The following is a 72,089-nucleotide window of genomic DNA, read 5'->3' as shown; positions in this document are numbered from 1 at the left end:
TGAATACATCCTCCCATCCACATTCTCGTATCAATGGCATATTCTTATCTCTATACTCCTCTGCCGCCTTTGTCCGTGGCAATAATAGAAATGTATTTTCAATTCTGAGAATTACGAGTATTTTCCTGCTCTCCAAACTCCATACGTTTCCATCCGCAGAACCTTTAGGGTGATGGACGATGACGGCAGCAAGGCACTCAGCGCCGAGGAGTTTAAGAAGGGAATTTCTGATGTTGGTCTCGATGTTAGCGAGTCGGAAATCTCCGATATGTTCTCGCGGTAGGTGAAGGTCTTCAAAATGAAAATAAATTCGGAATTATTGTGTGTAATATTATGTCCAACAGTTTCGATGCAGATGGAAGTGGCACCATCAACATGACCGAATTTCTGGACAAGCTCCGTGTAAGTATTAGTTAAAACCTGGAAGATAATAAACAGTATTACCTTGTTTCTAATTTGATTAGCCACCCATTAACGAGGGCCGCTTGAGCATTATCGAAAAGGCCTTCGACAAGATGGATGCCAACGACGACGGGCAGATAACCGAGAACGATCTGATGAATCTGTACTCGGTGAAGGATCATCCCAAGTACTTGAGCGGCGAGATGACCAAGTCAGAGATTCTTCGGGAGTTCCTAAAGAACTTCGAGGCCGGAGCCCCGAACCCCGATGGCATTGTTACCAAGGAGGAGTTCATCAACTACTACTCCACCATTAGCGCCTCGATCGACAACGACGCCTACTTCGATCTGGTGATGCGCCGCGCCTACAATCTATAAATTTCCTATCAAGTTTCCTATGCCGTCACCTTCCACTTTCGTCCATATGCCGTCTTGGATGCTTCAGGAGCTTAGACTGAGCTCTGCGCACAAATTTCCACTAAATCCAGTTTAAATACAATGTTGAAATTTAATGTACTCTTAAAGCTACCAGCTACTACACACTATTGATCAGTCAGCAACAAAGTTCCGTTCAATGTGCTTTAATCGAGACAGCTTGTCGGGGGGGTGGGGATTTGGCCAACAGTTGGCTGCGCAAATCAGCCGGGCCGTAAACATTTCCGTGTCAGTTGAGCCGCTCGCCCCCGACATTGTTCCTCGCGTAGTTTTGGCCAAATAATGCGCTATAATAATTTATTAAATTAAAGCCGCGTGCTAATTAGCATAAAACTAATTAGATTACTTGTACATGTGAGGCCACAAAGCACGGCGTAACACTCACTGAGCAGGCTTGGTGTTGGTTTGGTTTTGGGAGAGGGACGGTGGATACGCGGCGTATGCGCAATCGTTGGCTGTGTTTTGTCGCTTTTAATAAAAGTCATGTTTGCCAAAAAGTCAGGCCATCTAACCAGCGTGCACACACACACACACACACACACATACATATAGGAGGGCACAAATAAGCCTGATTAGCTTGTGTTTTACTAGGCTGTGTGGGTTGACAAGTGATTGGGCCGACACCGACGCCGACACCGCTAAACAAAATCATGAACGCCTCTGATTTTATCCAGAGATACATTGCTGCCAGATTCCGATTCCTGGCTTTTGAAGGCTCCCGACTCCGACTCCGAACCCCTCTTAAGCATCTTGAAGGTGGAATGGGGCTCGCCAAACGCTTAATTAGAGGCTTATTAGAGAAGAGGCGATGTACTGGCAATTTGCAAACTCTAATTACATTCATTTCGCATCAGCGATAAGAATCCAGCATCTGATGATGGGCAAACAAGCCGGGACATAATACCCAGTAATATCGGCAACAGCTAACAGCTAGGCAAACGTCTTGGCATGGCCTGATTATGCAGCCAAGTTTTTGTATGCCATGTAGACAATGTTAAAAGTTTGCCCAAGTAATTAAATCACTTCGATCTTTGCTAATTACAAGCCAGGAACATACTCGTACCACATGCGCGTCTTCCTTCTCCCTCTCAGCCTTCTTCCTTCTGTCTCTTACTCTGCTTCTGGGTGTGTGTGCCTGTGTGGATGTGCAGCTTGTTAGACAAAGCCTGGCATCACCGACAACCTCATCAGGCCAAAGGGCCAACAGCAGTAGCGGCAACAACAATGTTGACAAGTTACCTGCCAAATTAATGCAAACATGAAACGTGCGGCTGCGGGAATATTAATTAACTAACTACCTGGGACACTCGCACAAATATCCGCACACAGGCTCGTACATAGCTCTCTCTATACACTGAAAGAACACTGTACAGCGGAGAAGGCTGTGGGTCCAATGTATTTGGTAAGTATTTCTAATTTGACTGAGCTATTGCTCTCAGTGCAGCCAGGTGCCAGTACCTGCAACGAGGCTGGGAGCAATTCACCTCCCGTGTGTCCCGAGTGTTGGCAGTTGGCACTTGGCATTGTCAGATTCGAAGACATGAACATTCCCGGCCACATATTTTGCTCTTTCGCAAACTATCTTGATCCCGATCCCTGGCCCCATAAGCCCCTTTGTGGACAACGAAAATATTTCGGAAGCTAGTTCTGTGGATGTGGATGCGGATGCCGATGCGGATGTGGCATCTCCTGTCCGCTCCAGCCGCTGCCAAGTGGCGTATGATTAATGAACGTTTCATTAGCGCGGCTCACATTACGTAAAGGTTGACTGGCGCTTGAACCCGACCCCGAACCCGGCCCGAAGTACGGCTCTTCCCTATTTACATTTCAGCAGGTTGCCGAACGTGATCACAATATTATCTCTTCATCAGCGAGGTCCTGTCCTGCGCCCTCTTCCTCGCCATGGCAGGACATTGCAAACATTATGCCGAACAGGGCGCAAAAACTGGAAAAATGCAAAGAGCAAGGTATTCTTTTCCCGGCTCCCTGGCTCCCTAGCTGTCTGTCTGCCAAATCCTGCTTCAGGCCCAGGTCCAGATCCAGATCCGGCTCCTCTTACCGTCTTTCTTGCTGCTGTCCATGGACTGCCATGTTTGACTGCTTTTTGCACGGTTCTCCTGGCTCTTACATGTCGAAGCTTGGAGGCAGCATAAAGTTACTCACGTAGGTCTCTCTCTTCTATGCTCCTCTGCGGCCTGCGTCGTGGCCATGGCAGCTGCGCAACTTAACGAGTTACAATGATTTTCGTGCTAATTAAAATGGTTTTTGCATTTAGTTTACCGCATTAGCATTTCGTTTAGCAGTTGAGCAAACACCTGCCTCCGTGTCTGCCCCTCCCCTGTGCCATGTTTGCGTTCTCCCTGGCCGTATCCGTACCGTATTCTCTCAGATTCTCGTATTCGTTTCCGTGTCCCAGTGTGTGCGGCATAAATTACGCATACGCAGCGTTACCAGCGTCACTGAAACGAAAACGTTGGCCAAAAAGTCTGTTTGTCGAGCAACACAGATGCGCCTAATGAACTCTGGCTGCGGGCTGCCACCCGCCATTCCACTACCGCATGACTATCCATATCTTTTCCAGCATAGCTTTGGTCTCTTTTGTCAACTGCAACGGTAAGGTCCCCTCCCCTGCTAGTGCCATCTATCCGGGCTGCGGCCTAATTAGATGTTTGAGATGTTTTGGCATCTGGCCCTGACTGGGATTGAACTCGTTAGTGGTTTCCAATTACATTTGACTCTACATTCCTATTCCTTGGATGAGAAACTCATCTTCTTGCTTCTTGCCACTTCTTTTTTCCCTGTCGGAATGACAACTTCATTGAAGATTAGTTTCCAGTCTTGCTTCGAATCATAAACCATAAACCAGATACGAGTATACGAGAATATGTACATATGTATAGTATCAAAAGGCAACTTCACTAAACTGCTGCACTTACGGCCAAATCTATTCCAAGTTATACTTTCTAAAATGGCTTACACCGTCGCCGTCGCCTCGAGGCCTAGAGCGGCACATGCTGGCATACGTGGGGGAAAGTTTTTACCACTTCCTGGGTAAGGTGACGAGGAGAAAGAGCTAAGCAGGATAAAGTTATTTTTGGCCCACAATAAGCAAATACCAAAAATGCACCTAAGTATTTTCATAGTTTTTATTACCGGGCATTTTATTGTTGCCTTTATTATACCGGGCCAAGAGAGAGGGAGAAATATAGGTAAGGGAGGTAAGGGGGGAGAGCCACGATGGCAATGGCAACTCGCATGCTGGACACGTGTAAAAGTTCAGTTTTAAACACTTGCAAACAACAAAATGTTTTCGATTTTTGAAACGTTTTCGCTTTTATTTTATTTTATGAATCACAGTCCAGAGAACGAACTGTTCCTTCTACGTATGTATGTGTGTGTGTCTGCATGTGTGTGCTTCTGAGTAGCACAGAGCAATCCCCAGAGCGAGGGAAACTTTTAGTTTCGTATCGCCCACGTTTACTGTCAATAAAACTTTGCTCGAGCTGGAAAAATGAAAACAGAACGAAAATCCCCACTAAAAACATTCTGAGAGTGTGTGTGTGGAGGCAACACAAAGATGAGAGGGAACAAACATGGAAACAGCATAGATTATGTTAGTCGGACAAAGGCAGAGAGAGAGAGAGCATGTCTTATAAAACATGCAAATGCAATGAAATTACACGTTACGTATACGCCCTGTATGTACGCTGCCGTGTCTGTCTCTGTGCCTGTGCAGCATGAAAAATGTAAAGCAAGACGGCAGTGGAGGAGCAGGAGTTCCACCAGCATCCGAACACCAAAGGATTATGCAAAATTATGCTGGAAAAAAGAGGGGCAACAGCAAAGCGAAAGGCAAATCCACGCACATTAAATTAAAGTGCTTTCAATAAAGTCGAATCGTGACTTTGCCGCTAATGATGAGAACAAAGCGAACAATGTCCCTTGTCCCTGGCTGCAAGTCTCTCAGTGTTTGACAAATTGACTTGCAAATCACTCCTGTTCCTCTTTCCGATTATTATTATTTCTTTTATTTGGTGCGGCGCGGACTTTGCGGACTTTAGGGCCCTGCAAGTATTTCATAATTTTCGATGGGCGTGTCAGTGGAACGGCCGCTGAACGGATGCCGCACTAAAAGCGCACTCAGCTCAAAGACAACCAACGGAAATAGTTGGAAAAGCTAGAAGCAGCAGCCGAAGATGAAACTGCAACAAATTCAAGGAGTACGTGCCACGGGCCAAACAAAACACGCGACCCAGACGAATCATAAGCAGCCGACTGCCACTGCCACTGCCACTGCCCCTGCCGGTAGCCCCAGCATCCCCGGCAGCACCGGAGTTCAGGGCTCGGGCCCCGGAGCTCTGCTTGCCGACAATGACCCGAGACCGCGATGGGGGCCAAAATGAAAGGCCGCTGCCAGACGACCGCCATTTATAGTGAATGGATTTGGATTTTTCGGATTTGCGCACAAGATAATGTGCAGCAATGGCGCTCCACTATGGGTCTCCTCTTCCTTTGGCCCGTTGAACGTTGCATGTGAGAGGGCTAAGCAGCGGCGGCAGCAGCAGCAGCAGCAGCTCGAATGCAACGGAAATAGTTTTGTGTGAGATTTATTGCCACTCTGGAGAGTCATAAAACGGAAATTGTACACAAAATCCTTTCGGATGCTCGTTTAAGTTGCCAGTAGAATCACCTCCCCTCGGCCCTCTTCCTTCAGTCCACTTCTGTGTGTGAGGATTTTTATGTGTTGTGTCATTTTTGTTTGCTCTGCCCTGCCCCTGGACAGGACCATCCCAATGTTTATGTAAGTCATCGCTTCGTTTATTCGATGCCCCCAAGCTCCTGGCCCCTGGCCCCCGTCCGCCTGCAGGGCATATCCTATTTGGAAATTATACTTTTGCACATTTTGTGGAAATGCTTCTAGTCGGTCGCCTGATTTTCTGCCGGCCAGAAATCCTTTGCTTTGCAATTTCAGTTTATTTATTTTATTTACCACCCTTTGAGTGGGTCAAATGCACTGCATTGTCCACTCCACAGACACTCTCTCTCTCTCTTTCTCTCTCTCTCTCTCTATCTGCCTGGTGTACTCGTAAATTTCCATGGCACTCGCATTTGTCGCCGAGTCAGAGGAGGAGGTGAGATTAAAATGCCCACTTTGCTGAATTGGTTTAGGGCAAAAAGCTTTTGTTGAGCGCAATATGGAAAAGTGCATTAAACTTGTAATAAGTGTAGAGGCACAGAGCTTTCCGCTCAGCTCTCTTAATTAAGAAACCGAATCAGGAGGAGATTTTGCGGCCAGCCATCGATACAGAGTCCAATGCAGCGATTTGTATGGCCAAATGTAAATTCGATTCACTTTTGAGCATCTCGGCATCGTCCAGCAATAGCAATAGCAATCCCATTGAAGTTCATTAGAATTTTGCCAGCAACGCAAAAGTGAAAACCCCACAGAGAGGGAGAAATTCTTCGTTTCATTCATTTCAATTCGAAATCAGTTCTGCCACCCAACCACTCAACCTCCCGTCTTTGTCTCATCTCGGGGCCATCTTCAAACAGTTTCGAGTAATTTGGCTGAAAACCAAAAACTCTGAAATCCCCTATACTCCTTCTCTCCGCCTCCATCTCCCCCTCCCTCCTCCTTGCTGTCTGGCAGTCGTTGCCTTTTTGATGACAACCCAAAGATATCGCTGGAAAAGTGGCTGGCCAAGTTACGCAGGGAAAACGCTTTTCTATGGCCACCGAAGCCATTACCATATATCTAACGGTGAGCTATATAGATCCCCGCTCCTGTTCCCTCCCCTCTCGTGCAGCGGATCCTCTTTTGTCATCTTGCGTAAACAGCAGAACTTCCAAAGAACCGGGAAATGGGGAGAGGGGGGTCAACGTCAACCCAATGATGCCACTGTCTAGGTTCCCCATTTTAGTGCTGGGAGCCTGCCTGGTAGTTTGGTAGTGATAGTGGGCCTGGACCCAGGCATGGGCCTGGTCATTTCCATTTCCGTGGTTGACAACATTTTTGGCAAACGATTTTCTGCTTATTTGCCACAAAATAAAACGAATCAAAAGAGAGCTAGAGATGGAAGAAGAACAAAGAAATATTGGAAAATATTTACAAGGATTGTCTAGTCATTGGATCTAGATTATAATTAACGAACCAGCTTGGATCCTTATACCAGTTAGATGGTATTCAATATTGGTCCCATGAAAGCTAGATCTACTATAAGGAATTTGGTAGATTAGTTCTACCGATAAGCTCTCGAAAATAGTATATCGAAAAAGTTAATTTGATGCTCAGTTCACTCAGTTGCACTTACCTTTCGGTCGAACTTATCTGACATCGGCCATCTCTAACTAAATTCATTTATTTCCCTTTAATAGAGTTGGCCAGACCCGGCTTCTTAGCCCGGACCCGCTCAGACTGCTGCTGGCACTGTCTGTGCTCGTACTCGTACTGGCTCCGGCTCCGGCTCCGTCTGCGGCTCTGGCACTGCAGACAGCACGGCAGGATAATCATTTTTTCATAAAGTCATTATTGTTGTGGTTGCAGTCGAAGACCGTGCTCTCTCCGCTGCGCTCCCTCCGCTCGCCACTCCATTGCGCTGTGTCCCCTGGCAACTATTGTTCTCAAGTGTTTGTCGTCTGTGTCGACGTTGACTGTGGCAAGACGAAATTATGTAGCTGATGGCCAAGGCAATGGCGCTGCAGCGGCAGCATGAAAACAATTTCCATTTAGAAAATTCGCCTTCCAAGTGAACACATTTTTCCTTTGGTTATTTTAAAATGTGCCATGACATTTTGGTTTTGCCCAGCTCGGATCTGCGGTGACGACCACGAGAAATGGCACTGGCGATAGCGTCAAAGCAAATGAGCAGAAATTGGTAAGGGAAAATGGCTGGCTGGCTGGCTGTATGTTTTGGTCTATTTTCCTTTAGACCCTGTCATCGCATTGTGTGGGCCTTGAGTGCGCCGGCAATTAACCACGGCCCTGATGGGCGCGGGCCTCGCCGGCTTAGCCAGGGACGGAGTTGGATCCGGAGACGGAGCAGGAGCAGAGGCTCGTCTTTAAGGCTTAGCCTTCGAAATTAATTGATCGACCATATAACAATTTAGGCAATTAGGCAGCGCTTTAATTTTTAGTCTGTCGGCATTTCATCTAAATATTCATTTTGACTCATTTGCCACAGTCAAATTCTAATAGGGTCAATTGCAATAATATCATTAGGAAAATTAAACACGAGCAGCGACTGGGAGTGGGGGCGTGGTGTGGGGTGTGGGTAATGGGACCGAGGAGAAGAGAGGCCGCAAACTTTTAGCCGTCGAGCAACGACACCCAGCCAAGTCAACCGTATTATGCCTAATTGGGCGCTTCCAGTACCAGTCCGACTACCAGTAACAGGAGGAGGATGCTGGGAGTACCAGTACCACGGACATCGTCATCAGCACCTAGCAGTCGCCCACTGCCGTGCCTCTTCCTTGTGCCCTGCTCCAACGCCAACACCAACGCCGACGTTGTCGCTGTCGCCATCGCCATCCTCATCGTCACCGCCTTGGCTTTTGCACGTTTTGTCTACGCGAGTAATTAACTTTAATTGCGGCCATTAAAATAAATTGGCAGATACCTTTAAATATTGTTATTGTTGCATACTTAGACGCGGGCGGGTCTGCCAACGAAGGTGGGGCCTCATGTAACGTTTCATGTCAGCGCCAGGGGGAGGTGGAGCTAGATATTGCGGCTAGGGCAGGCCAGGCACAGCTCTCGCCCCATCTGCGGGGATGGAAAAAATGAAATTAAAAACGAGCTTTGCAAGTGGCCAAGTGGCCTATCCAGTGAACTCTTGAAAGAAAGAGAGGTGCACCACAATCAAATAGAAAAATAGTATCGCTAGAATATATATATATATATATATATATATATATAACTTTCTAAAAGAAAATAATAAAGCCTTTAAATATCTACGTAGTACTGACATTCATGTATATGTTTTTTATTAATATACTCATATATCTTCTAATATAAAAAGATCTCGGCTCACGGTGTTTGTGGCAGAATTCCTCCGAAAAGGCTCGACTGATGAGTATGCTCATTTTAGTATCACATCACAAATATCAGTATGATTTAATCTACTTGTGCATGTGTTGCAATGAACAATGCCAGCAAGACGCAAGGGGGCCCAGTTGCACCGTTGAACAAGAAATGCAACATGCGAAATAGTACAACAAAACTAACAGACGAACAAATGCAACAAAATAACGAATTTGTGCGTGTGAGCATGTCGCAATTGAGTGAATCTCCATCCCAAGAGGCACGAGATGAACGAAATCCACAAGGAAAATTGAAACAGAGACAAACGCGCCGGTACATAATTGTTAGTCTCAGAGAAAATAGTAGACAACGCGCACAAGTTCATCGAGTATTTACATCGGCTTCGTCTCTTCGTCTCGCGTTCGATTACAAGCCAAATATTAAATATTCCGCTCATCCGAAAGTGCTGATTAATGCTATGTACAAAGAATGTCAACATTGTCATGCGCTCAAATTTGAGCAAGTTAGATGTTTGAACCATCAGCTCATTAGCACGTATCAGATTTCAATGTGTTCCTAAAGTCCATTTGACTCAGTTCATGCCTTCAAATAACATTATTCGGGGAAACAGAAATAGTTCACAATACTGCAGAAAATGGTTTTCCGGGTCAGCTATTATGTACATAGAGTAAATATTTGCTGAGATATAGAGATATTTAATATAATTTTATTAGAAGCAAGTATTAAAGCAGACTGCACAAATATTAATGAAAATCGATACATCTGGCCGGAATTGTATTTTATATGCGCTAAATATAACCGAATAAAATTTGGGACTCTATTATCGTATACTCGTAAACTTCTTATCTGGTACATCTGGCAAGGTAAGGGCCTATTTAATTGTCGTGAGAAAAAATGCCAAATTTATGGCATCCCTAGAGAAAAGTCTTCAAGGTGTATCCTTGAAAATCGACTGGGGCAATTTAAATAGTTGCAAATCAAAGGCATTCTCGTGTGCAAGTTTATGCAAATGGATTTGAAGCCAGGCGCAAGTCCTGCAGCATCCTTGGCAGTGCTCGGCAGAGAGCGCTCCACTCCGAACACCCGCACTGGCACCCACAATGGCAATCAGCAATTGAATATGCATGAGCCTGTTGTTCTCTAACATGTCAAATATTTTGCTGCATACTTCTGTGCGCTGTGCGATGACGATGACGAGGCCGATGACGATGCCTATGATGGTTTGGCATTCCGCTTCACTTGGCAAAAATGCAAAATATATTTCGTGTTCTTTTTGGTGCCCATTTCGTACGTAGCCGCTCTGCTCCCCTGACAGTGTCAGATGGGAGGGGAGGGATAGGGTTGACGGCGAGGACAAATTGCAAACGTAAAACTTCTTTAATTTTGTTGAAACGCTGTAAGCGAAGACTCGGCTCAGATCGTGGAAACTAAAACTAAAAATGTTTGGCCTACGGCAATAAATGTCAAACAAAGTTTTGTGCGCAGTTTTTTCAATTAGAAAAAGTCTCAAAAAATTTCACAAGGGAGGGAGGAGGAGGAGGAACATCCGCTGAGCGACAACTGAGCCGAGCACACACCCAGCCACAGACACAGACAGAGACAGAGGCACAAGGGGAGACATGCAATGTGACATTAGAGTGACAAAGGGCATGCAAATAACAGAATGCCTGAAACAAAGCCGAAGCTCCCCAGCGCCCCCACAAATGGCAGCGGAGGTGGCCTGGGAATGATATATCAGACGACGAGCACTTCGATATGGAAACTTCTGCGCGAAATGGAATCTCGCCATTATTTGTTTTGGCCCAGACAAATGTGATGCGAATGGGAATGGGGATGGGAGGGACTGGGCAAGGTAGCAAATGTGCTGCAGAAAGCAAATACGAATTCGAATTGGAAATACGCAGCACACGCACAATCCGTTGCTCGCTGGCAAACTTCCGTTTCCGCTTTTAGTTTCTCTGTCCTTACCGAACCGCACCGAACCACTCGAACCCAAGTAGAGAGCCGCAGGCGCTAACTTGATATTTACTTTGTTGCTGTTTACCTATGCCCACAGTCCCTGGCAACTCCCTTTCCCCATCATCGCATGGCTCGGCAAAGTTTCTTGGCTCACTTCCGCCCGCTGTCCGCAGTCCACTGTCCAATGTCCACTGTCCGCTGTCCACCCTGCGCGCGTCTATCAAACTCCCAGGGCCCGACAATGCTTGACCAGCAAACTACTCGCCGTCGCTCGGAAAATGTTTTCGTTGATGAAAAAACTTTGCCTGCCTTCAACACTTCTCAACTTTTGTGTAGTTTTCCCGCCCGAGTTATCCTTCCCTGCCAAACCCTCCTTGTCTACCCCTCTCTTGTCCAGCCCTCTCCATGATTCATTTTATCATTCGGTGTTAATTGTTTTCGTTTTCATCACAATACATACATATATCGAAAGGCCATTAATGGGTCCCGGCCCTGCTCACTTAACCAGTCGGCCAGCCAGCCAGAGTCCTCCCAATACGTATACGTATACGCCGATTTGATCGACTCTCTCTCCCTGCATACCCATCGCCATCGCCATCGCCATCCCGCTTCATCGTCGCCACCGTCGTCCCTCGTTTGGCGCCAGCTATAAACTGGAGATGAACTTCCGCTTCCACTGATACACTGGAGAAAATCCAGCAATTAAAAAAAGAAGGCATTGACTTCTAGGCATTGAAGTATTTGCTACCCCCATTATATTTTAGGGAGATTTCTCTCAGTGCATTCCATTCCAACTTTGCCATTGTGTGTGGAGCGCAAATGCGCTTAATCACTTCTAGGATACTCGTACTTGGAGGGGCAGAAAGCTTGGGTCAGTCACCAAGTAACCGAGTAAGCAAAAGCACAAGCAATTCCCCCGTTCCTCAGATTCATAGATGAGTCCCATCCATATCCAGGCAAACACACACACACACACACACATAACACACTCGTACCCGTTTTGGCTTGTGTAGCAGAAGATTGTGAAACTATGCGCATAGAAATTGAGAGAGACACTAATTGCTTTTCTTTCCAACCAACTCTTTTTCTTTTCTAATTACTATATGCATGTGAGAGTTGGTGTGGGTGTGGGTATGGGTCTGTGGGTGTCGGTGTCGGTGTGGGCTTGTGGGAGACGAGACAGACTGCTGGCGACTGTCGGCACACATTCCCCTAAGTAGGAAAATGATAGTTTGAATGCTCTCCAGAAGAGAGGGGACAAAGACAACGACAACGACAACGACTCCGACTAGGACGCATTTAAAGCACATAATTCGGTTTTGATTATGTTTTGGTCTTAGCCGCTATTGCCGCTGCCGCTGCCGCTGCTGATGCTGCCGCTGCCGCTGCCACTTCAGAAGTTAGCAACTTCATTATGGCTAAAACCCAAATGTGTTGATATTGCGGTTGAAGTGGTCGACTGCTGGCTGGTTGGTCGTTGGTCCCGTTGCCAGTTACCCGTTGCCGGGGCTTTGCCTAAATGAGTGGGGATGGAGCACGCTTCTGCTTGTGTGCAAATATGAGCATTTGTGATTATTTGCAGCTTAAGCCATGTTTACCGGCAGATAACAGGGGCCCGGGCTGAAAGAGTTTACTTCCTCGTGTGTGGAGGGGATACACTCACATCGAGATCGAGCCCACAAAGAATCTGTCCATACGATTATGGGAGTATGGGAGTAACCAAGAGGGGAGAAATCCATCTGCATCAGGACAGATGGCCTTTGTATGGCCATCGATGAGTTTCTCCTCACAAAGGGTTATGGCCGGTCTTTGTTGCGTAAGCCCAACGTTCAGGTCTCGGACTAATTAGTTTTCCCAAGCAGCCTGTTGGAAGTTGAAAGACCAATTTGGTTTTTGGGGAACATAGTTAGCACCTTGAGTCGATATCTGGCTCTATCTGATATAACAATTCAACGAACTAATGCAATAAACGTGCATTGGCCATGAGACGAAAATATTGCTCTTGTAATTAAGTAATTCGTATAGGATACAACTAATATTTTCCAAATTGGTTGGTAATTCAATTGATTTTTTTAAATTTTTTGTACCTCATGTATTTTATGTTTTATAAAAGGATGTTGATTTAATAATTTTCTATGGACAATTTGAATGATAAGTGGCTAATTTTATTAAAAAAATCAATGCCACTAAAGATCTTATGTATACAAATTGGACTAAAATATTACAATACCTGTCAACAATACAGTCATGCATACTTCGATTATCCACATTTAGCAGGGGAAAAAATTAGACCAAATTTAAAATTTCTCTCTCAAGAACACCGCAGTTATTTCACTATAAAGTATCTCGTCAATCGTCCCTTAATTTCGACTTCCTGCCAGGCTAGCTTTTATTATTTAAGTCCTTCGCTAGCCCATGCTCCAGCCTTCCGACAGTCACATAATTTAAGCTGTTTATGCGTAGTCTCTGCCATAAATTATGTACTAAAAGCCTGAGCAGCAAATCAGCACATCATTTTGCTTACACTTAGCTCCCCAGTGGACATGTCGCCATCCGAATCGAGAGGCCCCAGCGGAAGTACGTAGAAGTCGCAGAGGAAATCAGTAAAAACAAAAAGCACCTAAACCCAAACCGAGAAAAAAGGTCTGGGTCATAATTTGGCAAAAAATTCAACAGAAGCCAGAGTTTGGTCTGGGCTGCTGCTAAATGAAAAGCTGTCATAGGCGTGGGAACATGCGACGCTCTGGGAACCCCACTGTCTTTCGTGGATACAGCGAGGTGGAGGGGGACAGTGGAGCCTCCAAAAAGGGTAGCAAAACACGGTAATAATCAGGGGCAAGCGAGACTTTAAATATTTTATGCTGCTCAAATTGGCGGCCGGGAGAAAACAACCGACAAAAAACAGGGAAGGCAGACAAGGAATGTTTTCAAATTGGTATCGACTTCATGATACCTAGGGTTTACCTTTCTTTTACTTTTTAAACTATTTTTAAATGCCTATTTTTAAAATAGCTCAAAAACAGCTTAAAAATGGCTAACACTCAGATGATTCCTATGATAGTAATATCATATATATTATATTATTTAAATAATATTCAACAAATAATGGTGGGAGCATAATTTATGGCTTTCCTTTCTCAAAGTGCAGTCTTGGTATTCAATAATTCTTACTAATATTTAATGAGGAATTACTTAAATTCTTTTTATAACTGTCAATAAATCACTCTACCTCAAGCCCAACACGCTCTTGACTCTAGGACTACCGTGGATGGAAAAAGGGCAAAAATGAAGCAAACGAGGCACGTGCTAAGCCAGGAGAGTACGAGATGGTTGTGGTGACAGGGTTGGGGGGTGGTTGATGCCCGACTCCTCGTGGCATGGGCCTGACTGCTGGGATGGCTGGCAACTTGAGCCACTTTGATTTTTGCTCAAGCGTAATTACAAGTTAAATGAGGCCAGGACCGCGGCCAACGTCGCGTCGGGCCGGGACTGGGACTGGGACTGGAGCTGAGGCTGAAGCCGGAGCTGGGATTGGGCCTCGGACTGGAGCTGAGAATGGATGCGGCAGCGACAACGGCAACGGCGGTTATGGTGGCCGCCAAAAACAGTGTCATCATGCGGAAGGATGCTCGGCTGGCAATGAAACGGAAGGAAGGAAGGAAAGACGAGCCAGCGCTGGAACAGATAGACGAACGAACCGACGGACGCAAAGCATGCGCCGGGATGATGTAGAGGCGGCGATTGCAAGCACAGCCGCGGACATGGACACCGCCCCAACCAGGGACCAGGGACAGGACATGGCTCTGCCGCATGCACTGTGTAAAGCACTGGTAATGAATGGCGGCCCTGTCCTTGTCTCTGTATCCCTGGCCCTTCCTGGGCGCGAATGAAAAATTGCGGCAGGCGACGCAAACGTCGACTCAAGCTTGTTTGGCATCCTGGCCGCGTAGTGACGTTGTTTGTCCTGCTGAAAAGGGCCGGAACGGGACCAGGGCCAGGACCAAGAATTTGAAGACCGAGTATGCAGAGAAGAGTCAGAACTTAAAACAAAACAAGAAATAACGAAGCGCAAAACAAAAATTGCGAAAACAAACCGCATTAGTGAGCGCGGGGAGCAGATAGAATGGCCTGGTCGTAGTCGTGGTTGGTGCCTGGATGGAATAGTATGGGAATAGGGATAGGGATGGGGACGGCCCTGGATAGCAGCGATGGAATGTCCGCGTGATGGAACGTCAGGACAGGCAACAATGACGACAAGGAAAGTGATGGGCTGGAGTCGGTTCCAGTGCTGAAAACATTGTCGTCGGGCGCGAGGATGGACATTGCCGGGTCCGTTCCGGATGGCACAGGAAACGCCATCTGCTGTTTTCTCAAGGCCCAGACCACGCCCCAGCCTCACTCGCAGTCCCAGTTGTAGTCGCAATCGTAGTCCCCATTCCAGCAACAGCATCACAGCATTATCATCATCAGCGGAGAAGTTCATTTTGCAGTAATTAACAAATTGTAAAACGCATGCGGGGTAAAAGAATGACGGAAGAGAAATATAGAGAGAGAGCGAGAGAGAGCCACGGAACGGAAAGGACAAGCCAGCTGCCTGTGCATTCTCCGGCCAAGTTTGTTTGAGCGTAAGAAATTATAGATGCCTGATGCCTGACGGCCTTCCCTTCCCCATTGCACTCACTCCCCTTCCCCTTCCACGTCTACGTCTGCCCACTTCCTTGATGATAGTCAATTGCAAAAGTTCGCTTGACTATTAATATTTTATCCCATTTCACTCCAGCGTCCACAGTCGGTCCATTGTCATCGGCACTTGTTGGGTTTGTCAAGCCAAAAGTTTTGCAAAACTTCAAAAAATACCATGACCAGCAGCAGCAGGAAGAAGACAGCCCAGGAAGAATGGAGAGTGGAACTGGAAATGGATGCAAAAGTAGATCTGATGTCTGCAAATGGAAGTTATTACAAGCAGCAAGCCAAGTTTTGATTAGTTTCGCAGCCGTTTCGAGTCAAATCTCCGATTTGCGCAATTATCACAGAAATTGCGTGGAAAATTATTTTTTCGCCGCACCGCCTGGTCTATCATTTTGAGGAGGTGAATCCGTAATTTATAGAGCATTTCGCTGGCTATTCAGGAGACTACTTTAACCCCAATTATTAATCAAGTCAACATTAAAGTGTTCTCTAATTTTATAGTAATCGATGCTGACATAAACTTCATACGTCTTCCGAAGGTCTAAGCAAAGTAATTTTATATCGTATATTTTGAAGCTTTTAGAGTACTAATATTACAACTTTTGTTTGCCCTTCCTTAATGTTTTATATAAAATGGTGCTGTTAATTAAAATTTCACTTTACAGAGACAATCGCACACAATCGAAACATTATATAACGTATCTGTTTGTGGAAAACTTAAGTGAAAAGTTTCACAAACATCCAACTAATTGGAATTTACTTTTTCAGCGATCACATTGGTCCCTCACCGAGCAGATTCGGTGTCAACTTTTCGCGACTCAAGTCAAAGTGCCAACTACTTTTTGGCCTTCGAGCGTCTCATAATTAAGCGACAAGTTGCACGTTCGCGAATGACACTAAGTTCCCCAAAAAACGAGGAAAGGCAAGCAGGAAGGCCAAAGAAAAGGTACGTAGTATGCAAAAAAGGGGCAAACGAGCAAATCGGAAATGACAGGAGCCGTCAGCTTCACACTTTCACACCCCATTCACACTCCAAGTGGGAAAGTGTGTGTGCGTGGGTGGGTGGGCTCGCGCCACATGTGCAACATACAACACGAGACATCGGCTGTGACAACGCCGCAAAAGCCATGTCAACGAAAGCGACAGAGAAGATGCCAAAGTGTTGGAGTTGGTAGTTGGAGTCTGACGGGGGCCCATTCTCAGTGGTGGAACTGGAAGATGGGAATCCGAAGCTGGGCTTGGGTATGGGTTTGGGTCTGGTCCAGAGGCTGAGTGAGAAGTTTGGGATCTTAGTGAGCGCTGGGCCTCTCATGGTCCGGCCCAGACCTGCTTCTGACAGACAGTACTTAGCTCATTGACTTAAATTTTGAGAGGCTTTGTCTGTGGGGGAAAAACAGACAGTAGCAGGGAAATCTGATGAAACTCTCGGAACTTAACATAATGCATTGTGGCCATTGTCGGCTGAAACATTTGTAGATGGCATGGAGTGACACAGAGCCTCGCTCTAAACGCTATAATTGTGGTCAGGGCCGAGGACGATGTACTTGAGATGAGATCAACCACAGACTCGCCGCGGTTGGGGGATCCTTATAAAGCAATTGCCTGGCCTGGCCTCGCATTTAGCTAATTTATTTCTTATTTATTGTTCGCCAACTTTCCGCAACTTGTCGCCCAAGTTGCAGTTGCCGCTTGCAACGTGCAGCTGAAAGTTTTCAGCAGATACGAGCAGCATGTTGGTGCACAGTGCACACTGGGGCGTGGGGTATTTGCACTGGCTCCAGCTGTTCGAGAGCTCCAGGCGAATGGGTCCCACTGTGGCGGAGACCGGGCTGCCATCAATTTGCATGGCTCGTCACTTCAGCAACGAAATCTTCGCGCATTTTGCATTTTAGTTGCTTTGCTTCGCTTCGTTGCATAAATAACTGGGAGCATTTGGCCAAAGCCCCTCTACAGCACCCCCATCAGAAGTGCCGTTTTTATTGTTTCAATGCGCCATTTGCATGTATGAGAGGGCCCATCCCCATCCCCATCCTCATCCCTCTGACAGCCCCTTGTCCCAGTCGTTGCACAATTCTAAGCGCAAACAGATTTTTGTTTGCAGAAACTTTACGAGAGGACACGGGGGGCATCGCATGGCGGAGGGGTGGAGAGAGGGGAGGAGTGCAGCAGCACTTGGAGAATTTTTCTGCTTGACTCGGCAAAAGTGTCGTAAATTTTTGATTTCATTAAAATGCGTGCGAAAGCAAAAGCAAAAGCAACTGCAGCCCCTTCCTCTTCCCCTTCTCCTTCCCCTCACCGGACGACGGGGCCAATTGGAGCATAAAATGTGCATTGTACAACCATCATCTGGCTTCGAGATACTGACGGAGCTCTATAATTAAGACAATAATTCCAATTGAAGCGGGCTCTTTAAGGTCCAATGCATAAATCATCGTCTCAGCTCTCGCCCAACCCATAAATTGGTCAATTATGGACCCAGTCCCAGTCCCCGTCCCAGACCGTTTTCATTCGACTGGAACCCGTACCATGAAAGCACTATCTGTAGATAACAGATTTGCCAAGAATTCGCGCTTGGCACTGGCTCAAAAGTCCTGCCAAAGGGCCGCAACTTGTTAATCGACTGCAGTGTGCGGGAAAATCCCGAAAAGCTTCGCATAGAAATGCCGCAGAAAATCAAATGGGAGAATTCTTTTTGTGCTTGCTGCCTTTTTGCTGCTCCTGCTTTTTCTCGGCTTTCCTTGGCAACTGATTTGCACTTGCTTATCTGGTCTGGCAGAGGCAGAGGCAGAGGCAAGGGCCGTGGGGAAATATGCCACGTGACACGCCCACGACCGCTCGGCAAGGCAGCTCCGAGCGCCCTTTTTGTTGCTGTTTGGCCAGCCAAGTGCAATGGCATCGATAAAGATTGACGGCGCTGTAAATTCTCTGATTCTGTCACTTCGGAAATTGGCAAAATTTCCACCAAAGGAAAAACATTCGCTGGCAGAGCACCGAGAAGGGAATGCGTGTCAGAATAAATAATACTTAAATATGATGTAAATAGGAAAGTATATTCTAAATTATGGGTGGAATATATTTCTAAAATACGGTTTTAAGATGTGGGTTTCTGTACATGTATATGGCAGAGAAACATCCATTTATGCAGATAAAAGAAAATATTTTCAATACAGAAAAGGATTCATTCTTGAGAGAGATTAAAATTCCTTTTGGGATTTATTATACAGGATAAAGTGCAAATAGCAGTAGCCTACGGTTTTCATCAATTTATGAGTTCCAATGCTGGCCCAGAACATGGATTGTGTGACCGCTGCTGTTGCTGATGAAACTGTTCAGCCAGTCGCCAGATAGACAGCCGTCCTGCAGGCACAGCCTGCCTCGGCCAGAAAAGGTGCCCACCTGGGCGCGCCCATCGTTGCAGATCTCAACTGTGTAGCTGATTGTCAGCGAGGCACGGCAGCACTCGGCCCGCACCCTGCTGGCCAGCACCAGGAGGTATCCTAGGGCTAACAGACAGACGATTGACTGTTTCATGGCTATCTCTAGACCGATAAATGCTGTCCAACTATGTAGGAATTTAAAGCTGACTGATAACGCAGGTGGTCGGTTAAACCAGTGAACTTAATCAGTAATTAACGATGATCGATAACCTAACCACAAAACGATTAGGCAAAACCCTCTTGGGAACTCATGGGAAGTTCCAGGCATTAAAGAACAAAAGCAGATTGCTTTTATTAGGCCAGTCTTAAATAATCAAACAAATGCCACAGTTTATAGTCTGTCTCCCGGCTACATAATTATCGATAGTCTTAGATAACATTAGATTTTTGTTTTGCGAAATAAGGTCAGGCTTATACAATCCATTGCTTGAGAACCCGAAGTATTTTTCAACAATGCACTTCAATTCCTTCCAAAGTCATAGCAATAGTTCACGTTATCGAACAAAAATCGGCTATGAATATATTGTGATATTTTAGAAACTTGTTTACGTTTTAGTGAGTGTTTAGAGTAAACGATAAGCCCAACCTAAGATTGTTTCTGTTTCTTCTGTTCGACTTATTTTTTCGTGCCGATATTTCTCTGAGCGAACTCGAATGACCGGGGATTAAACGGTGATTGTGTTCCAATGTCCTCTAATCCAAAGTTCCCACCATAGTACCATTATGATGGTTATCAAACATACATTCTCTTCCTTCGAAGTGCATTTATGATCTACAATTTTAAATGGTCAAGTGGAAAACAAATGCTCACCGAATCACCTCCAACGTTGAGCTTTGTGCTCTTGCCATTGCCATGAATGAGATGAAGTGTGCAAACATCTCTTTGGGGAATCATCTTTATATTTACATGTTGCAATTATTGTTTTGTTCCAATAAAAAATCATTTGCTTGCAAATTGAAATTTTCCATGCACTTTGCGGCACTCTGGTCAATGTGGGCGGTGTGGGGGTGTGAGTGGGAGTGGTCTTCGGACATGACACAACAAAGATCATGAAATATTTAAAAATCTTTCACCAATACAAATAGATGTACTGAGCAAACAAGCCAGAAAGCAACAGAGAAAGACAGCAACAAAATGGCAACGACAATGCGACATCGGGGTGGATGGAAGAGGGGACTGGCAGATGGAGAACTGGGAGCGGAGAATCCCCAGAAGGAAACGAGAGCTAACGTATGTTCCAGCTTGTCGTTTGTTTTGTGGCCGGGGCCGGGGCCGGGGCCTGGGCCGGGTCGAGGCGTCGAGTGTTTGCACCAAAGTGCAAATAGAACAGCAACAATAACAATTGAAAAGAATTTAAATTTGCATTTTGCACAAAATTGTAAGAGGTTCTCCTCTCCCAGCTCCTAGCTCCCGAACTGTCGCGTCATTAAAGCGAAGCGGTCAGGTTTGGGCCGGCGAAACCCTCTGGTCTAGAGTTCTACATTTGTATCACTTTTTTTTATCGCCATTTAAATGTAAATGTTGACCGTACGGGGGCTGGCGCCGAGCGGGACCTGGCCTGAGGGGGAGGGTCGCAGTTTATGGCAGTGCGACGGCTTCCGACCGCAATTGAATTTTTTAAAAGCGCTGAGCATTGATAACCAAAACAATAAAAGTGGAACCGCCCCACACTCGGCCGAACCGACCCCGACTCTGGCAGGAAGGGAGAGTAACAAATGTTTTAAAAGCGCTTAAATATGCAACAAGCCGGAGAATGTGAGCCGGGGACCACAATCACACAGCTACAGATACACAAACACTCGGTCTCGAAAAAAAGCAGACCGAAAGATACGTCGCAAAGGCACAAAGCGCAAATCGGCCTATAACAAAATATGTGACTGCCTGCAGTACGAGTGTGTCGGGGTTCGTGTCCTCGTACACAGTAAGAGTGGGTGTGGATGCGGGTCTCGATGCCTTTCCCCGATTCCCGATTTATCCTCTTTGTTTATCAATGCGGCAATGCCATTCCCCTCTGTCGTTCAGCCCACGCCCACGCGCCCAAAAACACAGAGGTTTTCATTCCGTATGCGCCGTTGTGAGGAGTCGTTAAATTTTATATGCATTTTGCAAAAATTTGTTCAAATTAACAATAAAACGTGACCGGGCAAATATTTTTCACAAAAGTCAATTGAATATTTGATACTCACACTCATAGTCGTACAAAATCTTTACTCACATATGTATGTGGATGTACGAAAACAGATATTGGAAATTTTAAGCTTTCATTTTATTTATTTAATTGATATTATTCCATTTTACGCGGTACTCGCAAAGACGGAGAGCATATTGCATTTCTAAATCCGACCAGAACACATCGCTTTCAGTGTCTCGGTTTGTTTCGAAAATATTTGGCATAATACTCTTATTTAAATCATTTGTATTGTTACATTGTGCAGAGCTCTGCAGAAATCGTGTCTATTTTGACCGAGGCTGTGAGAATTTTTTTTGAAAAGAACATTTCCCAGAGCTTTTAAATATAACAATTCAGGAAAAGCTGAACTTTTTAATTTAAAAACAACATTACCATTTTGTAATGGTATAATAAAATGAACATTAAATATACTCGAGGGCTCAGCTTTTTCACTTGTTTTTGCGTTTTGCGCTTTCAAACAAAACGATCGGATTTGATTTTTAGGTGCTCCCGTTGTCGGAAATTTTTGCCTTTATTGTGTTTCACTTTTTCATGCTTTGTCCTTGTAGGCGCACAATTGAGACTGTTACGCGCACAAAAGCCTCTGTTCCGACGTTTCGATAACCAGATCGGGCTGTAGCATCTGTTCGCACCAAAACGTTAATTATTTCATATTCCAATTTGAGTTTGGGTAAAAAACCTTGACGATTTTCCCCCTACCGTTCCATCAGAACTCTCCATAGCGAGTGATCTTCTGAACCTGTTAAGATTTAAGAATTGTGATCGGATCAGTATTATAGCCAAAACGAAGAAAACAATTTGAGGCACATGTGCTTCGACCTTTACTTTTCGATTATTAATGAAATGGCCTTTAACTTTAAACAAAAAAAGTATCATTTGTGAAATATGCATGGAATCCCTTTCTAGGAGTTCGAAAAGTGGATTTATAAATAATTTAATTTTCCGCATGTAAAGCACCAAAAATACACGGTTTTAGTCGCATAACAAATCTGAGGCCATAAATAAGCTGCCAAAAATAATTATTATTAATTATCTTGTGTAATAATTATGCATTAAAGCCGACGAAACAATGTAAAAGGCTACAAATTCGCATTAAGCCCCACACGATTCGCTCTGTGCCTATTTTTTCTTTGTTTTTACAAATTTTCATTGCCGTTTTTCCACATCGATTCTATTGGAACTGAAATTATCAAATTACCGACTGCTCTGAGCCCTGGTCCAGGCCTGGCTTTGTTGAGCTTTGCATTTAATGCGCCATAAATAATAAAACAGCCCCCGTCGAATGCTGGACCTGGTACTGGGAATGGGACTTGGATCGGGAACACGGCGTTGTGTAATTGTCAGCGAGCATTACGTTTTAAATATGCTAATTTGCATTCATTTAGCTGTGCTGTTTATTCCTCTTTTAATTATTACAAGATTTATTAACGTTAGAAATACATATAGACGAATCCAGGGTGTTAATACAATAATGCTCTCAAAAATTGACCAAAGTTAGAATTGATTTATTTATTGGGATGCCGATGAACTTTGTTTAAGGAATTAGGTCACCCTCAAACAAGTTACTTTGAGAGAATACCCTGTATTTTTTGTATTCATATTAATAGCCGCATAAAAATAAAAATGCATGGTAATTGCTATAATTTAAGCTTTGCAGTTTATGACTATTGCTCAACACAATGCCAAGAGTGAATAATTGGCCTGTCACACTGAGAACAAGTGGTGGCAGCCCAGTGTCGGAAGTGCTGGCATAAAGCATGGTGTCATAATTCGGACATGCAATAAAAATCATTTACCAAAAGACCATCATCAACTTACTCAATGCCTGAAGTGCCATCTACAGTATCAACTAAAGAAACTTACAGCCAACGAATCTGTATCTGCATCTGCATCTGTATCCATGAGTATCTGTGGCCCACTCCGTGAGTTGGTTTGCATTTGAAAGCTGTCTGTGTATTTTATGCTCTTTAACAATGGACAGACGATACGTACGTGGCCTGTAAATGAAATGAAATGACAGGACAGCGAGCAGGCCAGAGCAGACTGCAGGACTACAGGACTATTGGAGGGGAGTCTGGCAGTCTTCAGTGGCCATGTTAATTGCTTATCTACGTGATTTCTTACCAAATTAATTTGAGCAAATTGCAAATGGCAAACGGCAGGGACAATGCCGGGCGAATAAATCAGTTAAGTTGCTGTATTAACATTGAATACATTTCCCTAATTAAATCAAGCGCAACCCAGTAAAATATTCGATCAAAACCTCTTGCTTTAATTGAAAAACTGTTCACCCGATGGCCATTGGCTTTTCGAGTGCCTCCGGCTAGCATTTGACGTAATTTTATGGCACTCACTGTGTGTTCCTTTTATGATTTTGTTTAACTCATCTGGAACGACACATGCGCGCATAAAATGCAAAGACAACAAAACTAACGTTAAAATCAACATCGTACTAGGCCCCGGCCCCGGCCCGGCCCGGCCCGGCTCGTCATCAATCTGCGGCCTGAAGCACCGTCGGAACCACCGAGTGGGGCATAAAAAAGCAGTGTGTGTTTAGATGGGGTTAGCGGGTGGAGCGTTGCTGAGGACTGAGGGGGTAACTGTGTAATTCGTTTGAAATAAATTTCACATATGAACGGACTAACGAAAATAGGCAGCGATCTCCACTCTGGCCCTCCACCATTTGAATGCCACATGATGTTGACAGAACATCGAATAAAAACATTTAGTCTGCTCTCAGGACATGACCTGCACCTAGGACCCGACCAGGAAAGTGGAAAGGGGACGTTGGAGTGCGGACAATCAACACAAACAGAGCCGTTCTCCGAACGCGCAAAGCCAACAGGATAAATCAACAAAAACATAGTAGCGAAATTATTTTGTTATCATATGCGACATCAAAACAAGTCGACGCCCATATCGCATGTCCCATCCACATGGCTCATAGTTCGTAGTTCGAGATGGGATATAAGTTTTCTGATTACTGGTTTCGTTGCCACCCAGCTGATTTATGCGTTTGTTAAAGCTACAGTCGATGTGAATTAATGAATCCAAGCCCTCTCAATAATTGGTATTTACTCCAGCAATCTGCAATCCCACGCTCGGCATGGGAAGGCCACGGGGCAACAGTTTTCCACTCATACTCAGGTAAGTAGATCAAGTGCTTTCTCCATTTCACTTTCCCTCGGCACAATCACAATGGCAATAATGGAGCAGTCTTGCCCTCCTGCTCTCCGCTTGCACTCTTTGCCCTTCTCCCTGCATGGCCCATCAAATGCTTAGCCCATTCACGCACACGCACACACACATGTACACGGTCACCCCCAGCACAATGCAACTTCTATAGCATACTTTGTAGCGCATCTCTTGACACTGATAACACATGTCGTCCCAGTCTCAGTCCGAGTCCGAGTCGGGTCCGAGTCCGATTCTGGAACGCCCTGTCCGTGGAGCATTATATGGAGACTTGGCTGGGGCTTGACATTCTGCAGTCAGCTACCGAAGGCAGCTTAGACTAGCTTGAACCCACATCTCCCGCACAGTGAGGCAGCTCACAGGGTATACTTAAGAGAATGCATTTAAATTCTACTTGAGGCTGAAATTAAGCTTGAGCCAGTGTACATAGCACTGCGCTGCCCCGCCATTGTGGCCGGCCAGAAGCGCCTTCCTGTCACATTTTGCTCTGCTTACTTGCCTCCTCCATCTGTCTATCTGTCCATCTGTCTGCCTCTGTCCAAGTGCCTCTCTGCGACAGTTCCCTTGTCCCTTGTCCCCTGGCCCCTGGTCTGCTGGTTGTCTTTCTTTTGCAGCTTCCTTTGTCCTGATGTTGCATTCAACTCGTATTTACTTTACTCACAGCTTTTGCATGGCATTGTGCAGCGCGACTGCGGCTGTAACCTAATTTTGTGCACTTAATTGTTTCATTATGGCGCCGCACAAACAAAGGGCTCGACTCTGCTGGGTCAGAGGGAGAGCGAGAGGCAGCCATTTCCATGCGAAGGAAATGTCGAAAGAAAAGTGCCCGAACACCGGCCCAGCCACAGAGAAGAGAAGGGAGGAGAATGAGAATGAGAAGATTTGAAAATAACGTAACGTGTAATGTGGCTTTGACTTGATTGGCCGGCCTTTGTTGCCGTTGCAGGGCGGCCGCATACAACCTACTTTGGACGGCCATTGTTTGCTTTTAATTAGCCGCAATAAACGCACTCGCACACAGGCACACGTGCGGTGGGCCCACTTAAAATAAACAATTGCAAATGGTATTGCACTAAGCAATTGAATTCGAGCCGAGGCCTTGAAACAATTTGTACACAAAATGTGCACCCCTGTGCAGGACACCCAGCCAATCCCAGTCCTAGTCTCATTCCACCTCCTGCCCCCCGATCTGTTTGTGCTAATTAACTTGCACAACATGTCCCTAACTTTGAATCCATTTCCATTTAAATGCGCCTTTCCCTCTCCATAGTTCCCTTCCACGCATGCGTTTGTGGGTGTGTGTGGCTCAAAATCAAATTAGTCAGGCAGTCAGGGGCAGTCGGGTGAAATATAAATCTGCTGATTTACACAGAAATAGGGCCAAAGCCAGAGACCGCTGCCAGCCATAAAAACAAATTAAGCCAAAATGTTAAATAAACAACTTTCGCTGAACCCGCTGACAGTCGTAAGCCAGCCCGGCAGCCCCAGTCCCGTGTCCCCCCGGTCCATGGTCCCTGGGCACCAAAGACAAAAGTTATCTTATTAATTCTTTGCCACATTTCACACACTCCCCGCTCGGTCGCTCGCTCCCCCTTATAACCCTGCCCACCAGTCATCACGCCCCACTAAACACCCCCCAGTCGCCGTTAATACGCACAATCAAATGTGATAAATATAACGAAATATTGTAGCATAATTTTGGGAAACTAAGCCGACAGAAATAACACTTGAACAAATATTAGATCAGCCCCGGCTCGCATTCTTCTCATCACTCCGCGTTCTCCCTCCCCCAATCTCTCCTACTCTGGACACGCATCTTGCCTCGTTTTTCCATTTGCCTGCCTATTAGGCCCTGTTTGTTGTAGCCATTTCTGAATGAGTACGAGTACAAGAACGGAGTGCCGAGGGATGCCGAGGAAGAAACAGAGAATGAACCATCTATGTATGAGTAATCGCTTTCATGCTTGATGACCGAAATGATTAATGGATTTGGGGGAATTGAGCCAAGTCCAAGATTAAACGCAACAGTTTCCAAGCATTGATCATTTGTAACCCACGCTCCATACGCACTTGTACATCTATCCATTTGGAGGGGCTCTTTTTTTGCTAAGAAATAAACCCTTCAGCATTTAAGTGGTGGCAGGAGTGGCCCTTACGGCCCTTGAAAATCATTTTGAATTTTTCAATGGTCAGGGAAATACATTCGGATACATGACTGACCCTAAGACACTCTGAAGTTTGCATCTCTGTACCATTGAAGAACACCTAAACTAATTAAATACTGAAGAAGCACATATTCATATTCCTTCAGGATACTTCTAATAGACCTGTGAATCAACTCTGAAAGCGAACAGCTTCATTCATTTATCCAACACGTAAATAAATCAATTTGCTAAATTCATAATTATCAGACGGCAGCAGCAGCAGCAGGGAAAATGAAATTGCCTCTCTCCAGTTTTGAGTCGAGCAGAGCTCGCATTTGAATAATTTCCATTTGCAGATGGTAGACAAATATAAATGCCTTATCCCATGGACGAATCAACAAGCCATAAACAAGCCAAACGAGCAACGCCAAAGACTTGGCACAATGCAAAAAGGATTCTGCCTTCTGCTGCTGCTTCGGCTTCTGCTTCTGCGAATCCTGGTCGTGATGCCTCGCTCCTGTTTATTCTGCTGGTGTCTGCCCCTGTCCCTGTCCCAGTCCTGGTTGCGTCTCGACAAGTTTTTTTTTTCTTTTCGCTGCTATGGTTTCAGCTGCTTCTGGCTCTGCTCCTACTGCTGCTGGTGCTCTTGTTTGGGCCAGTGGTTTTGTCATTGTTTTTGGCTTGGCATTTGCTTTCGCTACTGCTATCTGGCCGCAAGGATTAATGGGGTCAATTTGGCTGTGACACGCACCCGCAGTCGTACTCGTACTCGCAGTCGCAATGGGAATGGGAATGTGAACTGCAACTGGCCCATGAAACATGGCCACGGGATGCGGCTCATTTCACGCAGGCTGAGTGCACCGGCCGTAGAGAGAGGCATAGCGAGGCAGCAGCAGAAAAGGACGCGGGAGCGGAACTCAACCCCAAAGACAAATATTCCATTTCAATTTACACTTTTAAATTGCAAACTTTAGGGACAACTTAAAGTCCCCACGCATACACACCCACACCCAGACACACAAGCAAGGATGAGCATACGCGAGTAAAAACTAACATTCCTTCGCCTCACACGCACATCCCCAATAACACGCAACAAGAGAAATGCGAGAAGAAAGTTGAAAAACGAACCCAACTGGGGACGACAAATTCAACATGTCAGGCATTAGAGCGAGCCAGAGGGAGAAAGGGAAAAAAAGAGAGGGAAAAGAAGGAGAGAAGGAGAAAGAGAGCTGTCACGAAGATGAAACTATTATCCACGGAAATTAGCGAGTTCCAATGACAAAAACACATGAAATGCAAAAACTTTTCGCCCTGCTTCAAGCTCAATTTCTAAATTGTTGTCGACATTGTTGCTGTTGCTGTCGTCCTTGCTGCCGCTGTTGCTTTTGTAGTTGAAGGTCCCCTTGTTGTTTTCCCATAAGAGGTTTTGTCTCCTCATGAAACTCACTAATGCGCATTTAAGCACAACCAAACCAAACCGAACCGAACCGAGCCCTCCCAACCAGGCATGTGTAAAACTTTCAGTAGTTCTATCGAATACCAGTGCGAGTATTTGTTGCATTCTGCTCAATATTTAATCCGTTTACTGCTCTTGCTAGCATACTTGCTGTCGTTGGTTTAAAAAAATTAAAATTCAATTTATTAACAACAAATTTCATAGGTGTACAGTTTTTTGACTTAACTACGACAGTGGCTGGCTCTGGAATTACCATATTCAGATTATCCTAGGACCTTTACTCTTCTGTCTCAGAACAGCAGATATATATTACAATATTTAATTACTTATGTTGCTCAAAATTTCATAATTTATCCCATTGTCGTTCCCTTTAGACGAGAATACGTTTCAATGCCTTAAATACAACAAAGAAATTGCCATAGAAAATAAATAACCTATGCAAAACATTTCTATACGAGTGGATCCTTTCTCTAAATGGCCAAATCGAACAGAAAAAGTGTCACTAAAGCCTTGGCAGTCCATACCTCTCGCTTGGCCATAAATAATTTCTGTTGCACTCACCAAATTTGTTTCCCATTTGCCAAGACAATCTCTTTAAGACACGTTTATAGTAATGTGGATGTATATATGTGTGGATGTAACATTGTATCTATGTTTTTTTGTATCTTTATTCGAGTGTACATCTCGAATGACATGAGAATAGCCCAGAACGCTGTTTCCGCTTGACTTTCAGGCCAAAAAACGACCGAAAGGGAAGGACCAGAAAAAGGAAAAAATTGAGGCACATAAAATATGCGTAAAATATATGCGCAAAAATAGTTGGGTCATCTAATGCCAGAGCCAAGTCCAGACCAAGATAATTGCGCGCGCCCGTCTTTGTCCTTTGTGCTTTGCATTATCTATTTGGGAATCCCCAGACCCCTCAGCCCCATCTGCCGCATCAGCCTCATCGCAGGGACGAAAGATACACTCAAAAATTTTACGACCCCAAATGGCATTAAATATCCAAACGTACTTGACGCGACTTTCTTGGCTACGTGAAGTTCTCAGCTCGGCTCAAGGTTCTGCCTGGCTGGGGTTCGGATATCTCTGGGTTAGTTTTTCCTAGTTGCAAGTGAGGCAGTGTGGCTGTGTGGCTGGGAGGGGGAGTGGTGGGATTGCTTTTATTGCCGGCCATCAAAAAATGTTAAAAGCCCGATTTCCATGCCCATTGTCTGCGACTGTAATTGCTTTGGCTTTGCTCCACTGAATGTGAGTGTGAGTGCTGAGTGCTGAATGAGGGCGAAGGAGTGCTCATAGGAGTCACAGATTCGCATTTCTGTTCTACATAAAGCAAAATTGATGGGTACTCTTATACTGCTCCTTAATAGACTTATTTGCATTACGACTTTGATTGTAGCCCGAAATAGCACGAAATAAAGTCTATAAAATTTAAAACAAATTTTTAAAAAGTGAAAACATTCAATGTCTTAAAATAACTCTTAAAAGGAAGACACAGTCTTTTAACATTACTATTCCATAACATTTTCTATAAAATGTTGTCAACAGTATGTCAGTAGCAGACAGATAACATTTTATGGAGTTTTCAAATCCAATGGTCGAATTAACAGTGCATTAAGAAAACCTAAAACCCAACTCACTTGGTTATTCATTAATTTAAAAGACACATGTAAAAATAAATGTTAATCGTTTACTGATCATTGAGCAATCATAAAGTAATTTTGTTCCTTTGCATACTCAAACCAAAGTACCATAATATGAACATTGCGATACGATTTCTAACAATTAAGGCTACAGCTTACAATTAAAAGGATGCCAGTAATCCATATCATGTCTCTCTCAATAACATATACTGTAAAAGTGCTGTTCTGTTAAGACAACATTATGGTCTATTACAGTCAGCTAACATTTTGTAGACTTTTCGTTTTAACATAAGTACGACCCACGGTTAAACTAACAGTGAACTAACAGACCGACAGAATCTGCCGAAATTTATGAGCGAAAAAGTAATAAATGATTAATTTACAATTTCCTGTCAAAATTTGCACAATAGTGTTCAAAAATATGCCTTAATCTTAACCCTATAAATAATCTTTGGCCCAATACTGATTACATTCTTGAATGCAAATAACTTGCAGCTTGACAATTTCAAATGTTGCCGCTTTCCCTGTAACCTCTCCTCGAAACTGACCCAGAAACGAGAGTCTCGGCTGAGAGAGCCGCAACCGAAGCCCACCGGGCGACAAAGCTACGAAAGAGAAACATATCCTGCCACACGAACGAACTGTCGACATCTTTGGATGCTGACACGAAGCGCTTAACTTCTTCCTTGATTCCGTCACCATCGGAGGACTGCTGCGACAATATGTTACGTTTACTATGGTCGCTTGACTGACTTGCCTCAGCTGCGGCACAGGCAACGGCGGCGGCATCGGGACAAGCATCGGCATCGGCACCAGCATCGGCCACGCTATCCATCGAAGACAAGGCAGCTGCTTTAACGGCTCCAGCTGCTTGAAGGGAACACGGCTCCGTGTTTCCCTTCGTCACCCATGACATCAGCGAAGTACCTCTGCTGCGGCGCTGCCACTGCCACTGATGCAGTCGGTGGCGCTACCACTTCGGCTTGGCCACACGCTGAGCGTTGAGCCGCAGCGTCGGCGTCGGTGGCGGCCACGGCAAGTGGCCCCAGCATCAGTCTCGAAAATCCTTCTGTGCGTGCAGAGGTTGCTAACGCGCGCCCGTGCCAACGACCACGCGGCGTATACGCAACGCCACGTAGAAAAAGACGAAATTCGCGCGATAAGCGAATCTGCCCGAAAGTGTGAGTGAGTGCCCCCTTTCGTGTGGCGAGTGTCGAGTGTTTGCCCCTTGGCCGGTAGCCGGTGGCTGGTTGCTGGCCTGGTTGCTTCCCGTTTGCCGGGCGGGTCCGGGCCGCACCGCGCCGGGCCAGACTGGACCCAATGAACCATGCCAGAGGCATTGAACTGTGGCGCTGCCTGACTGGACCCCCGCTCCACGGCTGTTGTGTTGTTTTTGGTTTTGGTGCTGGATGGGATCGATGGCCATCGAAAAGTCTTAACAAGTGTGAAAGGGAGGGCCTGCGGCAGCCCTTTCCGCCTGATTATGGCTGCCTTTAATGCTTCTGACAGTTTGCTGCCCCCCGCCCCTTCTTTTTTTTGTGGCTCGGCTCTTCTGACCAGGGTTCAGATTTGAGCCGCCATGTTCACTTGTCTTCTCGAGTGCTGGCGAATTAATTAACATGACAATGACGAAGGTGAATTGCGTGTTTGTAAAATGCTCCAATCAGCACTCGAAAGCATTTCGAATGGGCCGTCCTTTTTTCTCTGGTGATCCCTAACAAGTCTTTCGCATTTTTCGAGGCATTCACAAGTTTTTAATTAGACCCTTTGACAAATTACCGTTCGAAACACGCCACAATGGCCCGTAATTAAATGTTTATTGTTTGCGACTTTCGGGCTTGACTAGCGGCTGTTCCTGCCCCAAGACATGTTCCACGCCAGCCGACACTCTCGGCGTGCCTGATTGAAGCCACTCGATGGCACGGTTCTAAAGGAGTGAGAAGGCAGATCTAATTGTTGGCTGTCGGACGACAGGGTGTGGCGAGGCCACCACTCAAGGACTCAAGGTGCTGGGATGAGTGCTGAATGATGATATGATATCATGTCGATGACTTCCACGAAAGTTGGAGTTGGGTGCAAATTATATCACGGTTGGGTAGAATCTCTTTGAGTGAATGGGGTATTTAACAAAGGGAGGAAAAGCTATGTGCAAAGCTGGATTAATTATCTATAATTTCCCATAATTAACTTCTCATTGGTTTGATTTCACTGCACATCTTGGCTGCCATGAAAACCATCAGTCGAGCCATTTCTTTCTCTTTGAATTAATTTTGACTTAAAGACATGGGATATCTCAAGAACCTTGGCCCCTCAGTACATTCACGAAGCGATAATTTTAAATGGTTGCCAAGATTTTCCAAAAATTTAATTTCTTCTCCATACATTTGATAGCCATTTTTATGGACATTATATATACATACTCTTCTTAGCTTCACTCTATTTGATTTTAATGTATTGAATGAAGGAAACTGTGTATTGCATGTGTATTTACATTTATTCTACCACAATTTATTCTTCTACTTCAACAAATATACCAAAATCTATCGGGCAACTGTTTGTCTTTAATCGTTTTTTCTATGTCTATAATTTCACTAGTTATAATAATCTATCATTGATCCTTCTCCAAATATATTCAAAATCAAAGTCAATTTAAAGTCCAGGCCTCTTTTATTCTTGTATTACTCTAAGATTCACTTTGGCTTCACTAAAAACTAGATCCCACTTTAAACAAAAGAATGCTATTTTTTTCAAAATTTAAGTGTTACGCTTGCCGCATAAGAGAGTACAATTTTGCTATATATATTATTTATAGAATATATAAATCAATATCACATTAAATTTTCATTCTATGCTTCGTGCCGCTCCTCATAGCCTCGGGTTTGCTTTAAAGTTGTGCCATGGCAACGTGTACACAAGTCATGCTCCCCACCCTTCGACTCCCACTTTCGACTTTCCACTGCCCCATCCCCATCTACATACCCAGTCCCACTCCTGCTTTCATATTTGTCTAGCATTAGGGGTGAGGACTTTCAACTGCTGCTTCTGCCTCTGCTGCTTCTGATTCTGCTGCTGCTGATTCTCCTGGTTCAAGTGTGGCCACTTAAACCCTTTTGACAATGTCAGCCATCAGGCTCAGATGATGGCGATGACGACGACGATGATGATGATGACGCTGACAAAGTGGATGATGATGATGTGGCTCAATTCAAAACAGCCGTCGCACAAGCAGCAGAAAAAACAAGCGAATCCTATGCATATGTATATGAATGGTTTTGAGTGTCTTTATGTGCGGCAAGAACTTTTGAAATTGAAAAAAATTACCGGTCCAAATATATCATCAAACAGAAAAAGTGGCAGAGCAACGATGTGTGGACGATTTCCACTTACTTAACCTTAAGGTTGTTGCTGCCACAAACCTGTATAGATATCTAAGTATTTAGCTAATTTGCTTTTGGAGAAATAAGCTCATGAAGCTAATACATTTTTTAGGCAAACAATGTCCACGCAGAGGACAGGAATTGAAAATGAATCATTTCAAGTGAAATATTCCCTCGCAATCACTCAGATTCAAGTGGTAAATGCTTAGAGGGAGGCAGTACCCAATGCCACCATCAGGCAGCAGAAAGCAAAAAGCAGCCAGCAGTCGAGTATTTTGCAATAATAATTTATAAATGAATGAAGAAAGGGCGCACAGCAGCCAAAGGCAAATAAAAATAAATAAATAAAAATGGCAATGCGGCATAAAATGTTCCGAGGAGCTGGCCCCATCCCAGTACCCGTTCCCGTTCCCATCCGCATCCCCATACCCATCCCCATTCCCATTTCCATCCCGAGTGGGGAAACGGCGGAAATGTAACTGCGACGCGTTTATTTTATTGCGTATACGCGGCGCAGCAAAGTAGGCAACAATTTGTATATGAGCCTGTGTGAGTGTTGGGTGCTTTGTATTTGCTCATGTGTGCGTGCGTACATATGCCCTGCTTGCACGAGTGTGTGATGTATGTTATATGGCAGCCACAGCAGCGGCTTAACTTATTTTCCACAAAATTAAACCATCAAAAATTTGCCAACAACAATGTGGGAATAATTTATTTGACTCATGTTGGTTCTCTGCCTCATCTCCACCTCCAGCATTTGGCTCCCGACGCCATAGAAAGCCGCACCAAAAATAAAATAAACACTCACACATACAGAGTAAACCCACTCAAACGAGCATTCATAGAGAAGGCAACAGCAGCCGCAGCACCAGCAACAAGAAGAGAAACAACAAAGACTCTGGCGTTAGTTGCGGCTATGGCTATGTTGGTGACGCTGCCGCTGCCACAAAGGACAACCCGCACACAGACACAGATACACGCACTATAGTGCGCCTGTGACCCACTCATTCACTTGACGCCACACGCATACATCGACAGAAACAACAACAAAGCTTCCATCTTGTTCTTTTTTGGCCCAGGGGCTGCACACTTTTTGTTGCCGAAATTAAATAAACAGAGCAGCCGGCTAAACTGCCACGCCTCCTGTGCAGGCTCTGCGCTAGCCTCCTCCCACCCTGCGATGCCGTGATGATGAATTGAGGATAATGCCGGCAGGGATTTTGGGAAAATAATGCACAAAACTCATCGCTGCTCTCGTTCTCAAGCTGGCAATCCATATTTTGTTTTATATTTCCCGGCACTTTTGCGAGTACAGGCTTTGGAGTAAGAAGTTAGAAGGAAACCTTTCGATCAGCATTAATAGCCATCTTTGAAGATCATCACAAAGATCTCAAAGACTAAAGTCTTTCAAGTTTGAATACCCTTTTATTCAACAATCGTTGGAAGCGGACGATTGCTCAATGCCTCTCCAGATCAAATATGATTTAATGATTACATATTATTATGTAAATATATCCATACGGATATCATATCTGCAGATTCAACCACTGAATACCAGGTACCTCGTTGTCGAGGCACTCGAGTATTTTTTCAGCCTCCTCCACGAACTTGGCTTTGAAAAGAGTTAAGCGTTTATTTATTTACATAAATTTTCGTGCTCGTTGTTCATTTTGCCCTTTTTCCCTTTTCCGATCTCTCCACTGCTCGTGTTGGCCCGCGGGCTCTGTTTATTAAGTCTCGAGTGGCAAGTCCCACTCCTACTCCTACTCCTACTCCTAGTGCGAGTGCCAGTCCGAGTCCTAGTCACACTCCCACTGTTAGGCCATGTCCAAGACTAACTTGGTGTTGTTGTTGTTGCTGCCGTTGCCTTTGGCTTAAACACAGCCAATTTCATGCAAAGTTGGATGCGCCCCACGTCGCTGTCCTCCACGTCCGTGATGGATGACTTTTGACGCCAGGCAACGTTTGGCGGCCAATTTGATTTGCGCCACACAGGCCAGACCAACTGAGGCTAAGGCTGAGGCTGAGTGTGAGGCCCAGGACCAGGCATAGGCACAGGCTGAGGGCTTGCCAACGCCTGCAGCATACATCTGTCGATTTGTCAGACAGTTGGCGTCACAGTAGAATTTCTGTGCAGGCTTGGGAAGCTGGGGACCGGCCCCAAAGTAGCCGGCAGTGTATTACAGATTGAGTTTTGAATTGTTAGCATTTTTGTGTGCCGGAGCAGCAGCGATGGATAACAAAGTAAGGGCGGCGGTGGCACAAGATGAATGTGTTGCGTAACTGGCAGACAATAGACCGATAATACAGCATTGAAGCTTAAAAGCCGTTTAAAGTCAGATGTAAAATGCATAAGAGATACTTCTTAATATGTAAATCAGCTTGTATGTGTATCCTATGTGGACTTACGTCTCCTATTGTATAAGATGTGGTCCTAAGTAATGGTTAAGCCCATTGTAGATCTTCCTAATACAGAACTTCAGATGTATCAGAGAAGGTACGAAAAATGGTACTTCTGGGGATAAGGGGATAGACCTGAGATGGCGCAATGAATTGGAGTACTTATATGCATAAGTAGGATGTAAAATATTACCGTTAGGTAATTTTTTGACAAGAAATAGGAACTTTCTTTTTATCATTTGGTACAAAAAAATTTTCGTGATGAACAGGCCAAGATCTTGTATGAATCTCTTCACTGACCTGACCTCGCCCACTTGTTATGAAAGCTGGCTTGTTTAATACATTAATCTGGTTAGCATCATCATCATACCGAAGTGTTTTCATATCCACAGTGTTTTCGTTACCCTTTACCACCTGTCATAGCAAATTAAATCAGAGCCCGAAGCTGGATTTAGCTTCAGCAGTCCTTTACTCTGCCTTGGTCCCGATCAACTGTTCCGCTTCCATGTGGCTCGCTCTGTGGCAGCTCGCTTAGCACAAAGACAATCCGCCTGACGGATACGCCACATGGGTCGCGCGTGACACGGCAGCAGAAAGCTGCGTGCTCCTGGGAGGCCCAAACCCACACCCAAGCCATCCTGCCACCTGCTGTCTGCCCTGTCCCGACTTTAAGCCAATGCTAAGGCGGGCCTGTGCCAATGTCTGAAAGTCGACGATACAGACATAAATTCCGAGAACATAACAGTATCTGGGGCAGAGCAAAGCAGAGGCAGCAGCAGCCATAACAACAGCAACAGCTCCGAGCGGAGCGGAGAACGATAAATCTTTAACGTGGATTTTGCATGTAAGCTAGCAAAAGTCTCCGCCACGGGATGATGCATGAGCCGAGCCGGGAATTTAATATGCACGCTCTCGCTCTCGCTCCCGCTCCCCAGTGCCATAAGCAACTCCTTGTTTAAATACTGCAGAACCGGAGCTGGCAGCAGTGAAAGTGCAGCGTTAATTTGCCCAATAAAATGCAGCCTGGAACACCCATCGTCCCAGCCATGAGGAACTAGCGTCGCGGCCATAAATATCAGCAGCAGCCCCCGAGCAGGGAAAAGAGCCATTCGTGACAAGACAAAGAAAGAAGGAAAGTCGTCGGGGAAAGCCAGGGGACCGCAGCAGGGAGCGTGCCGCATTTAGAGGCAGTCAAACTGCCAGCCGTCGGGCACATCGCTTCCTGCCTTCTGCTCCTGCCTTCCGCTGATGGTGTTGCTCCAGCTCTGAGCCGAGCATTTCCGTTTCTTATCGCGGCAATGTAAACGCGTTTCCGTTTAATGCTCAGCATCAGCATCAGGCACACCCACAGTTCCAGTCGCAGTCTGGGAGCGACATTAAACTAGAAGCTCTGGTCTGGATTACAAGTAAATTGGAAAGGATTTGAAGATGAGCCAGCAGTCGGCGGTGGTGCTGATGCTGCGTCTGCTCGGCGCCCTGCTTCTGGCCACTTTTAATGGTAAGTAGGCTGAATCGTAGCTTGATATTTATGAACACGATTAGCAGTAAGTCCCCCCTGCCCCGCCCATAAATGTCATAAGCGCCGGGCTATCGCCAGAGCTGCGATTTATATTCGCAAGCGATTTATTTGCACAACTATTTACGAGCCCTCGCATCGGCATCGGTGGCAGCAACGGCAGCAGTGCAGCAGCTAGATCAGCGCCACTGGCAACAATTCAATAAATGCTGCAATTTGCACCGACAACATCCATAAATTTATCTTAAACGAACAAACATTTTTCTTGCAGCCTTGCCGGCTGCCTGGCAAATAAAATTCGATATGCAAAAGGCTTATCGTTGCCACAAAAGGCAGCAGCAACAACTATAATAAGTAATAACTAAAGCCCCGCACACACTACAACACCATTGCAATGCATTTCAATTCGTTGTACACACACTCGAAACATATAAGGGCATAGTGCATAAAGGTCCCATAAAAATAGTAGCGAGGGGAAAAACTATAGCCATCTCAGCAAGTAAATTACGGAATTTGGTGAAGCATATTTGTCAAAATAATGTACATTTGTTTGCATTGAGGAGTCTCATATTTCATGTGCAAAGTGAAATATCTCATATAAAAGGGAATGGCTCGGGCCAAAGAATGATGGATGGCGAAAATGTAAAGTTTCAATCAAAAAGCTGCCATGAAAAATTGGAAATAAATTGCTGCATAATCTAAAAAGTCAACGTATGTACATATATAAGTGCGTAGGTCAGAAAACAAAGGAATTTTCTTCATCTTTGTTTTTGATAAATGCTATCTAACTTAATATATATGATACATGTGTTTTGCAAACATTAATTAGAAGCTTAACAATTTGAAGAAATATAAGCAAAAATGGGTGCATAAAGAAAACTTTTGGCAATGCCAATTTAAATTTAATTATTCAGCAAAATATTCGTAATTCCATACCGAAAGTCAGTCACGACTCTCACCTCTACCAAGAGCACATTATATATATATAAATAAAATCTTGCTCATACTTCAAATCTGCAAAACACCATACAAATCGTTTTAGCTTTAATAAATTCTACTCGGAATCTGCTATGCGGATATCCACAAAAATTTATGGATTCAAAAGACCTTTCAAAGGATTTTTGTTTCGTGTCGATAGAGTGGATATACCTGATATATAGAGCGACCCAAAGCTTGAAGTTTTCCACCATTTTAAATGTTTCTTCAACTTTTCATTATTTGTTTAACATTTGTGTTGTAGGGTATAGTCCTGTTTTTATACGCTAGCTCCTTCGTGGCACTAATTCTCAATCCTTCAACCCCTTCATTGAGTATATTAAATGAACTGTGCCTCACAATCAGGCACATGTGATACAGATCTGAAACAATTAGGTCAACTTAAAAAAAAAACGTAACATTTGGAACAAAGGGTCGAGTGTAGGCATCTTCATCCTCATAGAAAATACCTCATACCTTGCAGTTTCATTTTAAATTGGAACTTTAAAACCTTCTCTGCATGAAGCAATAAAACAACAATATTTGAATTTTTCCAAACTGCTCGATAAGCAGAGATTTTCGGGTACTTTCATGTTTGCACGGGTATGCATGGTGAAGTAGAAATCCCCAAGAGGGGACCCCCGGCGGGATATATGAAAATATTTGCATGTGGAATACAATATTTTGGTTTCGCTCTGGTCGCGCGCACTGCACGAGCCCAATAAAAATATGTCAAATGCAAATTATGCATATACTCGTAAATAAGAATAAATATATGAATCAACAAATAAATATGTCACATAAAGAGAGATATGCCCCCACATCCACCCGCGGCACCGCCAACGACACTGCCACCGCCAGCATCTTTGTGTAAAAGTCAATTTGCTGTCGCCGCCCAAAAGTCGCGAGTGTCATAAACATGGCGGAATGTGCGTGAAGCCGCAGCGCCGCCCCGCGGCATGAGGCAGGCAAATAAATAAAAATCGAGCGTGAGAGCGGAAAATGCAAAATAATTGCATATTTATGTGAGCCCGACCACTGCTGCAGAGCATCAGAGGATCCGTGGAGCAGGGCACCAAAGGAGCTGCTGCGGGACGAGTGCAGCCATAAATCCCAGTCGAGTTGCTTCTTTTAATATGGCCCGAAATGCGCAAATGTCTGACTGCTCGTAACATTCGCCGGGCAGACGTCATCGTCATCGCTGGCCTGTCGGGCAGGAATTTATTTCAATTAAATTACTGCGCATTCAGGCATTTACTCAAAGAAAAGCCATTTCAAGGACAACGCTACTTCGAAGACTCTTCGGAGCAAGCAGGCAGCAGAACACTGAAATTCACTTGAATCCGATGACTGAAATGTTAAACTTTGGGGCCCTTGGACCCGCCCCAACAATACCACACACCAACTTCCGAGGAATCTAAAAATATAGACACTTTCATTAAAGTTCTGGGAAGAACCAATCTCCCCTGTACGACCAAACAAAATGGGGTTACATGTACACTTAAGAATTGTTCATACAAATCACCATATTATTTTGTTGCTTTCTTTTTAAATCATTTTCTATTATACGACACCGACTGAGTAATGGATCAAGTTTTAATATTTATCAATCATTTCTACCAATTCAGCTTGAAGCTTACACTTTCGCCTCTCTATTTCCAAGTGTTTTTTCCAGTTCGAGATGCCCAATCACGAGGTTTCTCATTTAATTGTTTCAGTTAAATCGGAATAACATAAATATTTGTGGGCTCAGTAAAAGCACACTCAAGTGGATCGCCTTTACACACATTTCAAATTTAATACTTTGAAAGGACCTTAAAGATTAATATGAACTGACCGACGATTGATTGCGCAACAAACAGCTCCCATGCCTCGCCTTTCTTGCAACACCCACAGCATCCAGAGCACCGCACCCACAGTACACAAAGCCAACGAAATTAACTAAAAATCAGTCAAGAGAATGAAGGGGAGCGTTTTATCTGGTCGCTGGTCTTTGTCCTTTATCTTTGTCCGCTGCGGCGGAAGAGGAAGCGCGTTTGATAATGATAATAATAATAATGCCAACACTTGTCCATTGTTTTAGTCGCTGGCAAAAGCAGCAGCGGCAACAACAAGATGACACTTTAATAGCGCCACTGCGGAACTAAACAAAAACCAAAATCAGCGAAGAGTGGAAGTGGAAGTGGAAGGAGATTGGAGAAAGGCGACAGGCGAAAGCCGAAAGGAGGGTTCGTCGACTGCCGCCAGCTGTCATAATGAAACTGTCAAGGACAATGGGGGCGAACGGAAATACAAAGTATACGTGTGCCCCACCCACCATACCACTACACCACTACACCAGAACACCTCCCCCATCCACTCGCCATCCGCCACTTTCCGGTGTCGGGGTCGGGTCCCAGTTTTGCGATAAAAGCGACAAACGAAATGCTGTCTGACGGGCAGAGGCCATTTATAAGAGCATCAGTTACAATAACACTGCTGCTGGACCAGGACCAGCAGCAGTAGCAGCAGCAGTAGCAGTAGGAGAGGGCGCAGGGCGTGGCTGGAACGGTCCGTCCCCGGCTTTAACAAAAGCCGGGGCCATTTTCATAAATTAAAAATGAGGAAGTGTATGAAAATAAACAAAAAGCAAACAGCCGCATGGAACCAAAGCTCCAGCCGCAGCGGAAATACAAAAAGCGTTGATAAATAAATTTCTAACAATGCACACACACAGACACACAAACACACATAGCGAGCAGGGGACCAGAGTCAAATTCTACCACAGACGAGGCGGAAGCACAGTCCAAGATAAGCAAGAGCCGAGTCAACGTCAACGCCTTCGCCTTATGCCTAGGTCAAGATTTGTGACTACTCAAAACACTTAAAGCACTTTTCTTGGCCCTTAAAGCTACTCCAATACTGCCAGCCATCATCGTGCCTGGTGTCTGGTCGGCACCATGCGATATTCAACGCGTGCCACAAATTCGGAGGACGCGCGTATTCCGTAAATGTGCTTTATGGGTCGCAGCAGCCACAGCGACGCACTCACATGCCCTGTGCTCATCCATCCTGCCACAATTTGTGTCTGGCAGGGTCGCACATGCCACTGCAGCAGCAGCAGCAGCAGCAGCTAGAGCCAGCCAGACCAGCTCACCAGCGAGCTCTTGCCAAGCACTGGCCAGCACCAATGGCCAAAGCCGCTGCGGCTCTGATGGAATTTATGAAAATACACTGTCTGGAAGACCAGCCAAAACAAATACACTCACTCACATACCAACTGGAAGAGTCGACAAGCCAATGCTCTTTCCGTTTTATCTTAATTTAGAAAAATTACTGAAATAGTAAACAGTTCTTCGAAATAATTTTAGTTTGCCACAAATCCAACGAACCAAGGAGCTTAAAAATACATAGTTGGCCTATAATCAGAACGAAACATCACCTTAATTAAAAATATGTTGATAAAAAACTCCAAACTATTTATAATATTGTATAATTTATTCATGAAATAATCTCTCAACGTTCGAAAGCTTTTAAAGGCAAGGCCAGGCTACCCCAAGTAATAAACTCATTCGCTCCAACCGAAAATGGGTCTGCGTACTGGGTAACCAAATACCAACAGCCATAGAGCACTGCCCCAACCTCAGTTTCAGTTTTAGCCCCGGCTTCAGGCGCATCCATTCGACGACAGTTTCCGTTCTGCTACGCTCTGACGGGGACCGTTGACCAAATCCCGGCATTTTATTTTATATTATGTACAAGATTTCGTTTCGTTTTTATTTTACTTATTTTTTGTGGCTTTTTCGGCTTGCCCGGCACGTGCAGTTTTAGTCGTTGCTTAGCCGTGGTAGGTGGCCGTGGCCGGCTGTAGATTTTCACTCTAGATGGGACCGGCTCGGCTTTATTTTTGGCTTTTGGCTTTTGGCTTTCGGTATCTGTTTAAATTAAAGATTATGCACAAGTAAAAGAGGGGACGAGGAACCAGACGGGACGGGAGCTGGGCGAATCTGGCATTCAAAATTTAAATATGTGAACAAAGGACGACCTTGGCACCACGTGGCGTATGATGGATTTGGGACTGTGACGTCAATGCGAGCGGAATCAGACGCTCTCCTTTTGTTCGGCATCGTGTAAACAGGCAAAATGCTGCACATTGTCGCTCGAATACAAAGAGCACAATAATTGTAATCATAATAAGCCATTTAGCACTTCAGCCTTCCCTCTCTGCCTTTGCCTGCATATTTATAATTCATATTCATATTGTTAATTCTTTGAGCACTCACCCACTTAGCCCCTCGGAAAGCCCTCTTCCGAGCTTCAGGCCCTGAGCTCCGAGCCGAGGGCAGCTGCCATAAAAGCATCATAAACATTTTACAGCAGTTGCAGATGCAGCAGGAAACAGCGCCAGCAACGGAAACAGTCCCAGGACCAGCACCAGGACCAGGACCAGGACCAACCAGTCCTCCCCCCATCATAATTGCAGTCAGCCATTCCACATTTTGGCCTAGTCCCCGAGCGGATGGCTGAGGGAATTAGGACGGCTTTGGCCCTATTGTCGAAAAGTGTGTGTAGAAGGTTCTTCAAGCATTTAAGCCGGGGACACTTTCCGAGCCGAGTGTTTGTTCTTTTTTTTAGTGGGCCCTTTGATCCCGTTGCAAATATTTAAATAGGCTTAAAACTCCCCTCTCCCAAATTCCTGGAAATAGCACACCATGCATAGATTTTATTGAAGATTATTTCTGGGAACTCGTCTGAGTCGATGCCAATGATGATTGAGATAATAACAACTTGCTCTGGTATGTGATTGGCCTTGTACGGTATAGGGTATCTGGGCAATTCTGCGAACAGCCCTCGCTCCCATTGTTCCACCGCTTGTTAGCCTCAGGTGTAAATTACAAATCTGAGCAGAGCATAATGAATGAGCCAGTCGAGCCGTACTGGCAAAAGAGGCGACTAAATGAAATGAAATCGCAGTGAAAACGCTTTCATTAAACATGCCAGAATGGGAGGTGCAAAAGTTTTCCGTTTCCCATTTTCTGGAGGGGGAGACGGAGGCAGCGCGACAAACTGCGGCCAAGTTGATTAGAAAGCGGAGGAGAGAGTCTCGCCTGGGACTGTCAGGCAGGCAGGCAGGCGGCAGCCTAATGAAAAACTTGGAAATTTACGGTCAACGAGTTGTCAAAGCGGCGTACAAAGCGCCACCACTCCAGGACCAGGACCAGGAACAGAAGCAGGACCAGCACTGGGACCAGCAAGGCTATGCCCATAGTTTCAGACGCCAAGTCAAACAATTAAGCCGGGCCATGTTCCAATGGGCAGGCAGAGAGTCAGGAGGCACGGGGAACGGGGCATGGGGCAGGAGGCGGTTTAAATAAATAATTGCCATCGAAATTAAGCAATGGGCAGCCTGGTACAAGGGGACCTGCTGATGGGAACTGAAAACTGGGCGTTGTAATCTCGTCGGACCAGGACGAGCAAGGAACGAGGAAAAAGCGACGACGTCGAGGACATGGCGACAAGGTAATGCGCGGACACGGACACGGAAGCGACTCTGGGGCATAGCGATAGCAGGAGTAATGACAGGAAGTCCTGATAAAGGAGACAAAGAAAACGCATGCATTAACACAGATAGCGGCCAAGCGAAAAAGCTGACACTGAAGGGCAAAAAAGAGGAAGCGGAGCTGGAGGTGGAGGTGGAGGGACAGTTGGCAAAAGGTTCATTAGCGCTGATCGAGAGGCTCCCCCGAATGGCGGAAACTGGCAGGCCAAATGAGCCCTCTGATATGACTCTATCCGAGGGAATGGGTATCCGTTTCTGGACAATGGCCAAGAGGAGGCCGCACATGCACATGGGGCCCCACACGCTCCTGAAACGAGTATTCACTAACTCATTAATAATTATAGCCTCATCGGAAATGGCACGTTGCTCTGCCAAAAAGCAAATATTAAATTGCAATCAAATGTTGCCTCAATTTTAATGCGAGCCGCAAAAACCTTTTAGGCCCATGTCCAATCCTCTGAAACCCCCCGGAGCAAATGGCAGAAGTTAATGCCAGTGCGGCACATATGAAAAGAGGGACAGATTACAACACAATTTAGTGCTAGAGAAGGGAATGTGAGACCATACGATATAACAAAATGAATACAGCAAAAACAAAAGAGTTATAGTAACCAAAAAAACATCATCTAATCCTGAAGTGCACAAGAAATCAAGTCTTACATCCTTTACGATGATCCTACCTTTCCATCGCCCATTTCCATTTTAAAGTTTGCCAGATGCCAGAGGTCGAAGGCTAATTGCCAGTTCGTCAGCACAGATTTCGTGACAATCGCATCTGTCACGTGCTCATCTCTAGCTTACACACACACAGCAAGGCAGCAAGGGATGTGGCTGTGTGCGTACATATGTGTTCACGGACATTTTGGCGACCCAATCTTGATGCTATCATCAATTGTCAAATAACCAACTGTGTGAGATTTGCGCACCAGCTGTGGCCAGAAGCGTTGAAGCATTCATGGCACTGCAAATCAACGGACACAGACACATGCTCATATGGCCATGCCACCATCTCACTCAGGCTCACGCACACGCACACGCTCACGCTCACGAGATAGGGACACACCCATATGGGACTCCGTCCTCTCCCCCAGAACAGCTCACTTTGTGGGTTATTTGTTTTGGTCATACGCTCATTTCGCCCGTGCTAGGGAAATCGAATGCAGGAGTGACCCAAAAGCTTAGGGAAACCAAAAAAAAGGCGGAGGGGAGAGCAAAAAAGGACCAGAAAGTAGGGAAAAGGCAAAAAGGTTCGACTAAACGAATCCTTGAACAAATCGAGAAGTGCACAAAAATCAAGAGCAGCAGAGTAAACAAACGAAAGGGGAACCGCAAATGTACAACGGACATCAAGCTACCAAAACCGAATCATGGCCAAAGGTTGTATCTGCTGCTCCTCTGACTCTGACTCTGAATCTGCCCCATCCCCATCTCCATCCTTATCCTTATCCTTATCCTTCCACAGCTCCTGTTTGTGCTGCTGCCAAAAACCCAAACGACGAGCAACCAGAAACCAGCAACGAGCAACGAGCAACGAGCTGAGCAATCGTAAATCTTCTTATGTGCAGCAGCATTTTAACGATAATTTGCTTTATTGGAGCAGTTTAGATTTGGCCAGCGGAGCGGGCCGGACCACCAGTCAACCGACAACTGGAGCGTACCCGTGTGTCCATACTCCGGCCTTCACGCTCCCTCCCCCACTCCCCTAATGCCCCTGCCTAATCCTTCCAGGAGGGAGCTGGTTGAATAGTTTTTGGCATCCCCTTTGAATGTTTGAACCGTTTCCGTTTAAATGGTTTTTATAGCAAATTTATGTAGAGGAAAACACTTTTAAGGTTGACCGAAAGGACATACGCAGAAATCCATAAAAATAGCTCCGTCGCAACACACATGCGACACAAGGCCCAAGCTCGAGCCAGACCCAGACCCAGACTCAGACCCGTGCCGGTCATTCGTGTTCCCCGTTCGGCGACTGCCGTTTAAGGTGTGAACAAAGATTTGCCACTTTTGCTGGTCATTTGGCCCTGGTTTCGGTCTCGGTCTGTGTCTGTGTCTGGGTCTGGGTCTCAGCTTGGTCCCTAACCGGTGCCGGTGCCTCAATATGTGCCATGAATAATGGCCGGGCAAATTGCTCAGCAGCTTTCCAGCTAACTGGATTGCAGCAAATTGCCCAGTTGACCAGACTGCCACACTGCAGTCAGACAACCTGCTAATGTTTCGTCGTTTCTGCTCCTCCAATCGTGCTATACGAGGGTGGGTAGTGTTGTAAAAATGTTACCACATCATTTGCAGTAATTACCTCGTCATTTAGCAATTGACTTTGAAAAGGTACACACACATATATATATATATATACATGTACTGGCAGCGATGACTTGTCACCTTAGTCGGAGCTCAAGCTGCTGATGGCTTTCAGCTTAAGCAATTGTATGTTAATTATATCAAGTGCTCTCTGGCGGGCTGCAAAGAATAAAGGGTCGAGTGTCAGGCTTAACCTGTCACAGTAAAAACACGAAGTTCTTATTTGATTTGATTGATTTCTGAGGATTTCAGAATGTCTTAAAGCCAAGATGCGTATCATTCATTCTTAATTCTACTCCAACTACAGCCTACGTCTGTGTCTTTCTAAGTGTAATAACTCAATTCAAATGCGTTCGACCGCATTTAATTAAAATATTTTATTAATTTATATCACCAAACAGGCCACAGCCATATAGCCATATAACAGTGTATGCATACGAAGGCGAAATGTGAAAAATGACAGAGCGTCAAAAGCCACATAAATTCACAGCAAAAACAAGAATACAAAAACAGTGGGGATATACTTTAATTACATTTCTTTATAAAAGCCGAGTTGGCAGCGCACTTGGCCAAACCATTATTTAAATAAATAAATAAATTACAATTTTACATTAAGCCAAAAAGGAAATTCCATGTAAATTTAAATCGCATACGACCCATCACACATTCTCTCTGGCAAAAATGACAAAAGGAATATGAAAACTACCGTTAAGGAGTCTTTTTTGGTCTTTCATATCTTCTCTGACTTCTACTAAAAATTAATTCATTGCATTCGTTCACTGAGAAAAAGTGTTATTCCAACAACAAATGAATTACGTGAGCCAGAGAATAACTTCTCTTCTCGGCCATTCTTCAAGAGGATCAATATCTCTATTGACCTATCCTTGAATATTGTGCGGATACATGATTATTAGTGACTTTTTCCCTCAGTGTTTCTTAAACTTACACTCTGAATGCCGCGTCCTCGGAGGCGTCCAGTGTTGACATTCCATTCATAATAAAGAAATCTCCGTGTTTGCCAAGGAGCTATATACGAACAAGGGTGAGACTCAAGCGTAGTCCGAGTAAATATTCCCTTTGTTACACTCCCTACGTGGCCTTCCACTCCGCTATTGCTGTTGCTGTTCGTCCTTTTGATGCACTGTACTGCTATTGCAAGAAACTTCTTTACCGACCCTGGGATTGGATTATGTTAAGCATTCGGCCAGTCGTACTTATTTTTCACCCACCCATATGGAGCGAGGGTTATTTCAGTGGTACTCTGGTATTTTTTATAAATACTCGTATCATACTACCCATAGCCCAGCCGTTACTAAATTTCCACAGTTCCCCTTCGACTTGTAGAACTGCTGAAGCTTCCCTTGCGCTGGCTCGAATTGCCTTGAGGCAGTTCTGGCCGAGTCTGGTCTGGCCTTTCGCCGGCATAAATGTCAACCACTGTTTGTTATTGTTGTTGCTGTTAGTGTTGTAGCAGCCACTGTGGTGGTGCCACTGCTCTCGTTGTTGCTGCTGCAGCTGCTACTGCTGCAAGTGTGACTGCGGCTCTTGCTGTCAACAATGGCTGACGCCAACAATGTGACTGCCGTGCCATGGGCACTTCCTAGCGCCAAGACTTTACCACTGAGGGCCACTCAAACTTCCACAGTCACACACACAGTCTCACTCGCAAACACTGCCTTCCACCACATGTTGCGTATACGCCACGTGTGTCTCACTGCGGCAGTTGTAATTGTAATTATTTTCGCTATTCGCCCAGATTTGTTAAGCCATTAGGCAACAGGTCGGCAGCAGCAATATTACACGTAGTTCTCCCTCAGTGGGGCACATCATATTATGGGATTGGGTGTGATGAAGGCGCTCGTATTCTGCTTGACTTCTCTTCACAGCCAACGCACAGTGGGGTCTTTGGCCATTTCGGCTTTGTCAATAAATAACTTTTGAACGAAAAAATACATTTCCAAGAAACGTGTTAAAATTAAAAGATAAATCTTGCAATTTTGAATCTGCACGAGTAAATGGTTCCGCTATATCTAAAAACTCTACAATACATTGTCAAAGTTGACCGTGTTGCCAGTGCATATTTTCCTATGTAAATTATGAATTTTTATTTATTTATTGATCGATTATTTTACTTAATTTGAGAAATTCGGACTTATCCTGTGTTTTTCTTTTCCTTTTTCTTAAGATTTTCAAAAGTCTTGCGTATATTCAAGTTATCTAAAGCGCTTACTCAGAAAGTGACTTTTTCCACCTCTTTTCGGCTGCGGCCCCACTGTACGCCGTCGCCGTCCCCTTGGGATGGCATAATTAAATTCATTTATGCGCGACCCCTCGAAGTGCCAACTTTGGCCATAAAAACCCAAAATAACCATAATAATGATAATAATATCAATAACAACGAGAATTACTTGGCAATAGTTGAGCGCGCTTCATAAAAACCAGCTGTTAATATTTTTCCATTTTCATATCAACGTTTGTGTATATATGTACATTAGATAGAGAAAGACAGACATCGACTGAGAAAGAGAGAGAGAGCAAGACTCAGAGGAGGACAAAAATATAAATTTTTCCGTCTGAAGTGCCATAAACTGCACATCAGGCAAATGTTAATGGGCGTATAAAAAATTTAACCCTCCGCTTAACGAGGCATCTATTGCAAATTGATTCATAAACAATTAGTTGATCAGACCACTTAAAGTTGGGCCAATGCCATCAAAATTCGGCTAAGAAAATAAAATAAGTGGTTCTCTATCTAGTAACAATTTCGATGGTGAGGGCAGAGGCAGAGGATATATGTATTATTTCCTCAATTTAATATGACAGTTCCAAAAATTGTTATCAGGATTAAAAACCCAGGCAATCCTCTCCTTTTCGCTGGAGATTAACTGTATTAATCAGCTCAAATTTTTATATTTTAGTTCAAGAAATTATAGATGAGTCAATGCAAATTGAACATTTTTTAAATTTTTAAATGCAAATTTCAATAGTACGAATCCTTTCTATAGAGATAAACGGAAATACATTTTCTTATTGACCAATTTACTGGATTTTCGCATGATGCAACTCTTGGAATTATTCAAAAGAGACGGGAGGCCTGCTTGAGTAAAGATTTTATTCAATAATTATTCCCCTGCAATAATCATTTTAAATATTTCATCCTTTGCTCTACTTTCAGTTGCACAGCCTTCACGGACCTATATAACTGAAGCACTTGGGTTTTTTTTACTCCCTCACTTGTCCTGTGCTAAGTCATTGTTACACCGCTCCGCTTAAAGTTGATCCTTTCCATTTATCAATGGCAGCTCCTTGGAGCGCTCTCTGCGAAATATGATTTATGTGTCCCGGGGCGCTTGACTACCCGAACCGGATGAGGGTAGGGGGAGGACCGCTTGAACTGTCGAAAGTTGTAAGTGTTGCCAAAGCAGCTTTCTGTTGCTACTAAACGAAATCGAAATCGAAATCGAATGCCAACCTAATGGCCGTTGGGCAGACAGCGCGCATAATTTTACACGCAGACGGCCGGATGGATAGACGGCTCGTTTGTCTGGCAGTAGTTGCTCCGTTTTGCTCCTCTTTTCTGTTTCCTCTCGTCTCTCTCTCACTCTCTATTAGCACGAAGAAAATTTGAAATTATAATTCCGTCCGGCTAGGCGGCAAACTTCTGCTGCCCTCCGCCATCCGCCGTCCGCCGTTGGGTGTCCGCCGTCTGGCATGGCTCAGTTGGCGTTGGCGCCGACCCATAAATATAAATTTGATTTTTTATTCAGGCTTTGATATGTGAACACCAACACTTTGGCCAACTTTTCGCATCTCATCCAGCCTCGGATCATGTTACAGCTGTCAAAACTAACAGAACCCACACTACGAGTACGTTCATGCCAAATATCGCACAGACCAAAGCTTTAAATGCCGCTCTGCCGTTTCATTTGCATCATTTCGATTTGCATTATTGGTCATAAAATGTGTCTAAACTTTGGCCATAAAATCAAATCGTTTAATTCAAAAAGTCGTTAATTTTATTTCTCTCAGCTCAATGGCAGTAAATAGAAGGAATGATTGTTTCAACGCCTCGTTCTTTTGCTTGAATAGCGATACTCTTTTTGAATTAAATCTTGATTATTATCATTGACTTTAAATTAATCGAATGCGAATATATATGTCACAGCGAGTATTCTGTACTTAAACTTTTATTCAAGACTCGTTTAATATTTAATATAAATAACTAAAAGGAAGACTTAGTTAGACTTAGTTCTCTCCTCCTGGTTCTAGAGTCACTCTCTCATTCATTAGCTCTCTTTGGTTTCCCAATAAAGCCTACAAATAATATGATAAAAACAAAAATTTGTTTAGCAAACCTTTACTGTTCATGACCCTCTGCAGAGCCGGAAAACTGTTTGCTAGATGTTTTATATTAATTTATTTATGTAGTTTATTTTTTCCTAGGCCCTTGTTTGTCGTATCTGGTCACCCTGTTATACGAATATATGGTACGAATATAAAGTACACTCCTCAAAGTCTACAGAGCCTCGAGTTTGACCTGCTTCAAGACGGTTTCAATTCCTATTTTGCTATCCTGGACACAGTCATAATGCAGTGAGGCCGTTAAGAACCTCTCAGGCCCACTCACTTGGCCTGGCCCCTTGCATGTCAATAGCTGTGAATTTTGATTATATGGCAGCGCTGCGTCTGCCGTTGACAGTGATTTGCCTTTGGCAAAAACTTTTGCACCATTTCTCCGCAAGTCGGAAAAATGTCAGAAAAATTCTCGGCCCATACGAGTACGAGTACGAGTACGAGGACGTATGCATGTTTAAGGAGATCGAGCGGAGGTGCTGGGAGGCAGATGGAAAGCGGCTATCCAAACCGAGGCAAAAAGAGGCAAAAACTTTTTCATTACGCAATTTTTGCGCTTCGTCTGCTTATGTACGCACCTCAATGCTCTTAGTTTTTCCAGCAGGAGGAGCAAACGGCCGTGGCAGTGGCAGTGGCAGTGGCAGCAGGCCATAGTGAGGGACTTTTTATCAAAATCACACTCATATATCCAGCTTTGCTTAAAAACTTTTCTAATTCCATTAACGTTACGCACATGCTTTGCTACTGCTATTGCTCCCAGTCGGGCTCTGGGTCCTAGTCCTGCTCTCTCTCTCCCTCTCTGCTCTTATTGTGGTTGATGAAGTTTGTGGCCCACTTGCCACGTGCATTTGGCCTTGGACAGGGACAGGGACAGAGAAGAGCCAAAGATTTTGCGTGACTTTTCAGATTCCCGGAGAGAGCCAGAGCCAGAGCCAAAGCCAGACCGCCACCCACCTAACTTTAAAATAAATAATCAGGGCTAGAGGCTTACCGACATCTTTAATGAGCTCTAGTTGGGTACAGATTTTTAAGGACTCTCCTCCTTCGATGGCAGTCAGTTTCAGGCCCGGGGCCTGGGTCTGGGCTTTGTGTTTTTCTCAAATTCTGCTTCGAAAATTTAAATAATTTTTTTACCATTTCCCAACTTTACTGCCTGGCATGGGGCAGAGGGAGGATTTCGGGGACTGTTATAATTTGACTTAATTTTTGTTAATAATTATTTTCGCATTTTCGGCATTCCTTGCGGTTGATGGTAGCGTTGCCGCTGCCGTTGCCTTGACGAGGCGAGGGATCACAGTTAATTAGTTTGTAATTATTATAAATTGAGGATGAATGCTTGTGGCAAGTTTAATTGGATATTTGATGTTTTTAAATTACGCAAAAATTAGCGTGAAATATTAGGGAAAGCTGCCGCTGCCGCTGGTGCTGCCGCTGCTGCTGCTGCTGCCGATGCTGCTGCTGCCTCTGAGCTAGTCCTACCCCGGAGTAAATTAATTTTTAATGCCTTGGCTTTGTCACTGGGCTCCGTATTTATGTGCCTGCCGTGGCCGGGGGGGGGGGGGGGGGGGGGGGGGGGGGGGGGAGGTGAGACAAAGCAGCTGGTGTGCCCGTGCTGCATGCTGCTTGTGTCATCGACCGCGCTATGTCACACGTGCCACGCCCACACCAGCATAGAGCAAAGTATAGTGGAGCAGTAGATTGTAGTGGGGTTGGGTGGGGCTGGGTGGCAACGCAGAGCAATTAATCATAATCTCGTGTAGTTGCGGAACCACGTACCCAGTCCAAGGCAAGCCCAGAACCAGTCCTGGCAGAGCAGCAGTTTTTCACGGAAGCGAACAATAAATTGTAGAGCCGCCGGCCGCGTCTTGAGCAGTCATAACTTTGAATCAAGAAAGCCACGTACCCACACGCCACACTCCGCCGTAGGGTGGAAATATGTTTAAATTTTACTTTGCTTGGCCCACTCACAATCCTGTTATTGTATTATCATTTCTCCTATGTGCGCCACCATCCCACGTACATTTGTAATAATTTAGCATGAAATATGCTCGTAGCGGCAGCGCAGGGGCAGTGGCAGAAGCGGGACCAGGGGAAGGGCCAATGATAAACTAGGTTCCCCCTATTTATCCCCATTGGTGGATATTCAATGAGATGGCAGCTTGGGCGATCGCCTGTCGCACTCAACTACCAAGGAACATTTAATATTCTTCGATTTCTTGTACAGCAGTTTTCTGATAGTTCTTTAAATGTCCCCATGCCACAGTCTGGTCCCGTATTGTCCGGGGAACCCCGAGCCCCATAAGTTCGCATCTGTATGCAAAAGTACACAAACTCGTTGGAAAAACTTGAACCTCTGGTGTTTGTTTTATTGCCAATGATATACAACTGTTTGTGTGTCCTGTCCTGCCTTCTGCCCGCTTAACTCCCAGAGAATTGTCCTGCCATCTCTATTTCCATCTTTCCCTGTCCCTGCCCCACTGCCCACATTTCCCCCGCTGTTGTTCTTGAATGGCCAAATTGATTCTATTGGCTTTGTTGCGATAAGGTCAAAAGTTAATGTAAATGTTGTGGCCCTGTGAATTGAGACAGTTTGCTGGGGGTTTTTGGTTTCCAAATTAAAACTTCCTGCTTGACTATTCTTTTTGATGTGGCAGGATGAGGGGTCCAATGGGGATGGCCCCATCTGCTGGTATGATCAAAGTAAACCGACACTATGGAATCGATCCATAGACAGATATGGAAACGCAGTTGCTCATGAGGCTAGGCCTCGAAAAAGGACAAAGGATACACAGTTGACTCTGAAAGTCGGCCAGCTCTCAGTTGAATGACAATGCTGGGCGTACAGCCAAGAGCTGGCTATAGAGGTATTGAAAAAACATCGAGATTTAATTTGTTGTTGAGTAAACTTAAGACGATAGCTCTCTTTTATACAATATGCACTGCGCACACTAACAGTATTAATGTAACCCTTGTTCCACTATCGAACAGTTGATTTGCTTTTAAAATTTCCCATAAGCAAACGGACACTTTCGTTGCGAATGGCACAAACTGAGATTCGAGGGTTTTCAAGTTGAAACAAAATGAGAATTTTCCAAATTTGCATCAAATTTGTGTTGTATTTATAGGAAAAGAGATCGGATTTACTTCAATAATCTAAGAATGTAGATGTACAACTTAATGTTTTTGGCATTTTTTGTATTTTGTTGGCCAATAAATTCTACTGCAACAGAATATAAAAGAAAAAATAAAAACACTATATAAATAAATAATAGGACCCTTAATATTCGTCTTTAAAGAACGTTGAAAAATATTGAATCATAGATCGGTAATAATAGATATGGAAATAGATGGATTGTATTAGATTGTATTTGTATTTTAAAACTTATAACAGTTACGGTCCCTGGATACTATTTTTGGCTGATCTGCAGCCATTGTAAATGATATTTAAATAGACTCTATTTTTGTTTATTGTAGGAGTAGTATTTGCAACACTTCTATTTTCCTTGACATACAACTTATGGTAGATATTTTGACTGACTTCAAAAGTGTGTACGATTGACAGATTATCTTATTGCAAATCAATATCTCTGGGACCAATTGTCTTTTGAAATGCAAGGATCAAGTTACCGAGGAACCCTTTCATATCGTTTTCTTCATCGATTCCGCATAAGACCTTAATCTCTCCCAATGTACTTGTACTTATCCCCTGGGAGAACAGTGAAGTGAAGTTAAATTTAAAGAGTTAATTTCCTCCCCACCGCAAAGACAGTGGCAGCAGCGAGAGCTCGGAATGGAGGAGCTGAGGCAAGGAACTGACAGCAATGCCGTGTCGATGTCGAAAGCATCCATTCTCCATTCAATCTGCCCCGGAACCGCCATTCTTCCCCGTCGTACCATTAAAAGCAATGCCTCCCTCCACTCCTCCCACCGACTCCTTCTCCGTCTCCGTCTCTGTTCCTGTCTCCATCCTCCGTCTGTCTCCGGCTCTGTGGCCTTCTCTTTCTGTTAGCTTGCCAAAGTTTGTGCGTAACATGAAAAACTTCGATAAATTCACAGTTGAAACAATTACCATGAATTTTATCAAAAATGATACGCGCTGTTCGTATCCGACCATGCAGCAACAATATTTTTTAATGCACTTTGGGGAAAATGAAACGCAAGAAGGATGCCGAGGCCGCAGACGCTGAGGCAGCCGCGTAGATAGGGATCGGGCAGCGCAGCGCAGGGCGAGGAAACGCGGGAGGAAAAGCCAGGAAAATGCCAACCGAATTCACTCGGCTGACAGATGGACCAGGAGCTGGAGCCAGCGTGAAGTTTTTGGGATGCTGCTGCTTTTGCTCCCGCTGCTTCTCCAGCTTCTTCGGCTTCTCCGGGTTCTGCCACTGGTAAAATGTAAGCGCAAAATTGCTTGCGAAAACTTTCTCAACTTTTCAGCTAATATTTGACTTTGGCAAAATAAGCAGACGATGTGGAAAAAACAACGAAGCGACATTGCATCGAATGGGAATATATATTTTCTTAAATATTATGCGGCGACATTTGCGCTGATGCGAAAGCATCTCGGAGCATGCCCAAGGACAACCCCAGACAGAAGCATATGCAGCGGCATGCCACCGCCAATCGCCATAGATTTCTCAGACATTTATGGGGAAAAAATCGAAAATATATATAAACATCCTTGCCAGCGCCAGCGCCAGCACCAGCACCAGCTCTTCCCTCTCCTCCCTCTTCGCAGCAAACTTTTCGCCTTAAACGTTGCAATTGAAAATTAACATTGAAATTGATATTGGCCCAGAGGCAAACGGTGTACAACTTTAATGGCTGTCAATTGCAGGCGAGTGCAAAGTTTTTTCAAATTTGTGTAAACTTAATATTTTGTTATTAGTTTGTGAAAGTGTCCAATGGTTTTTATTCTATTTCAAGCTACCTACCGTCTCCGTCTCCCAGCCACCGCTGGAAACTCAAATAGATTTTGAGTAGCTTTTCAGTTTGACTCGACGTTAAATGAGAAAAGTTTCCTCGAGTGTTTGTTGCACTTTTTCGTGTAAGTTGGCACTCCAGCGTCGGCTGCAGCGTCGGCTGCTGCTCCTCCGTGGCAGGTGAAGTGTCCTGCCAAATGCTCTCCTGCTCTTCACCTCTCTCCCCTCGCTCCAGCCGTTAATGATCTTTGGGCCAACAGTTTAGCTTTGGTTGGGACCAGCTTTAAGTTACTCTCTCTTTTCTGTGCCACTGGCCAGAAAAAGTTCCAATTAGCAAAAAATGTGAGAACTTACGGACTGCCTTTCGATGCCCACTCAAGGGGCCGCAACTTCTCCAATTGGCACACTTTTCCTAGCGGGCCTTTTCCCATTTTATAGGCCAGATCGCTTTCAGTTCTGACCCCGCCCAGTTTATAAATTTTAGTTGTGCAACTTTTTGTTGCCACACCACCCCACCATCCAACCACCACACATACACCCACAATAAATAAACCTCAGAGTCTGCAGAGACTGAAGAACCAACTGCAGAAACAAGCAAACTATGAGACGTGGGAAATCTGTGCGCTGGAAAAACCCCGCCGAAAAAACCAGCTTCGAAAAAAGCAAGAAACAGAGCAAAATTAAGGGCAAACAAAAAGGGAAACGAAGCTAGAGTAAAGGAATGGAGCATATTGTATTGAGAGTTGGTTTTAATTAAAAGCGAAAGGAACGCAAAGAATGGCGGCGGCAGATTGGAAAAGGTTACGGGCGGAGCAATAGGAGAACTGCAGCACAGCAGCACGGAATTTATAAAAATGATTAAAAAAGTTGCAAATGCTCCCCGCCAGAACCAACAATCACAAAAATTGCACAGGGCGCAAATAAATGTACAAAAAAAACAAATAAATTTGTCAGACAGGAAAGTGTACAGGAGAAAAGGGAATAAACAAAACTTGAGCATAAACAATGCATTGCGGAATATTTCCATTGCGTATACGCCATGTAATAAATAAAATAGGAAGTGCGAAAGGAGGAGGGAGGCTTACGGTCCGTTTAGAGCTGCCACTTGAGTCCTTGCCTGCTGCTTGGCAGTGGCAAACAGTTTCCAACAGAATGGCTTTCTATCCACCGACTCGAGCTGTATTTGCCGCAGCTTCCAAGGATCTGGGTATCCTTCTCGTCCTCCTGCTCTCATCATCCTTCCCATCATCATCATCGTCATCGCCGTCGTCTGCATTCAACTTTCAGCTCGTTTGTGCCAGTTTTGCTCGTTTACAGGCTTTCACCTGAAACTATTACCTGCTCGCCGAGCCAGTGGAGTGTCCTTCGGCCGCAATCAAGTGTCGACTGCAGCGAGCAGCTGCAGATGCAGATACTTGCTCCTCTGATTACATATTTATTCGCAATTTGTGGATAATTTTACAACGGTTCAGTTCACTCCGGCTGTACCCCGAAACGCTTTAATCAGCAGTTCAGTCGAGAGTTTTGCAGAACATGCAACAATCGAAGGCATGCCAAAAGACCGGCTCAAAGCAATCCATCAACGCACCTCCCCATCTGGAAACAAACCCCTACCTACCACACCTCCACCCCGATCCAGACCACCAGCCTCAATCCCCTAGTGTATAAAACTGTCAAGAACTAACACAGAACCACACACACACACACACACCCCGAGAATAACCCTGCGAACCACTTTGCCATCCGATACACACAATGTTAAAGTTCCGTTTCAAGCCCCCAAAGAACTATCCGGGATCCGGGCCAGAGAAAAAAAGATGATGAATCTTTTGTTGTTTCCCGACTGCCGAGTCCCGACTCCGAAAGCCACTAAAAATGTTAACTAAAATACGGGAATATATATGGCCCAGACAAAAGGGAAAGTGCTTTCCCCCATGTAGCATGTAGCGAAGATGAAATGTGCTCCACATACACACATGGCTCCGGCAATATTTTCATAGAGAAAAAAAATGATGATGGAAATGCGGAGCATCTGAAAATGGGGGCAAGCAGGGAGCCAGGGAAACGAGGAGAGTGCAGAGAGCAGAGAGCAGAGCCGCATTGACAAGCAAAAAAAATAGTCCTGGCTCCGTCCTGGAGAAGGGCATAAAACTAACAAGAAAATTCCAAGAATGCATTCCATTCAGGGCGTAACGAATCGTGTAACTGTGCTCTCCCTCTGGATATTTTGCTTCTCATTTCCTCTAAAATTATGAGTACTAGTACTATGCGGAACTGTCGAAACTGCTGGAATTAGAATTGACAGAAGGAAATGGCTCTAATGCTATGTGCGAAAAAAGTTAGAGAAACAAGAACCATGAACTAGAAACATTTCAGCGGAAAACTAAATTTCCCTAAGCTGAAAACTGCATGAGCTCTGGCAGAATTTAAACTATATACGCGACTGCCAGTTTGTAAATAATTTCTTTAATCAGGAATATTAAAGCGAAAGCATTGGATGATGGGCAGGCCTCTTTCGGCTTCAAAGACTCCTCTTGCTGATTAGATAATGTGCTTAAGCTGCAAGACTGTAAGGAAATTAAAGGTAGCTGCTTTCCTGATTTACCGACATATATAGATAATAGATAATACAACGCGTTTCCAACAGCACATCTGTTATGTTAATTCTGCTTTTCTTACATTGATTTGCATGACTGCGAGGTGACTGTCCCTTTAAGTCGTGACGGACACGGCTACATATCTCCACTATACACTCACAGAATTAATGCCTCAACGCCCCAACAGACAAGGCGAAAAGGCAGAAACTGTACCACACGTCAATGTCAACGGCGATGACAAAGATAAATTCACCTAGCCCCATGAGCGAGGGGGAGATACGAGTATCTTTGAGTTTGCATGGCCAGTGATTGCCATTAAAATTTAAATTAGCTAATAGTCTTTTCGGGTCTCTGGCTTCTTTAAGCGAAATTTCGGAGATCTCAAATTATTTTGACGAATTTAATGCGCCGTTAAACGTAGGCTCCGAGAAAGGGACCCACACACATAGCCCAAATGGCGCCAAATTCCGTTCGGCAATCAACTAAATTCAAAGCAAATTGTCCGCACAATAGTCACCAAGGCAGGCCAGGGCCAAAAGCAAAGACCGGACTAGAATAGAAACAGACCAGGCCAGGCCAGGCGAGGCCAGGCTGCCATCATGATTGTCCTCGAGAGGGGGCAGGTCCAAATGCCTCATTATTTTGCGCTCGAGAAATTTCTGTCTCGTCACTAATTCATCATTGTTTCGGCACATTAAATCCTTGAACGTCAACGCATTCATTATCTCATCGCATGTGAGCCGGTCGGGAAGGGTCGGTCGGTCTGCACGGACTGGACTGGAGGATAGAAAATGCTTTTGGCCAACTCATCGCTCGTCTCACATGGTCAGCTGTCTGTCGTCGGCCGTCGCCAAGGCATGCTTGAGTGATATTAACTGACCGACAATCAGTCAAGGGCAACTGAAGCGGCGGCGACAGCAGCAGGGCAGCCAAGACATAAGAAGCCGGAACAAGCCCACACGAGTTGACTATGAGAGAGAGGCTTAGGCCAGATTTGTGGGAAGAACATTCCTGCGGCTGGGCTGGTGCTGGGCTGGGGCTGGGGCTGACCGTGAATAGCCGTCGTCATGTGGCCAGAAATCCTTTATAATTTCCCCTCTTAGAGCCTCAGAGTCTTCCCCAGGGCATGTGTGTGTGCTTAGCCTCTTAATTGCTTTCCAAGCTAATCGAATTTTTTGCCCGTCATTATGAGTAATGTGTCTGGGATGCGTAGCGTGGTCCGTGGCCCACCGCATAAAGCAATTTGTCGAGGAGATTGCGCCGAGTGGCAAGTGGCAAATTGCTTAAAGCTCGACGCAATTGAAACTAGTCGGATAGATCCCCAGATAATAAAATAAACAACGAAACCATTAAATATTCCGCCCCCGCACCTGCAAAGGGCTACACAAAAAACCTTAAATAATTTACAAACCAAACATACTCGTAATCGCACATGTCATCTGGCCTTTATTTCCCTTGCAAACAAAACATCATTACAATTCGCGGAAGAAGCGAACAAAAAACAGTTTACAGGTTACAGATTAAATGGGAAAAAAACAAATAAACGAAACTACGAGAACATTTTAAATGGTGAAGGGCAAATGCTCTTGCATCCGACTGCACAGTGCAATTTTTTGCACATAAAAATGCATCCGATGCAATATGATAAACGCATAACAAAACAGTTAATATAGAGTCCTGATCTTTATCATTTACGAGTCATCCATTCTTTTGCAAACCCACAGAATATTGCCGAACATGCACAAATCGTATATTACTTGAAAAAACTCTTACACAAAGTCGTATAGTAATTTCGGATTGTTAAAATGGGAAATTTTCTGTCTAAAATATAAAGTTGAAAGGGGAAATGACAAACTCACGCAGCTTCACTGGGCATAGAACCTCTTGACTCCTGGACAGATTGTGCAATCGTTGTTTTGCAATAAGCAATATGTCCTTTTGTCATGGAAGAATTTATTAATATTGTAGTTACACAAAGGATTGGAGGTAATGGATTTCTTGCACAAAGCAAGTGGGAAAGGTGATTGCCATTCGAATGTCTTTGAAAGAATTTCCTTGGGGAATGTACTAAGGACACGTCTGGGGGCTACTCACTTGGCTAGTTCGCCAACCTCCGGCACACCCGCATCGCTTCTTTGCGCCGATATCAGTAAAATATCGGACGAAAAACCAAAATAATAGAGAGATATCTAAAGGACAATTTCTAATGCCAACATTGTCGCGCAGATTAGTCATCGTTTGCTCATTCCCTGGGGGCAACATCCGTCGCATAGTTGCCATGCCGCACTCCGCATGGCAATAACTATTGGGGCACTGTTGCTGGCGCCATCAGCAACAAAAAAAAGTCATATTACAGCGCTAATTTATGTAGCACATAAGTTAATTTCTGTTTGTCTGTTATTTGTTGTAATTAGTCGTCGTTCAAGCCGTTGTCCCTGGGGCCATTAAAACTCGAACCAAGCCCAGATCCCGGCCCTGGCCCCGGCGGAAACACCGAGCACATAAACAAACGAAAAACTGTTGCTTCCGCTAGCTGCGTGCAAAAAAAAAACAAGAGACGGATAGTGGCCCGTAGTCAGAGCTAATTATTTTGTCGGTCAGCCAAAGTTCATAGTTCACATGCCACAGCAGCAACAGCAGCCGCCACAGCAACCACCCCCTCGTCCCTGGCCTAGGGCGCGATTCTGCCATTCGTCCGTTTGTATAATTTTTATTATCAGGCCAAGTAAAATAAACTTAATTAATACCCTCGTGGTGCGACGGGTCTGGCTTTTGATTCATGGCCTGCATTTGCGGCTCCGGCTTAAATGCAATAATGAATGTGGCGGCGCGGCATAAAGTAAAAATTTCCCAAGAATGGTCCTGAAGCCTAAAGTCCTTTCGTAAGGGAGTGTAAGCGCGTAAACATGGAGGGCTTCTTTGCGACGGGCTGGGTTGGCTTTCAGAGTCAATGAATTAATGTAGGTAACCTTTTGGCACGCTTCGTTTTGTTGTTGGGGTGAGAGCGGCGCCCCAGGGTCATTGTTTTTTGGGGCTACTGTGAATAATGGGGAACAACAGCAACAATATAAAGTCCGAAATAGCATGGAAAGCCTTTTCGTGCTATGCTTTGGTTATAATTCCCCAAGAAGGTTTTATTGTAGTATTATTTCTTTTTATGCATTGAAATACAAAAAAAAATATATATATGTAAATACAATCATAACTATAATACAATATAATAATTTACACTCCATTGCTCTGTAACGGATTGAAAACTTTTACCCAAGTCTTTTACAAAAGTTCGCTTTAAAAACATTTGATTGAAAATCTGAGCAGACTTGTACGTGTATACAAATATCAATATCCAATACACTCCATCCCTGATTCACTGATTCAATCCCAGCATCAGGGCGCATGGAGAGCCCAAAAACTTATCAACAGCTTTCGGAATAATACCTATAAAATACCATTCTCGTTTGGGTTCCATTGTCGTTTCAGGTTGGCTGCCAGCGGAGGGACTGCACCTGTCCAGCCTCTCCGTTCCGCGCATTATCGATGTGGCGCAGAAGGCGAAGCTCTTCTGCAGCTACGAAATGGGAAATCGGACGCTGAACTCCGTCAAATGGTACAAGGATGGGCTGGAGTTTTTCAGGTGAGCCGAGGGCCAACTGCTGTGGCCGTAAAACAAATAAAAATAAAAATGGTCCCATAAAAATATTTTCGGTATTCAGTTTGAAATAATAAAATGTCACAAATGCTGGAAGGGGATTCGGACTCGGTTTCGGATGGGATGGGACCTGTGCCGGCGCATTCATGCAGATTTTATGGCGTAAATTGAAAACGCCATGAAACTGCTGCAACAGTGTCTGCAACATAGTGAGGGAGCCCCCCTGCCCCGCCCCTACAGACGCTTGAAAGTGTCGCAACTAATTTAAATGCTTAATTGAAATGGATTTTTATGGGCGCCTGCAATTGCGGCCAGGTGACGCTGCCCCGATCCGCGTTCCGGCCCAAATATGTGCGAAAGAGCTTTTTATTTAACTGGCTTAATTGTTGCACATTGCCGCATCCCCATCCCCGTCCCCAGACCCGGCTAAAGCCAGAGCCAGGGCCAAAAATGGAACATGGCATCCACGGCCAGATCCCTGTTCCATCCGCTGCTTAATCGAGCGCAAAATTTTTAACAGGGGCTTGGGCATTGGGGTATTACACTTTTTCTGTTCCGTTTTTGGTTATTGATTTTAAAGACTCAAACAAATATGCCGACGAGAAGAAAATGCAAAAAATTATTATTTATGCCAGATACGAGCACCATTTAACGGTTTACGGACTTTTCCAAATGGACTGTCACGCCCCCAGTGACAGCCACCCAGCCCCATGCTGACTACCTCCCAGGCACGCCTCTTGCAACATTGTTGCATGTAAATTCGACGCGTTTTGCGACCGCATTTGCTGGCATTCGATTGGCATTCCCAGCTCCAAATTATTGTTTTTGACACATCCGATGTGGGGAGTTTGGGGAGTGGAGTCTTTTGGCAGACACAGGGGGTCTCAAAGCGTTCGGGTCGGCTGTCTGCTCAGTAATTTACTGCCGGAGGCAGTGGGCTTTTATCAATTACGCTTTTGTGTGAACGTTTTGATTGTGCGGTCGGCCCTCGGCTTCAATTATTTATGTGCATTTGACACTGCGGTTGCTTCCACTGCCCGACTACCACTGTAGCGAAAAACGTCACAAAAGATGCACACATTTCGACTGCAATTTCGAATTTGAATTTGAATTTGAATTCAGTATGGCAGCCGGTTCGCTCAGGCTGTGCTGGAGGTTAAATTGACTGTTAGCCAACAACTAATCGACCCGTCAGTGCGTTTGCTTTCAACATTCAAGAAATGAACAACAATCAAAGTTAATTTTGGCTATGACAATACAAGTGGTTTCGAGCACGAATGGAGAAACTTGGTTAAGCCTTTCAACTGGAAGCATAGCATGTCTCTGCTATACTTTAACTCTAACTTGACTACAGAAAATATATGGAGTTAGCTGCCATAGAAGTAGAAGAGCACAGGCTTGTACCACAAAGAAAATGACTTAAAACCACTGGCTAATCAAAACATTGTCTTTATAATGCATTTTTCACATCGTAGGGCTCACTATTCACGAAATTGAAAGGGGTTAGCCTCCAAAATTCTCTACCAAAGGATGACCAATGCATAACCAAGGACTTACAGCATTAAAGATATTCAGAAAACATTCGATTCTTCTGTATATTAAAAGATTAATTATACATTTTCGCAATATCCAACGGATGTTACATATATTTGCATATTCAAATTTTTCAATGAGGGGTTTATATAAATATCGTATTTAAGAACTTCCATCGTTTCGAGTACGATAGAGCTTCAGTTTTTGCTTCTCAAATGTGAGTTAATAACATCTAGTCGAACAAACTAGTTTTCCTTGCGCCCTTTTTTGCACTTACCAGCATTCAAGCTCATCTTAATGACTTCAAATGAAAAATCAACTGCAAATATAGCTCCACAAGGCACACTAAAACGTCTAAAACAAACATTATTGAAGCTAATATATCTCAAATGTGATTCCACATTTGCTAATTACGGACACTCTAAAAGGGAGGGGGGGGGGGGGGGGGGGGGGTTACGGTTTTACGAACACCTGGACAAGAGATACCCACCCGACAAGTACCCAACCAACTCTATTTCCCTACTCACTCGATCAATATTTAAATATTCCAGACACAAGAGTATTCTATTTCCCTCCGAACCGCTCACTGCGCTCACTGCGCTCAATGGCACATTTGCAATTCGTAACTCTGGAAAAATGGAAAACGATTTTCCCCAAACGCCACGCTAATTGCTGTAATCAAATGCAACATTCGTATATATATTCGAATGGATGTATGTACGAGTATATGTAGGTAGTAGCCGTACAATATAGAACGCTCAGTTGGCAATTCGAATTGAATTTGAATTTTATTTCTATTTTGAAGAGGGGGATGGCAACGGGCGGGCAGCGGGATGGCAGGGAGTGGCTCGGCGGCCACAAATTGAAGTGGCGCAGAACTGGATGGAAACTGCATAATATTCATAATAAAAATCGACAGCGTGGCCCGAAAGTGGATACAAATCGATGAACGTTTCACTTTGCAACGCTGCGGCAACTTTGACGCAAATGCAGAAACGGAAACCGAAAACTTCTCTCTGGTGGATTTTTTTTGCATGATTCCCTCATCAATATTTCATGGATTCAGTTTTGGCGCAGCACTCGAGCTCAAGCTGCCTCTAACTCTCTCTCTCTCTCTCTTTTACTCTCAATAAAAACCCGTCTTTGTCTTTGCAGATACTCGCCACTAACACCGCCGACAACAAATTGGTTCCCCGTGAAAGGTGTCACCATCGCCGAAGGTTCGTCGCATTGCAATCAATTCATCTGCAACGTGGAACTGGAGAAGCTCAACATCCACTCGTCCGGACAGTATCGATGCGAGGTGTCCGGCGATGCGCCCGAGTTCAAGCTGATCGATCAGACGGCCAATATGACAGTCGGTGGTAGGTACAGCCCCTGCCCTCAATCCTGATCCTTCCGGTTGACCCATCCACTGTGGTTCAGGGTTATCTGAAAAAGTTATAAAAATATAAAAAAAAATAATAAGATTTTAATAATTGTACGTAAATATAATATGTAGGTATAATATTCAAATATTCGGGAGTTATTGGGCTATATTATTGCATTATAAATGAGAACTAGTTAAATCAATTTCAATCAATGGCCATATCAATCCTACACTTGTCAGAATTTTACTTGGGGTATCTAAAAGAATATTTAGGTACATTATAGATTGGATCACACATAGGCAGTGTATAATGTCGGAACAAATAAGGGGTATTATTTTGGTACATGACCTTTGCTCCACTGTGAACTTGCGATAAATTTTGTTTCTGTCTTTGATTTATGTTTTGCAACACAAAGACAACAAATTATGTGCAATTTTGCAAACACTTAATAAAATTATAAATGGTCTTTGCATGGCCACCGACCCCGAAGCTTCGGCGGGGAGCCAGCCAGCCAGCCAGCAACTCCTTTCCATTTATCAATGCCACACAGTCGAGTGTTTCGGGTGGATTCTGTGGCGGGTTAGGGGACATGGCGAGGTGGTGAGGAGGTGCCACGGGCCTGCGACCTGGGGCAGTAGGCAGTTCGAAAGGGCGTCGCATAAATGCTGGAAAATTGTGACACGCGTCAGCCATTTGTATGAGTAATGATTGTTAATAAATCCTGACAACCATCCGTGGCGCCACCCCTCACTCTCCGACCCACACAGAACCGCGAGCAGGCCCACTGCTCTCCTCCTCTGCACCATTCCTCTTCCTCTCCCACGAATCACTCCTCGCCCCGTTGCGGCACCTGCCGCACCACTGAACAAATTCAACTCAATTGTGAGCTTTGTACGAATCAATTTATAATCTACAATGCGCGGTCGTTTGGCGTTGTCACGTGCTGGGCCTAGACAACAGCAACTGTAGAGTCCGCACCAGCAACAAAAACAGGAAGAAAAATCTGCCTATGGGCACCGAAGCTTTGGGTATCCTTGCAAAAACATGACATCTATAAGACGTATAAGAACTACTTAATAGTTTGATTTCGATCGGTTTTCTGCAATAGGAACGACAAATGTTTTAGAATTTATAGCCCTTCGTTTCTTTGTCTCGCATTCGAATACGATCCAAATGGTTAATACTCCGCTCATCCGAAAGTTCTGATTGGTGCTATGGGCAAAGAATGTTCCTATTATCATGCGCTTAAATTCAAAAATGAGTCAGGGCATCCAAATTTATACCAGTTCCTGATGCCTATAACATCACTTGGAGCAACATATCGGATTAGGCTAAGCCAACTGCTGATCATACATATATTAGCCTATATTCAGATATGTAGATATATGGTAGATGCCTTTATCTTATATTATTTTCCATCTTGCCGGATCCAGCCTATTGGTTTAACATTCTCTGCATTGTCAGAATCTGGTAAAATCGTAATAGTCTCTGTGAGGGTATCAAAAGGATACCCACTCGCTTGTGGCACTTGTAGTAGGGTTTGTTAACGTCAACGCCATGGCTGGCAGATCCACCGCTGCCACCGCAGGCAACGCATTGCCCACCATTTTGATTTCGCTTTGATTGGCAGCGTACATGACGATGATTCTTCAGCACCCATCACCCGGCATTGGCGCTTGTGCGCTCCGCTCCTCTGCTGCCCTCCCAGGCTGTGGTTGATTGCGGCCATGAGGAGCCCCAGTCAGCCAGAGAGCGAGAGCCAGCCATGGAGCAGGCTCTACTTTGAAATTCAAATCAATTGATTTCGCCCCAATGTCATTTGAGGCAAATGGAAATGGCCTGCTTATGTCTTTTGTTTCTAGTTTCTATGCGGCTCGAAATGATTTATTTGTCGCAATTTTGCCGCTCAGCGATTTGTTTCCCTCATGGTTGTTGCCAGAACGAGATACTGGCGGCCGAGCTGAATCTGGATCTGGGATGGGTTCTGGTGCTGGATACTCTCCTAAATGGGTGAATGGCAGGCACCGCCCCAGGCGCCCTTCGATTATGCAACAGAGTTTGGCTTTGGCCTGGGCCTGGGCCTGGGTTTGGGTTTGGCTTGGGTGGAGCTTTATTTATTGACGTTACTTTAAGAGATATTGATTTGCATAATGCGCACTTAGGCATTTGTTTACGCGTAACAATCAAATTTGAATTCGCATTTTCGTATTTGTACTGGGTCTTTAATTGGATGTTTGGCTGAGAGGGTGTCTGCCCCTCTCCCCTCTCCACCTCAGCTCCTATCGTCCTGTTTGTCTGTCTGCTATTTGCATGTCAATTTGACTTTTATCTATTCAACGTACTTAAATAGACAAAGTAAGCCATGCTCAAGTTGAAGTTGTAGCACTTGTACATGGAAATCCCAATGGCTAGATTAAGGGCGAGTCTACAGTCTGCAGAATGGCGATGGCGATGGCCTGTACGGGCTTAGAGAAACGTGCCGGTTTTTTCTCCCACCTGAGGAGTGGGCCCTGAAAGGGAAGGCCTTTCCTGCCACTGTCCGATTATTGTTGGTCTTTATTTATCGCTTTTTGATTCATGCTGATTTGTTGGGAAACGCTAAGTATTGAATTAATTGCAGTTATGGAAAGGCAAGTAATTGCGACTTTCAGAAATATTTTCAGCCGGCGGTTGAAGAACTTCTTGGAACCTACTTAAGTTATTATTTTGTATTTGTCATAAATGTTGAAATGTTGCCGTTGAAACGCGTCAAGGTCCGCGGCTCTACTTATACATATACCCGGTAGTCAGTTAGTATATATAAAATATTTTGATTACTGTTACCTATTTTAAACGTAAATATTTCGCTCACCTCCGCCACACGCGCGCACACTGAACGAGGAAGGGTGTGTGAGAGGGAGCGAGAGAGAATCCGATGCCCCCGCTTTTCTCTAGCAAAAATTCTCAAATGAAATAGAATCAACATACATTTTGGTTAAAACCAATCCACTACTACCAGAAATTTTAGAAAAATTCAAATAATTCTCGTGTTTAAATAATAAATTTCCTACATATTAACCCTCCTGACCCTAACTCTCCTAATGTAGAACACAATATAACAAACGAGAGCATCAATAGATTGACCGAGTGGCTGCATTTGGCCATTGTCCGACGTGCAGCGTGCAGCGAGTGCCTTTGGCATATGCCAGTGGCAGTGGCCAGTGCATTTCGTCATTTTAATTTATATAGTATGTATAGTCAAATGTACACATTCCCGTACAACGAATAAGCCATAAAAACACAATGCCTCGGGGGGCCAACAAGAGCGGGGTCATAGCAAAATAAAGCCAACCAGCCAGCCATGGCATCAAACTTCATCAACGAGAGAGATAGCGTCGAAGTTTAAAGCCCTCGCCAGGACAATGTGTCCGTCGTGTCCAGGGACGGCGTATAGAGTATAAAGCGAGAGACGGAATGGAAGGGAGGGGAGGGGAAGGGAAGGGGACTCACGTAGTGCTAGCCCAAAGGCATGCCGTTCTATGCAGTGTAGCTGGAGCTGGAGCTAGTGTTGCCTGTTTTTTGTTTCAATGATGGCGAAGCTGTTGACAGACCAACAATCAACTTGGGAATTTTGTCACTAAAGTGCCATCGCCATCGTAACCACCTTAAAAACTTTGTCACAACAGAGGCAGTAGCAGTGGCAGTGGCAGTGGCAGCAGAGAGCTCTCGATTTTCAAACAGCCATCACCTTGGACTCTTTGATGATGCCGGAATGAGAGACCGACCCGGCTTGAGGTCGCTCCCAACTTTGGCAGTGCAAATATTTTGTCGCTTAGCTGCGTGCCGTGTGTCATCACACTGATTAACTTTGCCAAGTTTTCGGAGCTCATCTCAGTACCAGGACGTTGGCCATCAAATGGCGACTGAGCCGCACTTAATTACTTCGGAGATTTGCCACATTTTAGGGACAAGCTGGTTACACTTTTTAGCATTTCTGGACCTCGGCTCGGCTGTTGTTCGTTGTTCGTTTTTCGTTTTTCATGTTCTGCTGTCCACTTTTGGCTTTTTAATGTGGGGGCTATCGTTTGAGGTTGTGTGCTGTGTGCTGTGTGTTCCCTCTAACATAAACACACCGGGCTAACTCCACCTGGCGATTCTCAAGCTCTTGCTCCTGGAGATGTTGGTCTTGTACTCGTTTAGCATTCCAGTTGGGGCCCAGCGTACAACACAATTTGGCCCCAAAACTGATTTTACTTTTGTTTTCAGACTGGGTACGAGTATTCCCTCTCTGGGTTTCTTTTTTCTGGTAGAAGCTCTGGTACGGGTATATATTTTTCCAATCCTGTTGTGGTTTTGTAGTGTTTTACTGGTACTTTGGTACTTTGCCATTTTTGGTTTATTTACCCGAGTTGATTGCTTTGTTTTCGTACAATTTTCATTTCTGTAGCTGCCTTTGTTGCTGCAATGCAAGTCACACAGCTCTAGAGGCCAATGGGGTGGATGGCCATATGGCATGGGGGGCACCAAGCGACCAAGCACAACATGGCCGCAATCATCAACTTCAACTCCGGATTCCGACCACTGTCCGCCGTCCGCCGTTCGCCGTCCGTCGCCGCCTGTAAGTTGTACTTGAAACAGGTCAGAAACTTTCCACCAAAGTGGTTTGTATTAAGTCAATTAAAAAGTTTATAGTCCTGCTGACTGCCCGACTTTTGATGCCTCCCCCGGCCACTTGCACTGTCTCCCGGCCTCCGCTATGCCTTGGGGTCCTTAGCATATTTCACAAATTTTCAACAGCAACAACAGCCGTAGTCGGGGAGCGGCAGCTGGCATTCATTTGTCCCCCCCCCCCCCCCCCCCCCCCCCCCCCCCCCCCCCCTCGAAACAGAAACAGGAGCTCGATTCGTTGTTGTTTCCTACTGTTCTGTGGTCATAGCCAGGGGGACCCGACTCCCCCGCCCCCAAGCCCGCCCATAAACTAAATTACGCTTGTTTTCATCAAAAAACTTTATCCTGGGCAATTATTTGTTAAGATTAATTAACACTTCAAATAAATATTTGGTGTTGGCGTGTCGGTAATTGTCTAAGTGGCAGCACTGCCACACTATTCTAGATGTGCCCGTACCCTACTGTAGTATGTCCACTGTAGTGTATACTGTAACCGCACACTATGCTGCTGCCACTGCAGAGAGCTCTCTCTAATTGGAGTAAGTTTGTGCCCGAACTGCATTCTTCATTTGTGAGCAGAGTTGCCCAAAAGTAAAGTTTCCAAGCTGGAAACTAAAATGAAACTTTATGGTCCTCTGGCTTTGCAACATTATGTAATTTTAATCCTAGATGAGAATTCCAAATATCCTGTTAGTCGAAGAAACAATACGACAAATTCGAAATAAACTTCAATTCGAATTGATTTGAAGCGCTCTTTGTTGGCAGAAATTAACCAACGATAAAATAACTAATTACAAATCTGATATTAGTTTGTCTTAAAGCGATTCAAATAAGGCCTGTAAACGAAGATTATTAGAGAGAAAGCACAATATATAAAATGGTGGTGGCAAGAGAAAATATCTCTAGCTAATGCAATAGTTACAAATATTTCATTTTTAGCTCATGGATTCAGTATATCTTTACTAAACTACACTACTTTTCAGTCTTGCCCAAATTCGATCCATTCATATCGGGTGTGCGCCACGCCTATAAGTATCACGACACTCTAATGGCCAATTGCAGCTCGGAATGGTCGAGTCCGGCGGCCAAACTCATGTGGTACATCAACAACAAAACGGTGAGTACTATCGACCCGATCAGAGATGTATGTACATTAGATATGGACATGTGCCGCTGCATCTATATTTGGGTATATCTGTGCAGTTGCATGCGACCTCAATTCATATTTGAGGCATGTCAGTGGCGTGTTTTGACCAAGCCACAGGCCCAGACACATGTCAGCAGCGGCCCGGGGACATGTAGCATGTCAGCTTGTCATGGTCATCGAGTCAAGCCAAGAAACCCGATTGTTGACACAGGAATCTGGCAGGGGCCCACTGGCCTGGTTGGAAGTCACGCCCGTATGTGGGTGTGGTCGGATTTGGCTTTAAACTTTCCGTTTCTTTCCGGTCGCAGGCGCCCCAGCACAGCCTGCAGCCTCAAGTCAACGAGATCACACGCAACGTCGAAGGATTCCCCCTGTTTGCCAGCAACCTGCAGCTGCGCCTCCACCTGGACGACCAGCGCTTCATCAGCAAAAGCGAGATGCTGGAGCTGCGGTGCGGCGCGGACATCATGGGCCTGGCCAGTGCACGCCGCGAGAGCCGCGTGCGGACCACCGTCCTGGCCCTCAAGGATGCCGGCACCAACCAGCGCTTCACCGAAAACGGTTCCTGCATCAGCGGCCGCCCAGGTGAGTGGCCATCTGAGCGACTAGCAGCTCCTTCCACTCCCCGTCTAATCTGATAATCGTTGCAGCCTCGCTAGCCGCCTGGCTACTGGGCCTTGTCCAATTGATGCGATGGCACCGCTCCCAGAGTTAGTGGCTGGCCTTAATGGGCGCCCTCTTTGTGGCCTAAGTTTCCAGGACTCACCCACAGATACAGGTACAGGTACAGGTACAGGTCAAGGTGCAGGTGCATACGCAGACGGAGGCGAAAAATCAATCGGGCTCTTCGCACCACTTCGAGCCAATAGAAAAGTTAACAGCCTAGGCAGCCAACAGTTGAATGTGTATATAGTCGAAATTGAATTAGTCTAGGACCGTGCAGGAAGCTCATCCATTTCCTATAAGTGTAATGCAACATTTGTTTATGTGTTTGTGTTTGTGTTATGTGTAAGCAAACAAGAGAAACCCGAAACCCCGAAACCCAAAAATTGATAAACCGAAAAACCATAACACAAAACGAGAAATCTCGAAATGTGAAATGAAATATATATGATCGTAAATATAGATATCTAAACTAAAAGTAAATTTGCTACTAAATACATATATGTATGTAATGTATGGTATACTCGTACTCGTATGACAAAATATTCCAATAGCGGAGGCAACACGAATGAATATCAACAAATTTACACATGAATATTTGAGCACAGAACGGAACACACACAATCAATGGCAAGTAAATCTAATTATTGTATGTGAATTGTTAATGTATTAAATGATGTATGAAGAATAAATAAACACGAATAAAATGCCAAAATGCACAGAGCCAACGTTCGGTTGGGCTCGCATAAGAAATATGTAATTTTTACTATTCCAAATCATATTTGGGGGATCAAATTACAGCTGATAAAAATGCTAGGAAATTTGATTAAGGTTGGAGAGCAGAAACGTTATTCGATTTAGGCAAATTACGGAAAATATGGAGAGTAATATTCCAGTTTATGCAACATCCTTTGACATTCGCCCGAACTTTTTCTAGTTTCACAGGAGTGCGGAAAAAGCATAGTTTAAGGGGGAGGTAGAATGCTCCTTTGGTATATTATGAAAGCTAAGGTAAGCACTTCCAGCAATATCCGAACAGTATGCCGAACAGATTTGTATCATTAATAGGGCAGATGGGTCGAAAGCTTAAACAATTGCAATCATCTTATGTCATTAATTAAATTATTCTGTAATAATTTGAATGCTACTCCATGCGATTGAATACCCATAAAATTGCGTAAGACCTTCTGCTCCTTTCTGCTGCCAAAACTGCTTCGAAAACTGTTTGGCACTCCCTTACTGCCTTATGTAAGCAAAAAGCCTAATGCTACTCTTCCCAATTCACAAACCAAACAGAGACCCTTCCAAACAGCTTATGCCCCTCATTTCCTCTGCATTCGTATGCCTAACTTATTGCAAACAGATTTGAGGGAGGCTGACGAGACGGGCAAACAGACAAACAAAGAGAGGAAAACGAGGAAAACGAAAGGAAAATGCCAGCAACAAAAATTCGATTTAGCATCCCCAAAAAAAAAAGAAGGAGGAGGAAAGAAAAACCAAACACTTTGCAGGCA

General features: G+C 44.7%; 2 protein-coding genes across 7 annotated transcripts in view; both read left to right on the top strand.

Moving 5' to 3' along the window:
- Positions 1-980, top strand: part of LOC108157792 (calcyphosin-like protein) — a 5,639-nt gene extending 4,659 nt beyond the window's left edge. For all 3 annotated transcript variants that reach the window (XM_017289984.2, XM_033389888.1, XM_017289983.2), the window contains 3 exons: positions 160-279; positions 345-402; positions 465-980. In XM_017289984.2, the coding sequence (XP_017145473.1) occupies positions 160-279; positions 345-402; positions 465-779 (493 nt within the window). In that variant the 3' untranslated portion in view covers positions 780-980. The remainder of the gene's footprint in view (positions 1-159; positions 280-344; positions 403-464) is intronic.
- A 29,655-nt stretch (positions 981-30,635) lies between these two features.
- LOC108154331 lies at positions 30,636-71,294 on the top strand. 4 transcript variants are annotated; one of them, XM_017284593.2, is made up of 7 exons: positions 30,636-30,773; positions 36,392-36,867; positions 61,047-61,200; positions 63,904-64,112; positions 69,749-69,882; positions 70,221-70,497; positions 70,563-71,294. In XM_017284593.2, exons 2-7 carry the CDS (start codon positions 36,798-36,800, stop codon positions 70,625-70,627), a joined length of 909 nt encoding a protein of 302 aa, XP_017140082.1. In that variant the 5' UTR covers positions 30,636-30,773; positions 36,392-36,797; the 3' UTR covers positions 70,628-71,294. The 4 variants fall into 4 exon arrangements, with proteins under 4 accessions (XP_017140082.1, XP_033245772.1, XP_033245771.1 ...); XM_033389881.1 differs by having other exon boundaries at positions 36,338-36,867; XM_033389880.1 differs by having other exon boundaries at positions 36,305-36,867.
- Positions 71,295-72,089: the final 795 nt, after the last annotated feature.

The sequence above is a fragment of the Drosophila miranda genome, chromosome 2 (genome assembly GCF_003369915.1).
Source record: "Drosophila miranda strain MSH22 chromosome 2, D.miranda_PacBio2.1, whole genome shotgun sequence".
NCBI classification, from domain to species: Eukaryota; Metazoa; Arthropoda; class Insecta; order Diptera; family Drosophilidae; genus Drosophila; species Drosophila miranda.
This window is presented reverse-complemented; position numbering and strand designations above follow the sequence as displayed.

What these genes read in the sequence shown, in the direction of transcription:
- LOC108154331 (XM_017284593.2), top strand. Translation starts at nt 36,798, where the DNA reads ATGAGCCAGCAGTCGGCGGTGGTGCTGATGCTGCGTCTGCTCGGCGCC. An exon ending in GATGGGCTGGAGTTTTTCAG is followed by an intron (nt 61,201 to 63,903) that starts GTGAGCCGAGGG and finishes TTGTCTTTGCAG; the next exon opens with ATACTCGCCACTAACACCGC. An exon ending in GGTACATCAACAACAAAACG is followed by an intron (nt 69,883 to 70,220) that starts GTGAGTACTATC and finishes TTCCGGTCGCAG; the next exon opens with GCGCCCCAGCACAGCCTGCA.